At 43.6% G+C, this 72,089-nt stretch overlaps 1 protein-coding gene across 1 annotated transcript; it reads left to right on the top strand.

Moving 5' to 3' along the window:
* Positions 1–50,829: 50,829 nt before the first annotated feature.
* LOC127027975 (amyloid-beta A4 precursor protein-binding family A member 1-like) lies at positions 50,830–70,925 on the top strand (the record flags this gene model as incomplete). The annotated part of the gene is made up of 3 exons (XM_050913808.1): positions 50,830–51,975; positions 67,194–67,292; positions 70,886–70,925. Coding segments are annotated over exons 1-3 (1,285 nt in total), but the record flags the coding sequence as incomplete, so codon positions are not given.
* Between the last annotated feature and the right edge of the window lie 1,164 nt (positions 70,926–72,089).

Genomic DNA, 72,089 nt, shown 5'->3' with positions numbered 1-72,089 from the left:
TTGAAAAGTCATGGCAGTCAGGAGAAGACCCCAGTGTCTGGAAAAAGGGAAGCATCACACCCATTTTTAAAAAGGGGAGAAAGGAGGACCCTGGGAACTACCGACCTGTCAGCCTCACCTCTGTGCCTGGTAACATCATGGAACAGATCATCCTGGAAGACATGTCAAGGCATATGGATGACAGGAAGGTGATTAGAGACAGCCAACATGGCTTCACCAAGGGCAGATTGTGCCTGACTAATCTGGTGGCCTTCTACAATGGAGTGACTGCATTGGTGGATAAGAGAAGAGCAAGTGATGTCATCTATCTTGACTTCTGCAAGGCCTTTGATACAGTCCCCCACAACATCCTTGTCTCTAAAGTGGAGAGATATGGATTTGATGGATGGATTGTTAGATGGATAAGGAATTGGCTGGATGGCCACATCCAAAGAGTTGCAGTAAATGGCTCTATGTCCAAATGGAGATCAGTAACAAGTGGTGTCCCTCAGGGGTCCGTACTGGGACCAATACTGTTCAATATCTTCATTAATGACATAGATAGTGGGATTGAGTGCACTCTCAGAAAGTTTGTGGATGACACCAAGCTGAGTGGTGCAGTTGATGCCCTAGAGGGAAGGGATGCCATCCAGAGGGACCTTGACAGGCTTGAGGAGTGGACCCATGTGAACCTCATGAAGTTCAACAAGGCCAAGTGCAAGGTCCTGCACCTGGGTCGGGGCAATCCCCAGTATCAGTACAGACTGGCTGCTGAATTGATTGAGAGCAGCCCTGCAGAGAAGGACTTGGGGATATACTGGTGGATGAAAAATTGGACATGAGCTGGCAATGTACGCTCGCAGCCCAGAAAGCCAACCGTATCCTGGGCTGCATCAAGAGAACCATGGCCAGCAGGTCAAGGGAAGCAATTCTGCCCCTCTACTCTGCTCTGGTGAGATCCCACCTGGAGTACTGCATCCAGCTCTGGAGTCCTCAGCACAGGAAAGACATGGACCTGTTGGAGCGGGTCCAGAGGAGGGCCACAAAAGTGATCAGAGGGCTGGACCACCTTTCCTATGAGGAAAGGCTGAGAGAGTTGGGGTTGTTCCAGCCTGGAGAAGAGAAGGCTCCGGGGAGACCTTATTGCGGCCTTTCAATACTTAAAGGGGGCTTATAAGAAAGATGGAGAGAGACTTTTTACAAGGGCATGTAGTGATAGGACAAGGGGTAATGGCTTTAAACTGAAAGAGGGTAGATTTAGATTAGATATAAGGAAGAAATTCTTTACTGTGAGGGTAGTGAGGCACTGGAAGAGGTTGCCCAGAGAGGTTGTGGATGCCCCCTCCCTGGAAGTGTTCATGGCCAGGTTGGATGGGGCTTTGAGCAACCTGGTCTAGTGGAAGGTGTCCCTGCCCATGGCAGGAGGGTTGGAACTAGATGATCTTTAAGGTCCCTTCCAACCCAAACCATTCTATGATTCTATGATAAATTAAGGATTCTGGTTGTATCTGTGAAATAGGGCACTACCATGTAGAGCGGTAGCTTGAAAGAGTACCTACAAGATATAGTAAGTAATAGCTGTCACAGAAATAACCAGAATACAATTTAGATTAGGTCAGAACAGAAACAGTTTATTACTATAGCTATAGGAGAGAACACAGAGCAGCCAAGTGACAGCCTCCGCTGATATGAATGCTATCCAAATGAGGTAGTTACAGTGTTTATATATCTTTAGGTTATACAACCCGTTCTTGACCAAAACTGTGTCAGATAAGCAGGATATGATAAATAACAGCAACTGAAATCCTTCAGATAAAAGGATGCACTGACTAGAGGCTCCTTACAACAACTACTTTGTTGATTAAATCATGCTGACTGGCAAGACCATTAGCTGCAAATGTTTCTTAACTAGTGAGGCCTGTAAATGCAATGTAAGGACTAATGTTATCTTTATACACATAAAAAAGAAGTAAACAGATATGCCCTCACCCAGGAAGGCAGTGTTGGTAAAACTGTTACTGCAGGGAAGCTAAAGGAGTTATCATCCTCCACTTCCCATTGTTCTGTTACATCGTTGGCTATTAGGGTATTCCTATTGGTTCTACAGCACCATTGTTTTCCTTGGCTCCTCCAAGGCAGGAAAGAAAGCACAATGTTGGCTAGCAACAACCAAGAACATGCCTGTGCTTTGTATATCTGTCCTTCCATCATACAGCTTCATGCTGAGAGGCTGCTCCTCTTCTGTGAGGCATGCCCCTCCCCACCTGACCAGTTGAGAGCTGTAGGCCCTAATGTAAAGAAGGAGAGAAGGAAGAGTCTCAGTCCCATTGAGGATTGCTCTTGTACTAGTCAGCTGCATAGCTCTTATGACCACATTTCAAGAGATGTGGGAATGTTGGAAAAAGGACCACAAAAGCAATCTGGGGCTGAAAATTAATCCTGAAAAATTACTGTTTTAGGGGTTCCATCTATTCAGCTTGTAGAAGAGCAGATTGAGTTGTGATTCCTTGCATAGGGGCACTGGCATGTGGAGAGGATGATGTGAGGCTGTTTGACCTTGCTGACAAAGGCATAAGGAAGAGGATGGTCATTTAAAACCTTCAAGTAATACATTGCTTCCAGTGAATTAGGGCCATTAAATACTATTTTATCAAGGGCTGTGATGATTGATGCACCCAACCCCCCCTTAACCAAACCAGCAGCGGTTTGGTACAGGCTCCAAAGGAGGTAAAGGCCTGAGCTGTAGCCAGGCCAAGAACTCCTCTAGGAAACCCACAAAGGAGCAGAGCGACGCAGTGAAAGTTGTGGGTACAAGTTGTCTCGTGCATACCTCTCCCATTGTATGCAATTTGACTACGAGCCAACCACTTTATCCCATAAATATGACAGCCTAAGTGAGCCGCCTTTGAGCTCTCCCTGCTAGGCAGCGTGGCTGCATGGCGGTGATCTCCAGCAATGAGATCTTTTACCAACGACAGATCGCTGGATGAGCCCAATTTGAGTTCTCCCTGGGCGGCAACTGGACTGCACGCCAGGCAACTCTCCCCTTGAGCAGGGGCGCCTCTCAATGTTAAGAGATATTAGTCGTTTAGCTTAAATAATAAGTAAGTTTTAAATAGAATGAATCACTTACTTAGAGTTATAATGTTGTGTGATTTAGTATGCTGTTTGCTTAGCTTTACTTACTTAGCATGAGTAGCTAGATTTGCTGAAGCCTTAGGCCGCAAGCTGTAAACTTTCACTTAGATTTACTGAACATGTACCTCCTTAGTCAAAACAGGGGCCTCCAGAGCCAGCATAAATCAGAAGATAAGGAGGCTTCAAGGCTACAACCGTCAACAGCACCTGCAACTCGACAAGATAACAAATGGCCTGTCTGGAGACAGTGAAGGAATCCAATAAGGAGTCAGAAGGTGTCAGGCCAGAATCACTATTGGACCAAAGGGCGCGTGGAAGACACGTGAAGAGAGTGTGAGGAGTGCATGAGGGGTGGGTGAATAGTCTATAAGGGTATAATTGCCCAGGGATTTCTTTGTTCGGGTCCTTCCTCTCTTCTCCCCCCCACCCTCCCCTTCGAGGGCACCCAGCTCGAGCTGACCCTGCTGCTGTACCACTCTATTAAATTATTTATTTTTATAAGACTCGATGCCTGAGAGTCTGTTTCAGGAAACTGAGGGCTCAAACTTTTGAGCGAACTAACACCGGACGCCTGGACGGATCGGTAAGTGATTAATAGCATGCTAAACTTTGAAATCCTAAGTGATATAAAGGATTGATTGTGCACATATAATACCCTTAGCCATAAACCATTGACCAAGTCTGGGACTAAGATTGGATCCAGCTGCACCTAGACTCCCCTCTGAGAAGGAGTTTAGAAAGCAAGGGGGTCCATTCTGAACCTCGTGACTCAACGGGAGGTTTTTCTTACCCTTTGAATCTCTTAGATATAAACCGTTGACCAGGTCTGAGACTAAGTTTGGATCTAGCCGCACCTAAGCTCCATTAGGAGTTTAGAAAGCAATGGGGTCCATTCTGAACCTCATGACACAACAGGAGCGTCTCCCTTACTTTTTTGCATCTCCGATCTCTGTGCAAATCATTCTAAATCGATTCTAACTCAATTTTCCTTTGTATGTTTCTCCCATGTAGTAAGTAATAGAGTGAACTTTGCCATCTGTTAAGTCACACTTTTACAGATTCTTTAAGGATCCTAAATCACTCATCCATGACAAGGGAATTGCTTGTGCATGACAACCTTAATGTGAGGTTCACTCTTTAGTATACTTTGTAAGAAGTTTCTGAGCCTTTAGGGGTATGTTTGGGGCATGGAAAAGGGATCTAGGTGCTGGTCACTTCTAGCCTTCCAACTCCATTGAAGGAGAGATTTGCCTGCATTGTTTACAGTCACTTCTGCACTAAAGCAATTGAAACAGCAATAAAACTTCCTACTTTAAATGCTTCTCCAGGTGAGAGGGGATATTTTTTCCTCCATGGTATGCAGCTTGGTATCTGGTGTGGGTTCCTCCCTGCTTTCTCTGTGGCTTTAGGTGAGCTAGAAATGGGCTAGTTAATGAGTTGAGCTGAGGTGCTGCAGACCTTCTCAGCAGCTGTAAGGGCTTAAGGCAGCCCTGCTGAGCTGTACATGCAAATCAGGTTAATGTGCATATAACTATATAGTTAACCTCCTTACAATTCATTGCAAGATGCATTTACTTGTGTGGTGGGTTGACCCTGGCTGGATGCCAGGTGCCCACCAAAGCTGCTCTATCACTCCCCTCCTCAACTGGACAGGGGGGAGAAAATATAATGGGTCGAGATAAGGACAGGGAGACATCACTCACCAATTATCATCACGGGCAAAACAGACTCGACTTGGGGAAAAAAAATAATTATTTAATTTAATTACCAGTCAAATCAGAATAGGATAATGAGAAATAAAACCAAATCTTAAAAACACCTTCCCCCCACCCCTCCCTTCTTCCTGGGCTTAACTTCATTCCCAAATCTCTCTACCTCCTCCCCCCGAGTGGCACAGGGGGACGGGGAATGGGGGTTGCGGTCAGTTCATCACATGTTGGCTCTGCTGCTCCTTCCTCCTCACGCTCTTCCCCTGCTCCAGCGTGGGGTCCCTCCCACGGGAGACAGTCCTCCATGAACTTCTCCAACGTGAGTCCTTCCCACAGGCTACAGTTCTTCATGAACTGCTCCAGCGTGGGTCTCTTCCATGGGGTGCAGTCCTTCAGGAACAGACTGCTCCAGCATGGGTCCCCCATGGGGTCACAAGTCCTGCCAGCAAACCTGCTCCAGCGTGGGCTCCTCTCTCCATGGGTCCACAGGTCCTGCTAGGAGCCTGCTCCAGCACGGGCTTCCCACAGGGTCACAGCCCCCTTTGGGTGCATCCACCTGCTCCGGCATGGGGTCCTCCATGGGCTGCAGGTGGATATCTGCTCCACTGTGGACCTCCATGGGCTGCAGGGGGACAGCCTGCCTCACCATGGTCTTCACCACGGGCTGCAGGGGAATCTCTGCTCTGGTGCCTGGAGCACCTCCTCCCCCTCCTTCTTCACTGACCTTGGTGTCTGCAGAGTTGTTTCTCTCACATATTCTCACTCCTCTCTCTGGCTGCAATTGCTGCTGCACAGTAACTTTTTTTCCCCCTTCTTAAATATGTTATCACAGAGGTGCTACCACCATCGCTGATTGGCTTGGCCTTAGCCAGCGGTGGGTCCATCTTGGAGCCGACTGGCATTGGCTCTATTGAACATAGGGGAAGCTTCTAGCAGCTTCTCACAGAAGCCACCCCTGTAGCCTCCCCACTACCAAAACCTTGCCACGCAAACCCAATACACAATTTGCACAGACATCTGTAGCTAATAGACTGGTGCAATTACATGGTTATGCAGTTTTGTGCATTTGCTGTATTTTTTAGTTCAAACATGTTAACGTGTACTCTGTGATGTGATTTGGGTTAGTTTGTTAGGGGAGAGAAATAAAACAAACTTGTCAAAGTGCACGTAGGAAGCTTTCTACTGTAGCATGTTTTCCTTCATGGGCTGATAGTGACTAAAGCAAGCTGCATACACACCCTTTCCTGAGCAACAGGATCCGATTTGATGCATTTGTTGCTCTTGCTGTTGGAGAGTGGCTAGGATCCTGCACCATCCTCTTCTATTGGGGGAAGGAATAGCTAGTTTCCTGCCTGCATCAGCTGCGCCTACCTGAAAAAAACAGCTCATCCCGCACCCCTTTTCTCGGTGTGTTAGAGGCTGGAGAGAGAAAGCTGGTCACGTGGAGGGAGGCGGGGTAAGAGAGGAGTAGGCAGGAGCAGGCTCTGCTAGTGATTGCCAGAGTAGGAGGAGAAAGAAGATGGTGGAGTTGGAGATAGCAGCAGTTGAAGGAAAGGCTTGTTTCCTAGGCTTCCTGTTGTTATTTGTGCTGTCAATTTCACTGGTGTCATAATTGCTGTCCTGCGTGCTGAGGTAGTCCGCACGGAATCAAGTCAAGGTATAAGGCGGCTGCTCTCTTTAGGGCTGAACTAGATAGGGGGAGGATTGGACTAGGAATAAAATGTACGGGGGGGGGGGAGGGGAAATCCCTGTCGGTTACAAATGTATTTGCATGTTGTACTGATGATAGTTGCTAAGCTTTCCTGAGGAAGGATAGGGCTCATTTGGAGTAACAGTAGGAGAATCTGGATGGCTGCATGCGGGATCATGTGTATTGTGGTGGGGGTATATTATAATCTGTGATGTGTATAAACTGTGTAACGTTGTAGGAGTATACACTTTGCTTCACAGGATTTCTTTTCAGCTAAGGATGCTGCAACTGACAAAATGAGGCAATGGCAGCCATTAGCATCAGGAGTGCAGTGCTGGGGCAGGTACTTGATGTGTGAATCATGCACCAATGAGAACATGGGAATGGATGACAGTAGGTTGTAAGACTCTGAGTGTGTATGAGAGAAATTTGCATCTGCTTTTTAAGCTGCAGTGAAAGATATAAAGATATATTAATGCCCTGGGTCCAGCTGCAAATAGTGACTTCAACAAATAACTATGTGCACTGGGTTATTTTAATAATAGAGAGATGCATGGAATATTACTGTACAGAACTATTTATACTCTACCATAATTTTTTTTATTCCTCCTCTGATTAAAAGGAGAAATGGAGGTCAAGAGGAAACTAATTGCTGAGCAAGCAGAACATGGTTGCAACAGGATAGGGAGTGAAGACGTGTCCTGACAGGGTCCTACTAGACTGCTGGCTTGTTGGGAGGGGCTCAAGGGAGAGGAGACCTTCCCACCCTTATTTGTAAGCTTCCCTTCATCTTTGAGCTGGGAGAGGGAGCTAATCAGCTGTTAGTATCAAATACTAATTTTAGGAAAGGCAGACCTCTTGATTCTTCCTGGAGGAGCATCTGTATAGCTTCTGGTGCAATTAGGGTGTGGATTGCTTAAGTTATCTTCCTGGTTGATGCAGCCATAAATATTTTACCTTTTTTTCTGGGAAGTTTAGTCTTAACAGAAGCCATTTACTGCAGCTTGTTTCACTATCATCGCATGTAGAGCTGCATTTGGAAAGAGAGTGAGGACTTGAGCCTGGGATGAAAGAAATTTCTTTTTTTCTTTCCCTTTTTGTGGCCTTATTGGGCTGTAGAATTATAGTTTATTTTAGCATGCCCTATGGATCTGTCATAGCCACTAAGAAACTAAAGTAGAAAGGCTGGAAGGCATAGATTTTTCCCAAACTCTGCATATTACTAAGGGTGAGCTAATGTGGGTGTGGGGCAGATCAGACATGTAGCATTAATTCTTATCTTTACTATGCATTACCTTATGTCAGGTGATAAGAATACATCTATATGGTAAGGATTTTGATTGTTCTTTTTAAACATGGCTCACAGGCTCCCAACCAACTTGCTCCCTAAAATATTCTAGTCACAATGGTTTAAATTCTACTGCATTGCATTCAAAATCTGAACTGACTGTCCTTATCTTTGCAGCCTGTACCTGTCATGCTTCCGGAAATGGATGTGTAATATATTTTTTTACAAATACTGAAAATAGCAAAGAATGTTTATTTTCTAGGTATTACAATTGTGATATGCAACTAATAAAAAGTGAGGTGCATGTTTACCTTTTGAGTCAAAAAAGGCCCCCAAAAAAGCCCGCCACTGTGAGTGCCCAGAAGTCTGCTTACCTATCATTTTTAATTGCAGTAATTTCTAATGGTGCATGTAGCTCTTCTGTCCAGCTAGTTCAAAACAGATTTTATATTTTCCGTTTGTTTCAGCTTTTTCTCTAATTCTTAATTTAAGATAGGATATTATAAGATTTTCAATAATTAACTATGTAAGAATTCAAGATTGTATGCCTGTGTAGTTGTTCAAATCTTGTTCTTGTTAGTTCTATGGAACCACAGTCTAAATAGAAGAAGAAACAGTTGTTTCTTTTAAAAACTATCCCTTACTACTTGTGAGTGACTGCCACCACTTCTAAGGACAGTTACTGAGTGATTCTGTTCTGTCAGTGTATTTGTGTATATTTACACTGAAAAGTCTCCAGTAAGTATTAATGCAAGACTGTGGAGAAAACTGTACAAAAGCGGTAAATCCAGCATTCTAATACACTTTGAGAAGGATTTTATGTATGTCTAATGGGTGAAATGCAAAACAGTTTGGAAGAAGAAAAGCAGCCTATGTTCATTGGGGGGGCGGAGGATGTAATTTGGTTGTGGTGGGGTTGGGGGAGGTTTGTGGTGGTTTGTTTTGGGTTTTGATTTTCTGTTTTTTGGGGGTTTTGTGTTTTGTTTTGGTTTTGTTTTTTTTTTTTTAAGAGGTTTATGAGCTTCAAGGCCAAACCGTTTTACCAAGTAATGGCTGACTGAGGCTAGTTGTATAATATGAATCCTATAATTCATGGTCTAGGTTTATTGGACCTTTTTAGATGTAGTTCAGTGATATGCTTATCTTATATTCATTGTCCTCACTTAAAATACCAGTATTGTTTTTCTGACTATTCTGTCTTCTAACAGATACGAGGCTAGCCTTTTATAAGGCTATTATACATGGTGTTCATAGATTGGTCTTTTGGTTAAAAAAAAAAAAAAAAAAGAAAGAATGCAAGGGAAAGTAGATTTAGTACAGCTAGTTATCAAGAAAAGATAGCTGTGGTATACTGGAGGGGAGAGATGTCCTGTTTAGAATTACTCTTTCAGTTTTATATTTACTTTAATACAGTATCCATAGGTCCTTTTGTTATAGAATAGAATATTTCAGTTGGAAGGGACCTACAACGATCATCTAGTCCAACTGCCTGACCACTTCAGGGCTGACCAAAAGTTAAAGCATGTTATTAAGGGCATTGTCCAAATGCCTCTTAAACACTGACAAGCACGGGGCATCGACCACCTCTCTAGGAAGCCTGTTCCAGTGTTTGACCACCCTCTTGGTAAAGAAACGCTTCCTAATGTCAAGTCTGAACCTCTCCTGAAGCAGCTTTGAGCCATTCCCATGTGTCCTGTCACTGGATACCAGGGAGAAGAGATCAGCACCTCCCTCTCCACTTCCCCTCCTCAGGAAGCTGTGGAGAGCAATGAGGTCGCCCCTCAGCCTCCTTTTCTCCAAACTAGACAAGCTCAGTGTTCTTAGCCGCTCCTCATAGGACATGCCTTCCAGCCCTTTCACCAGCTTTGTTGCCCTCCTCTGGACGCATTCAAGGACCTTAACATCCTTCTTAAATTGTGGGGCCCAGAACTGCACACAGCACTCAAGGTGAGGCCGCACCAATGCTGAATACAGAGGGATAATCACCTCTCTTGACCAGCTGGTTATACTGTGTTTGATGCACCCCAGGATGTGGTTTTCCCTCTTGGCTGCCAGGGCACACTGCTGACTCATATTGAGCCTGCTGTCAACCAGCACCCCCAGATCCCTTTCTGCGGGGCTGCTCTCCAGCCACTCCTCTCCCAATCTATACTTGTGTCCAACGTTACTGCGTCCCAGGTGCAGAATCCGGCATTTGTTCTTGTTAAATTTCATGCCACTGATGATCGCCCAATGCTCCAATCTATCCAGATCCCTCTGCAAGGCCTCTTGTCCCTCAAGAGAGTCAACAGCACCTCCCAGTTTGGTATCATCAGCAAACTTGATGTTATTTCCAAATGTGTAGTTAGAAGTCTGTAATTCCTTATATCTTTGGCAAGAATGGGAGCACTCTTCACATTTTCTTGTTTTGTAGCTGTCCCAATGTATATTTAGATAATAGGAAGTAATGCTTTGGAGGAGATTCTGTGACGCTGAATGTGATGGAGTAGTGATGCCAGAGGTGAAAATTCTGGTGTAGTCAGTTGTGCCCTTCCTCACTCTTCCAGGATGGATAAAGTGCATATGGATTTTCTGAGGTATATATGAAAGTCGTTTGCTGTGTGTGGATATTAAAAATCCATAATGCTTTTAATTAAGAGAAATCTTGCTGCTAATTTCTAGGCTAAGCTTTGTGAGAATCTAACCAAGGAACAGCTATTAAAAGCATGATTTATCTGAATGGATTTTAATGGAACATGGGGTTGACTTTTTCTTTGTTAGTTTAAGCCATAGACATACAATGTTTATTATTCTTAAGTTAAGAAAAATCAAGGTATAAAAGCCTGCAACATGAGAATTATGTTTGCCTATGAAATGTTCTTAACCTTCTGTTATTACAAGTAGCACTTATTAGTACTAGAGCAGAGATGAAAGGCATGAGTGCGGGGGGGAATAGAATCTCTTATTCTGTTTTCTTTTCTTTTTTCTTTTTTTATTTCCTGTGCTTAACATATAGCCATTTGTAGTGCTTTAGTTGGTTTTAGGTTGTGGGGTGGGGTTTTTTTGGTTTGTTTTTTTTTTTAATGGGAAATACTTTGACATATTTGCTGATGGCAAAATAAGGGCAATAGATAGTAAAACCAAAAATATCAGATAGCAGAAGTAATATGTATTCATTGCCATGTTGCTGTATAAATGTGAGGGCAGGATTAGAATCTAAAACAAATTCCCACCTTTTAAAAAAAAATGTTTCTAGATTAAGTTTTTGGTGTCCTTCAGGCTGACAAAATCAAAACAGATGCTAAAACTTGAGATCGTCTTTGTGCCTAGGTATTGCAGGCCATTTTTTCCTCTGTACATGAATAGCTCTATTGACTGTAATTATTTTTGATTCTCACTAGACTGTGCATGAGAATTGCAAACCCCCCCAAGTGTCCCTGATAGTTTAATGTATGTTGCCAGTAGGCAGTGCAGCATAATTGAGGCATAACTTCCTACAAGATTATATCAGCGTAGATATGTCAAACTCATGATGTTGTAGTACCACGCTTTAAATGTGGTTTTCTTATTGCAGAAGCTGAAAATTTCTACTTGATATGAGATCTAGCAAGTTATTCTCTGATCATTTATCTCTAATGTAGGGGGGCTGCTACTACTACCACCATTAATAAAGTAGAATTTTCCATGGTCTAAGTCTGTATAAGCAAGCACTGCTGATAGTCAGTGGGGTTACTAGCTTCCTTTCTGAAGTATACAAAAGCAATGCGATAGAAGTATTTAAAACAATGAATAGTCTAGATGAGATAGACCAGGAACTTCCCTTTCTGCTATCTTGTAGTGAAAGGAGATGACATTCTGTGAAATTAAAAAAGCAAATATTTTAGACCTGTGACTTCTATGGCTCTGGCTGTTCTCTCCCCATGCTGTCATTTGTTCTTGAATCATCTGTCTATTCTTCAAAAGCTTGCTCATAAGTCAGTGATTAAGTAACACTTGGATTCAGCTTTGCTTTTTCTTTTTTTTTTTTTTTTTTTTAATGAGCACTTACATAAAACCTATTCTCTGTAAGTAGAAAACCATCTTATCCCACAGAGTAGAGAGAGAGTGTTAGAGTGGGAGACTTCCAAACAAAAACTGTGGGGAAAGGTCATGGCAGATGAGTAGTGTACCCCCGAGGTTTTGGGTGAATCCTTTTAAGTGATAATTTGTCTTCTCAACTAGTTATACTATTATAAACCTCTGTGACACCCTCTTTGAGCACTGAGAGTATCCCTTCTGAATTTGATATTCAAACTTTCAGCTGTAAAACATGAGTGCAGATGAGAGAAATATCAGGATAGAGGAGCTGTGGAGTCTATTAAAAACCTAGTCATCTTCTATCAAGATCATTTGAGCAGGTTTCTGAAATTAACTTATTTTTACTGTATTTTTCTTGTAGTGCTTGAGATGTATGCCTTGGGAGGAACTGCTTTTCTGTGTGTGTGGTTGAGGTAACAGATTGATATACGGGAGATCTAGATTTGATTCCCTGCATTGATCTGGCTAAGTCATTGAATTTTTCTAATTATTTTATCTTTTGCAGGTACCAAAATAAGGTGGTTTCTATTCTTTCCACTTTTGCTTTTCTAGAATCAATAAGTGCTTCATCAAAATCTTACTTGAGAAGAAATGCCTTTTGCTCAAAACTTATTTTACTTGTGGGGATTGAGGAGGGATAGGGTAAAAGAAAGTAATACCGAAGGGGAGAGAAGAAACCCGAATGTAATGGACAGTTCTTAATATATAATTGTCGTGGTTTAACCCCAGTCAGAAGCCAAGCACCATGCAGCCGCTCCCTCATTCCCCCCGCCCCGCTCCCAGTGGGATGGGGAGGAGAATCGGGAAAGAAGGCAGAACTCGTGGGTTGAGATAAGAACAGTTTAATAACTAAAGTAAAATATAATACTAACAATAATAATAATGAAATATAATAATAATAGTAATGAAAAGGAATATAACAAAAAAAGAAGAGGGGAAAAAAAGGAGGGGGGAAAAAAAACCCCAGTGATGCACAATGCAATTGCTCACCACCCGCTGACCAATGCCAGAGCCACGATCTGCCCCTCCCAGCCAACTCCCCCTGTTAATATACTGGGCATGACATTCCATGGTATGGAATACCCCTTTGGCTAGTTCAGGTCAGCTGCCCCGGCTATGCTCCCTCCCAGCTTCTTGCACACCTGCTTGCTGGCAGAGCATGGGAAACTGAAAAGTCCTTGTCTTAAGATAAGCGCTACTTAGCAACAACTAAAACATCAGGGTGTTATCAACATCATTCTCACACTAAATCCAAAACACAGCACTGTACCAGCTACTAAGAAGAGAATTAACTCTGTCCCAGCTGAAACCAGGACAACAATACATGAAAACAATTCTGGAAGCAAATCTAACTGCTTTATTAATGAAGAGCTAGTATTTGTAATTAGCTGTTGAACTGATTTCTGGTTGTGGTTTCTGGAGATTTTTTTGGTTTTGTTTTTTACCAATGTATCTCAGCCTCTTGATCTTCCTCTTGCTTATAGACTGGAAAAAGAAAATACACAGTTTGGAAGGCGATAAAAAGTTTACAAAACAGTACTGAATTTACCTGAACTGAAATGAAGAATACATCCTTTGTGAACCTGCAGAAGACCACTGTCAGAAGTGGTTTAATATTTCTGCAAAATTTAGTTCATGGAAAAGTAAGTAAAATTGACTGAAATGAGCTGTAGAAGAGGCTTTTAAAAAACAACCAACCCTCCTCCCCCACTTCTTGCAAGAGAATTTTTAAAAGATTGTGTTGGCTGCTCCTATCACTGTTTTCTGTACCTTTGTCGTGGTTTAACCCCAGCCGGCAGCTAAGCACCACGCAGCCGCTCGCTCACTGCCCCCCACCCCTGGGATGGGGGAGAGAATCAGGAAAAAAAACCTCATGAGTTGAGATAAAGACAGTTTAATAGGACAGAAAGGAATGAAAAACAATGATAATGATAATAATAATAATAATATGACAATAGTAATACTAAAAGAATTAGACTATACAAAGCAAGTGGTGCACAATGCAATTGCTCACCACTCGCTGACCGATGCCCAGTTAGTTCCCGAGCCGCGATCCCCCCTCCCAGCCAGCTCCCCCAGTTTATATACTGGGCATGACATCATATGGTATGGAATAGCTCTTTGGCCAGTTTGGGTCAGCTGTCCTGGCTGTGTCCCCTCCCAGCTTCTTGTGCCCCTCCAGCCTTCTTGCTGGCTGGCCATGAGAAGCTGAAAAAATCCTTGACTTAGTATAAACACTACTTAGCAACAACTGAAAACATCAGTGTGTTATCAACATTATTTTCCTACTAAATCCAAAACACAGCACTATACCAGCTACTAGGAAGAAAATTAACTCTATCCTAGCCGAAACCAGGACAACCTTTTTTCACCTATGTAATACATCAGGTACATCTTTGGGATTACTTTAGTTGTTGCAGATGACAGAGAATGTTGTTATCTCATTTTCTGTTTGTACTAGTTATGAGGATAACTGACTAATGCTGGCATAGTTGCATTGTTTGCTCATCAGACATTTCAAAGAGGAGATTGTCCTGTGTCAAAATTGTCATTGGATAAATTGCCCACCTGATTATTTTGCTCAACAGTTGTTGATGATTTGAATCAAGTAGTAACAGGGAAATGACTTTCTGAAAAGTATATATTAAAGTTGCAACTATAACCTCTGTTCTGTTAATTAAAATAAGGCTCATACAGTCAACTTTGGAAAAAATAATTGGTTCCCTATACCAAGAAGTTGCTACTAATTTTTATACATGGTAACTAGTTTCTTATTTAAGGAGAAAGAATTATAAAATGTCAGAATCACTGTTCAATTTCAAGAATTTCTTCATATACTTCCCCCCCCCCCCAACCTAAAAACCTTGTAGAGTGCTGGGGGGGGAAGGAGGAGGTACAGTTTGCAGCAGTTATGCCAAGGAGAAAAAAAAATTAAAAATTATATTGCCAAGAAACCTTCCAGATACTAAATCTCCAAGAAACAAAAAGGATTTACTAACAAGTTCTATGGTCTATCTATTTATTTATTTATTTTTGTGCACTAGTTACTAGTTCATGTAGCAAATTCTTTGAAAGTTTCATTGCTCCTTGGAACAGAAAAATTAGCCAGGTTTTTTGTTTGTTTGTTTTGGGTTGTTTGGTTTTTTTTTTTTTTTTAGAAGCTATTATGGAAAAATCCCAAACACTTAAATATTGAGGAGATTGTAGATGTAAATAAGTCAGAGGTGATTTCTATAGTCATTTATCAGACAGGGATCTTTCTATATAATTTTTCTGCTAGTTTTTCCCTGCAGCATTTGCATATGCAAGTAAAAATGTTGTCTAGGTTATTTGAATTCTTATTCGTAGAGGGCTTGATATAAGGTATATAGAGGAGTGTCAAATTTAATGCTTGAACTGGTTAACCTGCTAATCCATTAATTTTTTCTTGTCTGAATTCTCTAGCAATCCCTTCTGAGCCTTTTTAAACTCCTAAAAAGGAGCAATTAGTATGAAAGGAAATTTATATGTTATAGAAAGAAAAATAGAATAGAAAATAAAATGAATTACTAACAATTGGTAATGCTATACTTTGTCAGCTATAACTCAAAATGCTTGAACTGTATAGTGCCTTGAACATTGTATAACAAGTCCATGTAGCAGCCTCACAGTTGAGCATAGAAGCATTGGATTGTTCTAGTATTCTTTCTAGTTTGATATGTGGTATGTCGTAGGAATTTAGAGGCGAGGTAGTCGCAGAAGCACAGCACTCACTAAATAAGTTTTATGTCACTGAGTGGGATGGGTATGGTACATGAGTTACTATCACCTTTTAGTCTCCTGCTCCAAACGTTCTAAGTATGTGAAGTTATTAGGAGTTTATCTGTGCTTCTTTGTTTCTTTCCTGCACATACCGCAACCATTAGAGCAGGGCAGGTGTAATCCAGAGCTTCTGGATAAGCCTCCTTATGGTGGGTTGACATTGGCTGGCTACCAGATGCCCACCCAGCTGCTCTCTCACTCCCTCTTCTCAACAGGACAGGGGGAGAAAATACAATGGAAAAGCTCATGGGTCAAGATAAAGACAGAGAGATCACTTAACAATTACTGTCGGGAGCAAAACAGACTAGACCTGGGGGAAATTAATTTAATTTATTACCAGTTAAAAATAGAGTAGCATGGTGAGAAACAAAGACAAACACCCCTCCACCCCCAGCAGCACAGGGGGAATGGGGGTTGTGGTCTGTTCATAACACTTTGTCTCTGCAGCTCCTTCCTCCTCACTCTTTTTCCCCTGCTCCAGTGTGGGCACTCTCCATGGGCTACGGTACTTCAGGAACTGCTCTAGCATGGGTCCTTCTTGTGGACTGCAGTTCCTGCCAGAAAACCTGCTCCTGCATGGGCTCTCCACAGGCTGCAGCTTCCTTCAGGGCACATCTACCTGCTGCAGTGTGGGGGTCCTCCATGGGCTGGAGGGGAATCTCTGCTCTAGTACCTGGAGCATCTCCTTCCCCTCCTTCTTCACTGACCTTGCCTTGGTGTCTGGAGGACTGTTTCTCTTTTTTTTTTTTTTTTTCTTCTTTCTTTTTTTCTCCCTGTGGTGGGTTGATCCTGGCTGGATGCCAGGTGCCCACCAAGCCGCTCTATCACTCTCCCTCCTCAACTGGACAGGGGAGAGAAAATATAACAAAAAGCTCATGGGTCGAGATAAGGACAGGGAGATCACTCACCAATTACCACCATGGGCAAAACAGACTCGACTCAGGGAAATTAGTTTAATTTGTTACCAGTCAAATCAGAGTAGGGTAATGAGAAATAAAACCAAATCTTAAAACACCTTCCCCCCACCCCTCCCTTCTTCCCGGGCTTAACTTCACTCCCAGTTTTCTCTACCTCCTCCCCCCTCAAGTGGCACAGAGGGACAGGGAATGGGGGTTGTGGTCAGTTCATCACACATTGTTTCTGCTGCTCCTTCCTCCTCCTCAGGGGGAGGACTCCTCACACTCTTCCCCTGCTCCAGCGTGGGGTCCCTCCCACAGGCTACAGTCCTCCATGAACTTCTCCAACGTGAGTCCTTCCCATGGGCTACAGTTCTTCACAAACTGCTCCAGCGTGGGTCCCATCCAGGGGGTACAGTCCTTCAGGAACAGACTGCTCCAGCATGGGTCCCCCACAGGGCCACAGGTCCTGCCAGGAGCCTGCTCCAGCATGGGCTTCCCACAGGGTCACAGCCTCCCTCGGGCATCCACCTGCTCTGGTGTGGGGTCCTCCACGGGCTGCAGGTGGATATCTGCTCCACCATTAACCTCCATGGGCTGCAGGGGGACAGCCTGCCTCACCATGGTCTTCACCACGGGCTGCAGGGGAATCTCTGCTCCAGTGCCTGGAGCACCTCCTCCCCCTCCTTCTTCACTGACCTTGGTGTCTGCAGAGTTGTTCCTCTCACATATTCTCACTCCTCTCTCTGGCTGTAGTTGCTGTTGCACAGTAACTTCTTTTCCCTTTCTTAAATATGTTATCACAGAGGTGCTACCACCATCGCTGATGGGCTCGGCCTTGGCCAGCAGCGGGGTCCATCTTGGAGCTGACTGGTATTGGCTCTATTGGACATAGGGGAAGCTTCTGGCATCTTCTCACAGAAGCCACCCCTGTAGCCTCCCCACTACCAAAACCTTGCCACAGAAACCCAATACACTCCCTCCTCTCTCAAAACTGCTCTGTAGTGTTGGGTTTTTTTTACCCTTTCTTAAATATGTTATCACAGAGGTGCCACCAGCTTTGCTGATTGGCTCAGCTTTGGCTAATGGTGAGTCCATTACAGAGCCAGCTTGAACCACCTCTGTCTAGTACAGGGGCAGCCCTGGTCTCATCCCACAGAGGCCACCCCTGCGGCCCTCGCTACCAAAATCTTGCAGTGTAAATCCAATATGCTCCTCCATAACAATTGTCTGTGCTTGTGTGTTTTTGTTTAGTTTTTTTGTTAGGTTTTTTTTTCTCCCTCCCAGCACATACCAGAATTGTCTAATGACTTAGAGCTGGGCTGATATAGTCAAGGTGTCACTTTAACTAGGTAATACTTCTGGGCAGGCTTCACTCTGATTCCATCCCTCAGCTTATGCTGACTATCAATATTTATATTAATATCTTTAAGTGTTTAGTAGCAAACAATGACTAGACAATACATAATTCAATTAGTATGAACAACACTACAACTGAGTGTAACATTAGGTGTAGTACTCCTGTGGTTGTGGGGGAACATTCAAAGAAAGCATCTCTCGGTAAACTAAGGTACTTGGCAGTTGTAACCTTAAACAAATCTTCTGTTCTTCATTATGTTGAATGGCAAGGTTAATTGAGCCTTGATGGTTCAGCCCCTGTTTCAGTTGGTGGGTTATTTCCCATGCAATCTGCTGCTCATGTTCTAGGTCGTCCTGTCCTGAAGCTGTAATACGGACTTTGTCCTATATAATGGGGTCTCAATTGATAAGTTTGCTGCAATTCTTGCCTTTCTGTTCCATGCACAGTCTTATTACAAAAGTTCTGCCCATTCTTGCAGTTTGGTTAAGGAACATATGTAGGATTTGTTCCTGTAACACAGTAGTTTTTATAGGTGTTGTCATGGTTTAACCCCGGTAGGCAGCTAAGTAAGCCCCACACAGCTACTCACTCACTCCCCCACCCAGTGGGATGGGGGAGAGAATCGGAAGGGTAAAAGTGAGAAAACTCAAGGGTTGAGATAAAGACAGTTTAATAATTAAAAAAAGAGAAAAATAGAAAACAAAAAATAGGAAAAAAAAATCTAACACCAAGAAACACAACTGATGCAAAAAAACCCAAAAATTGCTCACCACCAACTGACCAATGCCCAGCCAGTCCCCAATCAATGGCAGCCCTGGCCAAACTCCATTCCCCCAGCTTTATATGCTGAGCACAATGTCATATGGTCTGGAATATCCCTTTGGTCAGTTGGGGTCAGCTGTCCCAGCTGTGTCCCCTCCCAACTTCTCGTGCACCCCCAGCCTACTTGCTGGCAGGGCAGTCTGAGAAGCAGAAAAAGCCTTGATTCTGTGTAAGCACTGCTCAGCAATAACTAAAACATCCCTGTGTTATCAACACTGTTTCCAGCACAAATCCAAAACATAGCTCCATACTAGTTGCTATGAAGAAAATTAACTCTATCCTGGCCAAAACCAGTACATTCTCCACCCCTTATTCCATACCATTTATGTCATGCTCAGGTCCCACACTATCCAATACATCCTCATTAACCACCACCCCCTTCCCGACCTTTGATATATATACACAGATATCATTCCCTTAGTCTATGGACCACCCCTGTGAAATGCCTGTAAAATGTCCATTGAGTTCATTTAGTCCATGACTTTGGGCTCCATCTGTTATGGTGGTCACTCAGGACAGGAGAGGTGTGTTGCATGGAGTTATTGGGCACCAAAGCCAGCTCAGGTCGGGTCACTGCTGCGCTTGCACTGCTTCTTGTGAGGCTCATCCTTCATTGGTTCAGGTGGTTCCTGCTATAGTACTTCCTATAACATGCAATTCAAATCCTGGGTTACAACAATTTAAAGGTAGATCCATTACAATCTCTGCCCCTGGTCCCTTTGGACTAGGCCATAGGGTTTAACATTGCAATGAACTCCTCCCCTTGCTCCTAGCCTGGCTAGCAGCAAGGGGTTCCTCCTATAATACCTTTGACATATGGCAGCCACAGCAGCGGTGACATACAGCATCATGTAACGCTGGCATCATACAACTTAAAACATGGGTTATTTTCACACAGGATTAAATCTCCTTGAGGTACACATTGGACTTCCGCATTACCCACCAAGTGCACCCAGGTCCTTGAGCAAAAGCAATCCCACAAATGCATTTGCCCTTTCCCGAGGAAGAAATAACCCAGATTGTTTTTCCCAGCCAGTTCCTTGTATGTACTACAGGGACCTTATCTCCTTCCACAGTGCGCAGGGGTTTCAATTGGGCAGGGCCAGCTCGGTTGGCAGATCCTCTAGTGTTAACTAGCCAAGTGGCTTCTGCTAAATTTGTATCCCAATGTTTGAATGTCCCAGCACCCATTGTTCTCAGTGTAGTCTTTAACAGTCCATTGTATCGGTCAATTTTCCCGGACGCTGGTACATGATAGGGGATGTGATACACCCAGTCAGTGCCATGCTCCTTGGCCCAGGTGTCTCTGAGGTTGTTTCGGAAATGAGTCCCGTTGTCTGACTCAATTCTTTCTGGGGTGCCGTGTTGCCATAAAACTTGCTTTTCAAGGCCCAAGACGGTATTCTGGGCTTTGGCATGGGTCACAGGGTATGTTTCCAATCATCCAGTAGTCGCCTCCACCATTGTAAGCACATGGTGCTTGCATTGGCAGGTTTGTGGGAGTGTGATATAGTCAATCTGCCAGGCCTCTCCATATTTATATTTCAGCCATCGTCCTCTATACCAAAAAGGCTTTAGCTGCTTGGCTTGCTTGATTATGGTACGTTTCGCATTCATGGGTGACCTGTGCAATGGTGTCCATGGTCAGGTCCATCCCTCAATCACGAGCCCATTTGTATGTTGCATCTCTTCCTAGATGTCCTGATGTGTCATGGGCCCATCGAGCTATAAATAGCTCACCCTTATGTTCCCAGTCCAGATCCACCTGAGCCACTTCAATCCTAGCAGCCTTGTCTACCTGTTGGTTGTTTTGATGTTCTTCAGTGGCCCGGCTCTTGGGTACGTGGGCATCTACATGACGTACTTTCACAACCAGGTTCTCTAGCCGGGCAGCAATATCTTGCCACAATGGGGCAGCCCATATGGGTTTACCTCTGCGTTGCCAGTTACTCCGCTTCCATTGCTGCAACCACCCCCACAGAGCATTTGCCACCATCCATGAGTCAGTATAGAGATAAAGTATTGGCCATTTTTCTCATTCAGCAATGTCTAAAGCCAGCTGGATGGCTTTCACCTCTGCAAACTGACTCGATTCACCTTTTCCTTCAGTAGTTTCTGCGACTTGTCATGTGGGACTCCATACAGCAGCTTTTCACCTCTGATGTTTTCCCACAATATGACAGGATCCATCAGTGAACAGGGCATATTGCTTTTCATTTTCTGGCAGTTTATTATACAATGGTGCCTCTTCAGCACGAGTTACCTCCTCTGGTGACACTCCGAAGTTTTGGCCTTCTGGCCAGTCCATGATCACTTGCAAGATTCCTGGGCGGTTGGGGTTTCCCATTCAAGGCCATTGCGTTATCAGTGCAACCCACTTTCTCTATATAGCATCAGTTGCATGATGCATAGAGGGGACTCTGTCACGGTCCGTTTTGATCTCTCAAATTTACAGGACAACGTACTCTGTAAATTAAACTTTATTTTATGAGCTCATCAGGAAAGAAAACAAAGAAACATGACAAACAAGGGCTCAATCCCCTTTGCACAGACTAGTCCATCACGTGAATTCACTAATTCACCACTTAAGTCATTGTCCTGGTTTCAGCTGGGATAGAGTTAATTTTCTTCCTAGTAGCTGGTACAGTGCTGTGTTTTGGATTTAGTATGAGAATGATGTTGATAACACTCTGATGTTTTAGTTGTTGCTAAGTAGCGCTTATCCTAAGTCAAGGAATTTTCTGTTTCCCATGCTCTGCCAGCGAGGAGGTGCACAAGAAGCTGGGAGGGAGCATAGCCGGGACAGCTGACCCGAACTAGCCAAAGGGATATTCCATACCATGGAACGTCATGCCCAGTATATAAACTGGGGGGAGTTGGCCGGGAGGGGCCAATCGCTGCTCTGGCATCGGTCAGCAGGTGGTGAGCAATTGCATTGTGCATCACTTGTCTTTTCTTGGGTTTTATTTCTCTCTCTTTTTGTTATCTTCCTTTTCATTACAATTATTATTATTATCGTTATTGTTATTATTATATTTTATTTTACTTTAGTTATTAAACTATTCTTATCTCAACCCATGAGTTTTACTTTTTTTTCCGATTCTGCTCCCCATCCCACCAGGGGTGAGGGGGAGGAGTAAGCGAGCGGCTGCGTGGTGTTTAGTTGCCTGCTGGGGTTAAACCACGACAGTCATGAGGTTTCTCACTTGCAAGTTCTCTAATTCATAACTTGCAACTCACAGCTTATAACTTGTAACTTGTGCACCTATGAGCAAATAGTTACCTAGCCGATGGTGAGAGTGCTCATCCTTCGTCCTCGGTCACGGTGCGGGCATCCCCTGTCACACTGGGAAGCACGAAACCCTCAACAATCCAGCTGCTGTGATCCGCTTCAAAACTTTTTGGGTAAGCTGACATTTTTATACCTTCCAGCTTGGAAGTTTGGTCTACACCATTTCCATGAGTTAGCAGATTCTGAGGAAACTGCCAGACAATCAATATGCAAAGATGATGGCTGCAGGAGACAGCAAACTGCAGGTCATAATGGCTGCATAATGGCCTTTTAGCTCTTTCTGGCCACCTGTCCTGCCTATGTGTTGCCCTTGCTTTTACCTAATGGCACTGCTCCCAGAATACATCAGGCCTTAGCATGAGCTGTGTTAGCCAAAAATCTGAGCAAGAGTTGATTGAACAGTCACACCCTCCCTTTGAACATCCAGCCCAGCACAGGCAATTGAGGTGCCAAGAGGAGCTGTGCTTCAGTACCAACTACTTCTGAAGTGGCTTGAACCCCTTCATATGCTGCTAATATTTCTTTTTCAGTTGCAGTGTAATGGGCCTCGGATCCTTAATATCTCTGGCTCCAAAACCCTAGAGGTTAACCTCGAGTCTCTCCAGGTGCTTTCTGCCAGAGGCTCCAGGTGAAACCATGGTCCCCAGCTGCAGTGTAAAGCATGTTTCTCACATCTTGTCCTGTCCAGACTGGCCCAAGGGCTACTACAAAAACTATCTCCCGTTTAATCTGTTCAAAGGCTTGTTGTTGCTCAGGGCCCCATTTAAAATCGTTCTTCTTCCGGGTCACTTGATAGAGAGGGTTTACAATCAGACTATAATCTGGAATATGCATTCTCCAAAAAACCCACAATGCCTAAGAAAGCTTGTGTTTCTTTTTTGCTAGTTGGTGGAGACATAGCTGTTATATTATTGATCACATCTATTGGGATATGACAATACCCATCTTGCCATTTTATTCCTAAAAAATGGATCTCCTGTGCAGGTCCTTTGACCTTGCTTTATTTTATGGCAAAACTAGGGAAAAGAATAATCCAGATTCTTCTGAAAGCTTTCTCAAACACTTCCTCTGCTGTGTTGCCCCGCATGATGATGTCATCAATATATTGCAGGTGTAATCATAGAATCATAGAATATCTCAAGTTGGAAGGGACCCATAAGGATCATCAAGTCCAACTCCTTGCTCCTCGCAGGACTACCTAAAACTAAACCATATGACTAAGAGCGTCGTCCAGATGCTCCTTGAACTCTGACAGGCTTGGTGCCATGACCACTTCCCTGGGGAGCCTGTTCTAGTGACCGACCACCCTCTCAGTGAAGAACCTTTTCCTAATGTCCAATCTGAACTTCCCCTGATGCAGCTTCATTCCATTTCCTCGTGTCCTATCACTGGTCACCAGAGGGAGGAGATCAGCACCTCCCCCTCCGCTGCCCCCCTTGAGGAAGTTGTAGACTGCGATGAGGTCACCTCTCAGCCTTCTCTTCTCCAAGCTGAACAAACCAAGTGACCTCAGCCGCTCCTCATAAGTCTTGCCCTCGAGACCTTTCACCATCTTGGTCGCCCTCCTCTGGACACACTCTAATAGTTTGATGTCCTTCTTATATTGAGGCGCCCAGAACTGCACACAGTACTCGAGGTGGGGCCGCACCAGTGCAGTGTAGAGTGGGACAGTCACCTCCCTCGACCGGCTAGCTATGCTGTGCTTGATGCACCCCAGGACACGGTTGGCCCTTTTGGCTGCCAGGGCACACTGTTGACTCATATTCAGCTTGCCATCAACCCAAACCCCCAGATCTCTTTCCGTGGGGCTGCTCTCCAGCCTCTCGTCCCCCAATTTGTATGTATAACCAGGATTACCCCATCCCAGGTGGAGAATCTTGCACTTGCTCTTGTTAAATTTCATACAGGTGGTGACTGCCCAGCTCTCTAGTCTATCCAGATCTCTCTGTAAGGCCTCTCTACCCTCGAGGGAGTCCACAGCTCCTCCTAGTTTAGTATCATTGGCAAACTTACTTAATGTACATTTGACTCCTGCACCCAGATCATTTATAAAAACATTAAAGAGCACTGGCCCTAAAATTGAGCCCTGGGGCACTCCACTGGTGACTGGCCACCAGCCTGATGTAACCCCATTTACTATAACTCTTTGAGCCTGACCCATCAGCCAATTGTTCACCCAATGTATTATGGACTTGTCTAGCTGTGTGCTGGACATTTTGTCCAGAAGGATACTGTGAGAGACAGTATCAAAAGCTTTGCTAAAATCCAAAAAACCCACATCTACTGGCTTCCCTTGGTCAACTAGATGGGTGACCTTGTCATAAAAGGAAATTAAGTTACTTAAACAGGACTTTCCCCTCGTGAACCCGTGCTGGCTATGACCAATGCCTGCATTGTCTCTCAAGTGTTTTTCAATAACTCCCAGAATAACCTTCTCCATAATTTTACCAGGCATTGAAGTGAGACTGACAGGCCTGTAATTACCAGGGTCTTCCTTCTTACCCTTCTTGAAAATTGGGACAACATTTGCCAGCTTCCAGTCGACTGGGACCTCTCCAGACTCCCAAGACCATTTAAAAATGATGGAGAGAGGTCCCACGATGACATCGGCCAGCTCTTTCAGTACCCTGGGATGAATCCCATGGGGCCCCATAGATTTCTGCGCATCCAGCTGGAGCAGCAAGTCTCAAACAAGTTCAGGGTCAGCTGGGAGTTTATCATCCCCCCAGTCATGGTCTTCCAACACAGGAGCTTCACCCTGTTCCAGTGCAGTCTGGATCAGTCCATGGCAAATGGTGGGGCTGTGTTTCCACCCCTGGGGCAGTCGATTCCAGGTGTACTGGATGCCCCTCCAAGTGAAAGCAAACTGTGGCCAGCACTCTGCTGCCAAAGGGACTGAGAAAAATGCATTAGCGAAATCAGTTGTGGCATACCACTTGGCTGCCTTTGACTCCAGTTTGTATTGGAGATCTAGCATGTCCGGTACGACAGCACTCAGTGGCTGTGTGACTTCATTCAGGCCACGATAGTCCACTGTTAGTCTCCATTCTCCATTAGACTTTCACACTGGCCGTATGGGGCTGTTAAAGGGTGAGCGAGTCCTGCTGATCACTCCTTGGCTCGCCAGTCGACAAATCAGCATATGGATGGGAATCGGGGAGTCTCGGTTGATGTGATATTGTTGCCGGTGCGCTGTCATGGTAGCAACTGGCACCTGTTGTTCTTCGACCCTCAGCAACCCCACAACCGAAGGGTCCTCAGAGAGACCAGGCAAGGTGGACAACTGTTCAATTCCCTCTGTCTCCAAGGCAGCTATACCAAAAGCCCACCAATACCCCTTTGGGTCTTTAAAATACCCTCTCCTGAGATAGTCTATGCCAAGGATGCATGGGGCCTCTGGGCCAGTCACAATGGGGTGTTTCTGCCACTCATTCCCAGTTAGGCTTATTTCAGCCTCCAATACAGTTAGCTGTTGGGATCCCCCTGTCACCCCAGAAATACAAATGGGTTCTGCCCCTTTATAACTTGATGGCATTAGAGTACACTGTGCACCGGTGTCCACTAGAGCCTTATACTGCTGTGGGTGTGATGTGTCAGGCCATTGAATCCACACAGTCCAATAAACCCGGTTGTCCCTTTCCTCCACCTGACTGAAGGCAGGGCCCCTCTATTCCTGGTCGGAGTCTTCAGTACTTGATTTTTGTAACTGCAAACCAGAAGTCCCTTCATCAGGGTCAAAAGTATGATTAGCCCTTCTACTCTGCCCAACAGACACCGGAGCAGTAATATTCCTGGATGGCTGCCTTTTGGCTGTTGTTTTTTCTTGTAATTCCTGTACTCGAGCTTCTAGTATCCAGATAGATTCACCATCCCACTTCCTCGTGTCCTCCCCCTGGTCACGCACATAGAAGCACAGGGTGGCACGTGGTGTGTGCCACTGGTACCCTTTCCCTTGAGCAGAAAAAGGTTGGCTCTTAATAGCTGAGATATTGGCCGGTATGAGTGAGGAAGAAGACATATCCTTTTTGAATTGCTGGGGCAATTGTTGGGTCAGTTTCTCCACAGCTGAGACACAGGTCTGTAGGGAGGAAGCGAGATTCTCTTCGATTTCTCAGAGTTGACTGGCCAATCCATCCACAGTTGGTGCCTCTGTGTCTGTCCAGCTCATTGTCGCCAGGGTGTTGGCATATGACCTTGGTGCACTTTGTACAAACTTTTGCCACATGGACCACATGCACCAGATTTCATTTGGGTCTTTGGATGCCTGGTTGTTGTCCAGGTTGCTGTAGATCATCTCCACCACGGCTAATTCCCTCAGATACTGGATACCTCCCTCAATGGTGGTCCACTTGCTTCGGGAATTTGCAAGATCTTCCTTGAAGGGATACCTGTCCTTCACACTTGACAGGAGTCGCCTCCAGAGACTGAGGACTCCTGCCCCTTTTCCAATCCCTTTGTCAATGGCCTTATCCCTAGCAAGGGATCCTAGCTGCCGGGCTTCCTTACCCTCTAATTCCTGACTATTGGCCCCAATATCCCAGCATTGGAGCAACCAGCTGATAATGTGCTTGCCTGGTTGACGGCTGAAATCTTTTCACATATCTCGCAGCTCACTTAGGGATAGGGATCGGGTGGTTTCTGTCTCATTTATGATTTCAGTCTCTTCCTCCTCCTGTTCTTGTGACTGCTCTGCTGCAGAACAGGCTGCCTCTTCTGATTCTCCCTCCTGCTCCCTCTTAGGAGAAGCTTCTTCCTCCCTTACTAAACAAGTTGACTTCCACTTCCATTGTTTCTTCTTGACTATGACTATAGGGGCGACTGATATAGTTGAGGGTTGGGTCTCCGGTTTAGCCACGGTGTCTGTTTGTATGTCTTTGGATCCAGAGACCCTCTCTTCTCCTTGAGGGTGCTGAATAGTGCTCGGTAGGCATAGGCCAGGCCCCAGCACAGTGCAATAAGTTGTTCTCTTTGGAATATCCAGGGCATCCTTTTTTCAAACATTCTATCACTTCATCAGGATCCCGCACTTGTTTGGGGGTGAAGTTCCAAACCATTGGAGGTGAGAAGTTCTCTAGGTACCTGCCCATATTCTCCCACATGCCTTGCCACCCATAACCACACTGCCTCAGGGCATATCCCTGGGTGATATTCCTAAATAGTTGGTTAACGTTAGAAAAAAATGAAAAAATATTCTTGAGAAGTACCAATAGGAGTATTTTGGTTACCCAAGGATGTTCAAGATACTGAAGAGTTATTATAACGAGGGAGAAAAACATCCTCCATATGGGAGAAGGTGGTGAAGGTGCCATTCTGTGTTTCCTCCACCGAATGCCTCTTGGAGGAAAAAATGGAAAAAATTTAATTTTTAATTGTCTCCATGAGATGGTTCCCGATGCCAGGGACGGCATCAATGCAGAGCCCAAATACCAGATTAAGCTCAAGGCCAGTGCTTTTATAATTCTCTCAGGCAAAACACCACCAAGTGCTACACAGCACAGCAAATTGCAAAAGCTGTCTTTATCATGTACAGCAAAAAAGGGAGTGCGGCACAGATCAGATAAACCAGTGTCAAGAACAGGTAAGTCAATATCGTGACCAGAAACAGTTAAACAGATATAATTATAAGTTCCCTCTAATATGATCTGGTCAAATCTGTTGTTGTCTCAAACCTTTCAAGCTACACGTTTGGCACCAAAAAGGACTGCCGTGGTTTAACCCCGATAGGGAGCTAAGCCCCACACAGCCGCTCGCTCACTCCCTCACCCAGTAGGATGGAGGAGAGAATCAGAAGGGTAAAAGTGAGAAAACTCATAGGTTGAGATAAAGACAGATTAATAATTAAAAAAAAAAAGATAAAAAGAAAACAACGAAGACAAACAAAAAATCCCAAGAAAAAACAAACAAAACCAAGAAAAACAAGTGATGCAAAAAAACCCCCAAAAATTGCTCACCACCAACCAACTGATGCCCAGCCAGTCCCTGAGCAATGGCAGACCTGGCCAACCTCCCTCCCCCCCCAGTTTTTATTGCTGAGCATGACATCATATGGTATGGAATATCCCTTTGGTCAGTTGGGGTCAGCTGTCCCAGCTGTGTCCCCTCCCAACTTCTTGTGCACCCCCAGCCTACTTGCTGGTGGGGCAGTATGAGAAGGAGAAAATTCCCCTTGTTGGGGAATTTTTATGGTACCCCTTGAGGCAAATTGAACACATGTTTGTGCTTAAATATAAAAAAAAATAATTAATGAACAATGCGTTGGACAGAGTCCTACCACCATAAGCAGTTCTACAAGGAGTCTGCAAAGATGCCTCATGAGCTGATTCCTTATATACACTTGCACCAACACCAATCCCTTGAGCGGGTTGCATGGGGCACCTCAGCCTGGCCTTGGGTCCGTCCCCCAGCCCAGCTCTGCTGCCCAAAGATGGCCCCTGAGTGATCCCTCCCATTCCAGGAGGGCTACAAGACAATGCTGCACCTGTTTCTTATCTCATTCTTCTGTCTCTGGCATTCCTGCTTCCAGCCAGTTTAACCCCTTCTTGCAGTTGGGCCTTCTTGCCCTCCATGCCAGATCATTCCTTGGTCACAAATTACCACTGCTGAGCAGTTACAATTTGAATTTCCCCTTCATTCCCCCTTTTGTGAGTAGTTATTACTCACACACATTCATCATTACAAGTCTTTCAAATTCCTCCTTATGCTTCTTTCTATAGATTTCCATTTCCAAAAACATTTGCTTTGCCTCACCTAGGTGTATTCCCTTTGCTCCCTTCTTCATTTGTTTACAGCTTAATTTCAGGCACCTTCAGATAAGGAGTCTCTTTCTCTTAAAGATCTGCTCATGACTCCTGGGAGCCCAGGATCGATCACCACGTGGGCCGTGCTGTCCCATCATCCGTTCTTGCCTCTAGATTTTATAATCTTTTATAGTCATTAGTCCTAGCACTTCTTCCTTTTCTTCTTCCTTATCCTCTAACATATTCAGCATCATTGTTCTGGCCTCTACTTGCGTTATGCCTTGTTCTATCCTTTTACATACCAATTAGCTACAACATAAGATCAACTGAACTAATGCATACCTAACCACTAAAGTTGTTAATCCCAACAAATTGTACTTCAGTGCTGTCTTAAGCAGCTTCCTAACCATCCTTCCATGTCTGGGAGTCATCCCCACCAGTCAAAAAGTTTTTTCTCCAGGTATTTCATGCAGTATCTGAAGTTTACCTCAAATTTTATGTACGTTCATTTCTATTCTCTGATCTTGGTCTGCATATGTACAAGAAGTGGTGTTAACCAGTATACATGTAACTTTCTTGAGCAATGAGCACATAATTTAATGCCATTCTGTTTTGCAGGGCTACCTGAGATGCTTGTTTTACCTCTAACTGTAAGGCTGAAACAGCAATACCTATCTCTTCCATTACAGTAGATATATTTATGACAGCCCTTTAGAATTCTGATACTCCTAGCCAGGGGAGGAATGCTCATGCAAACTGGTGGAAGCCAGTTTGTCAAATAACAAGTGGATTTTGCACAGAGTGTTTTGTACTTCATTTGGTATGCTGGGGTAAGTTGTGCCTGTCATTCCAGAAGAAGTCTGGATGTATTGAAATGCCAAGAAAAACAACCAACCCATCCTAATCTACAGGTGTTAGTCCAATTAACAGGCAGTATCTTATAGGCCTTAGAGCCACATACCCCTCGTAATCCTTCATTCCTTAAGGTCTTATCATATAACAATTCTTATGAGTTAGTATATGACCAGTAATAATATAAACCCAAATGCAAAACCCCAGAGCAAACAAAGCTACAATTTCTAAAAACAATTGACAGGTTCAGATGATAATAATAGGGTCATCAAAGTCTATTTGCAGGGTTGTAGATTGTACTTCTGTTAACATTTGATCAAAGGAAGTTCATCCAGATCATCCAGCTCTGCTGTGACAGGTGATACGCTCTGCGTTGTGTCTGGAGATGGTGTGACCCTTTTACACTGGGAAGCACGGATCCAGTTGAGCAGCCCTTAATATAGACCCGGTCTCCTGGTTTCAAGGAGTGCCAGACTTCAGTGGTGGGTTCTGGTAAAACTTTCAGCTGTGTGTGGAAAGTCCTTAAACATTTCATCAATACCTGACAATATTTTAGAAGAGCATTATCTGTTAGTTTTAAGTTTGACTGCATGGGAGTTAAGGGTACTGTGTAAGGCAGTCACATGGGTCTGCCCATTAAAATCTCGTGAGGTGACAGCCCCTATTTTCTATTCACAATGTTTCTCATAAATCAATGGGAGAGGTAACACATCCAGACATTTCAGGCTAGTTTCTGCACAAATTTTTGCCAATTTAGTTTTAAAATCAGGAGTTTTTCCTCTCTACAGCCCCACTGGATTGGGGGTGATGGGCAAAATGACTTTTTGGTTCTATTTGTAGGGCTGCACAAATTTTCTGCATTACTTGTCCAGTAAAATGGGTCCCCTTATTGCTATCTAGTATTAGGGGAATACTAAATCCAGGAATTAGTTATCTCAGCAATTTTTTTGCAACAGTTGTTTCATCTGCATGTTTACAAGGACAGGCCTTCATCCTGAGAACATATCTAAAATGACAAGGACATACTCAAAATTACAGCATTTAGGCATCTGAATAAAGTCAATTTGCAAATTTACATGTGGTCCCCACAGTTTAGGGTGTGCAGCTATATTTGTCTTCTCCTTCTGTCTTACATTATTTTGTTGAAAAGTTGTCCTAACAATATGAAGATTCAAGAATTTGAACAGTACTTTGTTAGCAAGCTTCAGTCATTTACACCTTAATTTCTGACAAAATTAAAGCCCCTTCCTGATTGTTCAAGCTATAGAACTATTTAATTAAATAAAAATGTGTATGAATTATACAAATCTTAAATTTATGTAGACTACTTAAAAGAAAATGAAATAATATTTAAAGTTCTTTAATATTCCTTTTTCAGTATTAACTGTATCTTCAGATATACCAACATTTTAATGATGTAGTCATTAGCTCAGTGACTTCACTAAAGCATTCTATTGCTCCCATCCCATTCCAAAATAATGTTGAGAATAGACAAATAACTGAAAAATATGTGCACAAGAAAAAATTGGGGCAAACCAATCAAAAATTTGGAGCAAACCAATCCTGTCATATAGCTGCAATCATCCCCTCTTTGCTGGTGTAGGCCACTGAATGGGTCACACGAGCAAAGGCAGGTATATCTCTTATTCTTCTTGCTGTACTCCCAAAGACATTTTGCCTGCAGCTTGCAGGGAACTGTAAATCACTCCAGCCAGACTCATGGCATGGTATTTCCTGCCTCCTTGGGTTGTTGTAGTACAATTAGTTTGAAGTGATCAAGTGAACTATAGCTTGAAACCAGGATGGGAGAGAAGAGGGGTTTTTTTAAGCAGTAGGAGAGTTTCCCTACCTCTCCTTTACTATCTTCTCAGGAATATCTCCTAGGGAGAAATCCCTGGGCACATCACAGGAGTTTGAGCAACCCCACCTTCTTCATCCTTAAAAACCTAATCTCAGTCAGTGGTGGTTGAGTAGTTAGTTTAGCTCGTATTCAGTATGAATTGAAACTTTTAAAGCAAAGTTCCTACTGCTTTGGTGAATGAGCCTGGTATCCCTGGCTCTCCGGCAGGAGGGTCTGAACATTACCTCAGCCCCTTACCCCGTGCTGACCCCCCTCGCTGCCGAGTGCTGCTGCCGCGGCCACCTTTAGCACTGACATTCAAGGGGGGTGGGGGGGTGGGGGTCGTGCAGGACTGCACCGAAACTGTCACCTGGCCTGTCCCTTTGCCGGATTGTTGTTGTTCTTAAGGGCAGAATCTTTTAAGGACCCCAGAAGGGTCCCAGCTCCTTAGAGGAGGAAAAGGTTAAAAAAGAACCACAAAATCAATCGTATATCTCCTTGGATCAGGGACTTATCTGAGCATCCTTGGAGACAAGGATCTCTTGTGCCACTGGCAATCGAACTGGCTGACTCTGGGTTGTCCTGTCCAGCCACCTCTTGTTTACAAACATGGTGGTATGTGTCTGTCTAAGGAGATTTACATTTCCACTAGGTACATTATTTGTAGAGCTAAGTGATGTTTGTTCCCCTATAATTCACTGATTTCCTCTGTAATACTCGGTTCTACTACTTGGTTCCATCAGGTTTAAATCTCTGTAAGATGAGGCTCTTCCTTTGCAACTGTGCATTTCCCTTTTCTACCCGATTCTTCACAAATTTGGACATTCCATTTGTAGAGAGCTCAGCCTTATCCTGATCCTCTCAGATTTCCTCTTGCTTTATAGCCAATATCATTCTCAATTTGATAGGTAGAAGTGATTTGTTACTTACAGGAGGTCTTGTACATATTCTGAGTAAGCCTCTCCTCATCTCCCAAACTACAAATCCCAGTCACTAGGTCTGCAGTTTGAGCCATTTGCACCTCCTGTTGTCCTTCTAATGTTCTGTAAACATCTTTTCAATCCAATTGTTCCAATTAACCCAAGGATTTACTAGAACAGGTCCAGTTTGGGTGCCCGCATAAAGTCCAAAAGGTCAGTTAGAAATTTAACACTGTAGGCACATTAGCAAAGGATCAGTCCCCTATCACATAAGAATTATATACATGTAATCTCAGGAGTACACACAATTTGACCAAATCCTGCTGGCTACAAAACTGTTAAGGGATGTTAGTAGCGTGACTGCCTCCTCCAGCAGCCTTGGCCAGGACCCTCCTGCCACTGGAGCCCAGCCCCGGGACCCAGGGTCTCTGCCCAGGCTGGGGGACGTGGCTGCTGCTTTCCCAGGTGCAGGCTCAACCAATAGCAAAGCTGAGCACATATCCCAGAGACACACACATGGGACATACACAGGACATTGACGTGGCTGGTCACACAGACTGCCACAGACAAGGCGTTGTCAACACCACCTGCATATAGGATTCATATAAAACATAAACACAGACAGCCAGGTCCCTTTCTTCCTCTTTGGCTGGTAGGGATACAAGTTCACTAGTGAAAGCGCGTGCACACACACACACACACACACAATTACTTTCTAGATTCACAAGCACATGCACATTCACAGATCCCTTGACTACCAGCATGGACCCTTCTGTCCTCTCATCCCTGCCTGGATCTTGGCTCTCTTTTAACCCTGCACCACCTGGTCTATAAGGTGGGGTGTCTGGCATCACCAGAGGATCATGATATGGGGGTAGGACTGGTTCAGTAGCACCAGGTTCTAAGCTTGGGTACAGAGATTTAGGTGCTGCAGCTGAAGCTTTAGAAGGATCCTTATTTTTATTTTCACCTAATTTAATCTTTTCAATTTGTTCTTTCATTTTTGCATTATTATCTTGTAAGGTAGCTATAATAGATTTCTGCTGGTGATTTTTCACCTCCTCACTCCACAAAAACCAAACATCTATTTCTCTCGATTTATTATCTTCGAGGTAATGGCGAAGAGAAGTTAATTTATCCAGGTTAAAGGTTCCCTCGTCTGGAAATTGCAGTTCTGGTTTGGCATAAGTATAGCCCTTCCACTGGTGGGCAAGCTGGACCAATCGCTTGCCCCCATTTTTTCCCAGTCGTGCGCTGTAATTGTGGCACATGGAGCCTAACAGGCTTTTAGGATCCGGACAGGAGGAACCTTGACCCATTTTCTCAATTAGTTTTCGACCTTTCTCAGTGAGGGAGTACAAAGCTAAGGCCTATGCATGGCAAAGGGATAGAAAGACAGGTTTGGGCATCCCCGAGAAAACAGAGCCTTGACTTGATTCCCTCAAAGCGAAAAGCTTTCAGAGCCTACTCTCATTTGGCTTCTGGGCCCTTATAAAACTGAGAGAGCATGAAGCTAAGGCCTATACACAGCAAAGGGATAGGAGAGGTTTGGCAAAGGGGTAGAAGGGGAGGTTTGGGTGTCCCCAAGAAGACAGAGCTTCGACTTTATCCCCTCAAATCCTGGGCCCAAACATGAGACAACTTGTCGTCACCCACGGAGATTACCCCGGAGCTCAATCCGAGCTTTCAGAAGTCTCAAACCTAGCCTACTCTCATTTGGCTAAACAAAGGCCTTTTAATTCTGTTTCCCCTTGATTTTCCCCCTTTCTTTATATTATAAGCACAAACTCAAATAACAGAGTTTGCTTACCGCTGATGTGACGGCCAGCCAGGAGACACGGTAGGGGAGAAGACCACACACAAGTGAGATTTTGAAATGAGGATCTCTTACCTCTTGTGGTGGCGCCACATTGGGTCTCCCCTCCAGTTCCAGTCTGATCGCTTCTGCCAGTGTGCAGCAATCCCACTTCTGACACCAAACTGTTGGGGAATTTTTATGGTACCCCTTGAGGCAAACTGAACACACGTTTGTGCTTAAATATAAAAAAAAAATAATTAATGAACAATGCGTTGGACAGAGTCTTACCACCATAAGCAGTTCTACAAGGAGTCTGCAAAGATGCCTCATGAGCTGATTCCTTATATACACTTGCACCAGCACCAATCCCTTGAGCTGGTTGCATGGGGCACCTCAGCCTGGCCTTGGGTTCATCCCCCAGCACCAGCTCTGCTGCCCAAAGGTGGCCCCTGAGTAAGCACATTCCAGGAGGGCTACAAGACAATGCTGTGGCTGTTTCTTATCTCATCACCAAGAGAAACTTCACTCCCTTACAGGGAATCCTTCTGTCTCTGGCATTCCTGCTTCCAGCCAGTTTAACCCCTTCTTGCAGTTGGGCCTTCTTGCCCTCCATGCCAGATCATTCCTTGGTCACAAATTACCACTGCTGAGCAGTTACAATTTGAATTTCCCCTTCAGCCTTGACGCTTTGTAAACACTGTTAAGCAATAACTGAAATATCCCTGTGTTATCAACACTGTTTTCATCACAAATTGAAAACAGCCCCATACAAGCTACTATGAAGAAATTTAACTCTATCCCAGCCAAAACCAGTACAGGTGTGTAAGAGATACACCTACTGAGTGGCATTTCACTGTTCACAAATTCAATGATCATTAGTCCTCTCATGATTGTTTACCTGTTTACTCATTTGTTGGTTAGTCAAAGGCCAACCATTGTGTTTTGGTTCTTAAGGTAACAATGTGCCACAACTGGTACCACTCTGTCAGAGCAGAGAGGTTTTTTATGGTTTAGCCCAGGTCTTGTAGGAGGGTTTGTATGAGTTCTCCTAGCCCCTCCAGTCCCTTCCAATATTGTGCAGAGTATGTTTTGTAAAAACATAAGGTGATATTTATACATACATGTGTGAGTACACACAGACCATGCATAGACATTACATTTGTATATCAGGGATTTGTTATTGATCACTATTTAAAAAATAGGAAATATGTCCATCCTCACTTTAGAGAAACAGAGTTTCTCTTTTTTGGAGATTAACACCTTTAAATTGGATCCATTTCAGTTTCTAATTTTTCCTCTTTTTTTTTTCTTTTCTCTTCATACTTTGGTGGATGTGTTAGTATCCAGCAGAATACAAGGACTCTTTATTTCCTAATCAACTCCCGAATTTACCAAACTTACAATTAGTTTAAATTTGAAATTTAATTTTTAATTAAATTTAAATTAAAATTTGGCAATAAATTTGTATTTCTAAGTTACTATTTCTTTTTGCTTTGCATCCCCCCTTTTGCTACCTTTAAGGGTATTGGGGAGTCACACTGGTAAAAGTAACAGTTTAAATGGTACCCAATGTACTGCACACACTCCTGAGCTCTTTAGGGGAGGGTTTTGGTGTTACTGTTCATTTAAATTTTGCAGATTGGTTAGATTTGGAGGTAGTTTTGCAAGGATTCAGATTTCAAGCGTTTGCTCTTCTGTTGAATAACCCAGTTCCCCAGCCTAGCATTTTATTCTAAAAAGGCAGGGAATAGATTATTCTTATTATTTGGTTCTTCTAAGGGCATAAGTTTTAAGGATTCCTGGCTTGGCGGGGAGAGGGAAGGGTGTCCCTAGCTGCTGCTGCTTTTTTCTTTTCCTTTTTTTTTTAAAGAAGCCTTTTCTTTTATCCCCTTGGCTCAAGGTCCTTCTCCAAGCATCCTTGCAACACAAACTTCCTATGCTGCTAGCAGAGTTATACCAGACTGTCAGGCCCTGGTGTGCTCTGTTCAACCACTTCTTGTTGACTAGCAGGGGTGGCAAGTATTTGTATAGTGACAGGAGCCATGGGATATTTGATATTTTTACTAGGTATATTATTTACAGGGTTTACAGGATTAAGTAGTGTTTTATAGCAAAATGAATCAAAAAAGGAGGGAGGGGATTATTGGAGAAAGGGAGATGAGAGACAGACAAAAGAATTAGGTGGTTCTTCATAGGAAAGTGGAGCTGATTGCTGTATGCTTTACCTTTTACAAAGGTTTATAGTTTGGTTTTTTTTCTGTATAACTCAGAGTCTGAATACTCGGTTCTGTATAAATTGAACTTCTCTTTAGGCTGAGGAGACATCCTTTTGCAATTGTTTATTTTCCTTGTGTAACAGATTTTCTCACATTCCAGGGACCAGTTTGCAGAGAGCTCAGCCTCTGGGTCTCTGCCTGCTTTACGGCCAATATAGCATGGCTCAATAATTGTGGTGTTCTTTTGCTTTCAATAGACCCTGAATATACTCCTTCAAGTGAACGTTACACATTTTGGTTGCAAACTCTAATGATTTGGGCACATTTGCAAAAGGAGCAGTCCCTTCCTCATATAGGGGTTCTGTACCTGCCATTTCCTCCTCACAACAACAGTTGTTAAGGAGCAGCCAAGTCCTGTGGACTTTGCTTTAGGGGCATCTCACTTCTTGCAGCTTGCTAGGGCTTCTGCTTTTCCCAGGTCTGAGCATAAATTCCCAATAGGCACAGGTATGGTCAACCATCAATAGATCAACAAAGATGGAAGAACAGTGCTTTTACAGCCACCACATACGCATATAAACATGGACAGGACAAATGTCCCGATCCTCCTCTTACTCTCTGGCGAATCAGACTCAGTGCTGGCCAGCAGATCTCATGCACTCATTTGCAAACATCTCAGATATAGCTTTTTGTACTCCTTGGCTTGTACTCACAAACAAGATGCCAGATACTGCAGTATATCTGCATACACCTGGCACCCTGAAACAAGCGTTAGTTTTAACCAACTGGATTGCAATCCCAGTTGCTTGGTTATGAATGCTACAGCACTCTGCATCTGACCATGCTATGAGGATATACTCTTCTTTTTGGGAAACGTTGATATCTCTCACATCACGCAGACCCCACATACATCTGACAAACAATCATACCTAATACAGGGTTCCATGCAAACACTTGTTCCTGATTATATGTCCTCACCACAAACAAAACAAAATTCTGTGCAAATACCTGTACTCCACCTATGAATAGACAGAGCCTCAAACAAGCATGCCAAGGGCTGGGGTCCTACTCAGATTGTCAAAACGCAGTATGTGAAAAGGCTTGGGTTGTATGTTCAATACACAACAGAAAAAAATCCCCACAAATGCATTCAGTGTGCAAAAGAATAGGATTCCCTGCAAACAAATGTGCCTAACATTAAAAAAGGAGAGTTCAATACCACTGATACTTAATATACGGAAGAACAGGATTGCTCAGCATCAGGAAGACACTCTTACCTTTGTGACCTTTGGTTAAGAATTCAGGCATTTAGGGGTAAGGTAGCAGCAAGAACAGAACCACACCGCTCAGTGACATGAAATTTATTGAGTGTGATGAGTATAGTGGGAGGATAGTGATTTCTGTCCTAAGATTTCTCTTCTATGATGTGCTTGTACTTCACACTTGCACCAGTCTAGGCCGCTCCCTCTCTGGTCCAGTTTAGATAGGCACCATGGACCCCGGGGGAACTAGACACCCATTCTGATTACTTGATGTGTCTGGATCCTTGTTGGTGGCCTGGCCATTATGTGTAACAGTTACACCGTGGGCTCAGACTTCTGTGTGATGTTGGACCTCTGTGTATTGATGTTCCCCATAAGGGCCTATAGTCTTCACTGTTTATTACTTTTGAACTTAGGTGGTTGGCCTAAGCTGCTGGTGGCCTCATTGGTTGCATCACCCCACACCAATATCTTTGACTTACTCCATATCTAAGGCCAATTAGCAGTTGTTTACCTGGGTTGCTGTCTGGTCTCCTGCCCTAAATGTGTTTTAAGGATGTAAAGTTATTAAGAGTTTATCTGTGCTGCTTTGTTTCTTTCCTGTGCATGCCTAAACTGTTAGAGCAGAGCAGATGTAGTCCAGAGATTTTGGGTAAGTCTTCTCCATAACAGTTACAGAATATTTGAGGTTGGAAGGCACCTCTGGAGTTCGTCTAGTCCAATCCTCCCTGCTCAAAGCAGGGCTAACTAGAGCAGGTTTTCCAGGACTGTGTCCAGTTTGGTTTTTAATATCTCCAAGGATGGAAACTCCACAACCTCTCCAGGCAACCTGTTCCAATGCTTGACAGTCCTCATGATGAAAAAGTTTTTCCTTGTATCCTTTCTTGTTTCAATGTATGCCCATTAGCTCTCATACTCCCACCATGCACCACTGTGAGGAGCCTGGCTCCATCTTCTTGATGATCTCCTCATGGATATTGGAAGGCTGCTGTTAGGGCCCCCTGAAGCCTTCTCTTCTCCAGGCTGAACAAGCCCTGTTCCCTCAGCCTCTCCTCATAAGGTAAGTGCTCCAGCCCCCTGACTATCTTGATGGCCTTCTGCTGAACTCACTCCAGCTTGTCAATGCCTTTCTTGTATTGGGGGGGCCCAAAACTGGACGTGGTATTCTAGAGGTGGTCTAATGAGTGTTGAGTAGAGAGGAAGAATCATTTCCTGCAATTTACTGCTTATGCTCCTCTTAATCCAACCCAGGATGCTGTTGGCCGCCTTTGCTGCCAGGGCATACTGCTGGCTCACGTTCAGCACTGCTGTGTGCCAAGACCCCCCAGGGTCTTTTCAGCAGAGCTGCTCTCCAGCTAGTCAGTCCCCAGCCTGTTTTGTTGCCAGGATTTCTTCCTTTGAAGAAGCATTGACACGAATGTAAACAACAGTGGAAGAAAACCTATTGCATGCCAAAACTTTATCCAGTTGGAGAAGCACATGGAGCCCCTGCTCAAACATATTTAAAAAAGAAATTGGCAGCTATGGATGGTTGGATACCCTCTTGGGGGAGGACTCTGTGCCAAAAGAGGAGGGGTACATACACCCCTGAAGGGATTATGACCTGTGGATGACCCACACCAAAGCAGGTATGCTAATAGAGTGGCAGGAAGTAACTCTTACGCATATGAACTCAACCTACTATGCTGCTTATTGACTCTCCCCTCCCTAGTGTCAACTTTCTGTATTTTTGCCATGGGTTACACCTGGACTGTCTCCAAGTGCGTTATTCAAGGAAATTAGCCAGAAGGGATAAGACACACAAAACAGTAGGAGAGAGATATGCTGATTTGCTGTGGAGTTGTGCCAGTACATATTATATGTTTCAAGTGTTGTCCCAAAAATCAGGATTCTTTCACCCGGTGTGCAAAAATGCCGATTAACACACAGAGTCGAGATATTTGTTTATTTCACGTCTGCACAGAGGTGGGTGCTAGGTGGTAACTCCACAAAGCTAGCACACCTGATTAACACACGGTAAAGCATTTTATACATTTCGGCAACAGTTATCAGTACTTTTACAGTTTCGCTGAGTTACCCTCCTTCCTATTGGTTCTTGCAAGTCTCATCTCCACTTAAAGTTGCAGCGTCCTCCTTTTTTACTGCGCATGTTCTGTGAGGAAGGGGCTTCTGTTGGTAGGGGCCTCTCCCTACCTAAGGGCGGGTTTTCTAGTATGTTAATTAGGATAGTTCACTCAAAGTTCAAGTAGCTCTTTGGTTGCCCTTGTGCTTATCTTGGTATTTCTTTACCAGACTGACTTATGGTGTCATCTTGTTTCTCTTCTCAAGGTCGCACCTCGTTAACTAAGTAGCATCCTTTGTTTTTGTTTCTCGCATATCTCCAACAAAAGTAGAGCTCCAAAAAGATTGGACTGCTTAACAAAGGTCACAAATGGAGGTGATGTTTTCTAACAGAGTAATGGTTTGCCAAAGGAAGCATTAACGAGTGCTCAGTGCAAAACAGAGGTGCTTGATCAGAAGTTACCAGCTAGTAGCACTGAACTGGCAAAATTAAAAGCTATGTGCCAAGCTGCCTGTGCTGCTAGGAGAACAGTCAGTGAGCTTAAAGGTGACTGCCGTGGACTGGGATCCCAAAACCTGGGATCCTGGGATGGTGAACTTAAGGACTCTGATGATGAATTAAAAGCAGAGTCCTATCAGGCAACCCCAGTTACAGCAATTAGGCAGACCTATGAGAATTGAAGTACCATTCCCCAGAATGTGACTACACAGAATGTGTCCTTTACTCAGGGCAAAATTAAGGATATATATAAAACTTACAGCCACCGCTATGAGGAAACACCCTTGCAGTGGCTATGGATGTGCTGGGAAACTGGAGCCAGCGGGATACAGCTGATGGCTCGAGAGCAGGCTTCTGGGGAGTTTGGTGGCTATGGATGTGCTGGGAAACTGGAGCCAGCGGGATACAGCTGATGGCTCGAGAGCAGGCTTCTGGGGAGTTTGGTGCCTATGCCACTTGTAAACGTTCCCCTGCGCAACAGAGGTGGGCTTTGGGCTTGGCCAATGGAGGGATATGTTGAGCAATAGCCCAATCCTGTTGATCCCATGAATGTGTTATCCTTGTGGAGGCACTAAGAAGAGGGTAATCAACTACAATTGCTTGGGCTGCTGGAGTGTGTTTACAGGCAAGAGGAGAGAGACCCCAAAAAGGTGGTGATCACTGATGCTATGACCTGAACACTCCAATGGGTAGGCAGAGTTAATAACACCCCTCTGTTATCACCTGTTAACTTGGTGGGATGCCTTATTGATCGAGGAGTGACCTATATGTATCATACGGGGGGGGAGGGGCAGACGGGACGGAACATGCCAGAAGATTAGTGTGAGATCAGCAGCAAAGCTAAGGATAATGCTTAGAGTCCAATAGTAGGCTGCATTCCTGATATTCCAGGTAAACTCATTGTGTTAGCAGATCTGAATCTCATTTTAGTTGGGACTTTAACAAAGAGATTTCATTTGCAAATATATTAGACTATAAATAGACTATGAAGCTTCAATTTTATATTTTCATCCTTTCTCTATGATTATTAAAAAATATGCAACTCTTGTATGCTCTTGCTTACCTATTTAATTTCTGTGCATGGAAGCATGTATGGGCCTTTGAGGTTCATTGGCTCTGAGAAAGGAGAGGCAAACTATCGAATATTTAAAACCTGCTTCTCAATAATGTAATCCAAGAATATTTCAGATCCTTGAGAAGGAACTTTAGGATATAGCAGCAATAAAGTTTTAATGTGAGCACTTCGCCAATAAGAGCTGTTGTGAAGAAAGCTAGAAGTGAAGGCCTTCCACTACTTTCCCCTGGGAGCTGCTTTTAAGCTGAGGCATTACCAGTGGCCCCTGCCTGTGCTACATCACAGCTGTGTAGCAGCTATGTCTGTGCCTGGTCTTGGATCTCTGTGATTCTGACCGTGACCTGGACCCACCGGCTTGGCTTCCTGGCTTGGTCTTGGACCTGCCTCATCACTACGGACTTGCTGGGTGAACACTGGACTGTGTCTGACCCTGACCACTGTCTCTGATCCTGACCCAGACTTGCTGCTCTGCATCCTGGCTCCTTGTTGGTGAGGTCACTGCTCCTGCTTGCCTTATTCTTGTGATCCATTCCTGGCTCACTTTTGATAGCAGAGCAGCCAGCCCTTGCTGCTCCCTGACAAAAATGAGTCAAAGGAGAATCAGGTCCCTCTTCCTTTTATATTGTCTGAATCCTGATGGCTTCCCATGAGGGAATATCCTCTTAGCTTGAAGTTTTCAAGTATAACCAATTCCTCAAAAGGAATTTATTTACTGAATGTGTGACAGAAGCTAACTGGAAATTTACTGGAGTTTCAACACTTTTTCCTCTATTTTTTCATTGGATTGATTTTGTGCTCTTGACTTTAGGTTTGGTCAGGGTAAGAAGCAGTAGGTCTTTAGATCAAGAGCTACTGCTTACTTGTCTTGGTAACTGCTAAAATTATTTCTTTGTCACAAATGCCTTTAAGAAGTAAAAAAATTATTGCTTAACTGTTCTAGAGGCACTTCAAATCTTGCATATGCTCTGTATTCTACTACTTTAGCCTTTTAATGCCTTTTTCTGCTTTGAAAAAATCTGGAACAGCATTCTATAACTTGCTGCACTCAGTCCAAGGAGCCTAATTGAGGATGATCTCTCTAATAAAGATTAAAGCTAGCCTCGCATTATAATATTGATATTCACTTAAATGCTATTCTAATTTATCTTTTTTCTTTGGAAACTGACTTCTTAATAATCATGATTTAAACGCCAGTGCAGCAATTCCAGTGGTCAAAATTGTAGGTTATCTTGGCAGCTAATTTAAGATACAATCTATAATAAACCCAGAAAAAAAAAAGCTATCAGTGAATAATTGTGTGGTAAAAACCGAACAAGAAAATCAAATTTCCTTAGCTTAGGCTTTTATACTAGTAATTTTATTTACGATGCTTAATCTGTAACTTCAGTTGGCAAGAACAAACACATTTATTCTCTGTACCACTTGCTATTTAAGATTTGTTCATGTCTTTTTTATCATTTTTGATCCAGTCTGTGTGTGAAATCCGTTGTTACAGAGATGGTCATCTGTGGAGGCTTGCAAAGATTTTTGTCTTCACTACTTTTGGTTTGCTACTACTTTGTGTTATAACATTGGGCAACCTTTCTATGGTTGTAGATAGATGGTATCAAATCCCTCTTGAGTCCATTGGCTCTGTTTCTTCTGTTGGCAAGACTTTATTGCTAAGAAAGGCCTATTCCTTTCCTGAGCAGAGATTGCTCATACATGTTCTTTCTTTTCTCTCTGTCTCTCTCTCTCTCGTGTCCCAGAGATCACTGTCACTTTGTTCTCATTCACTTGTACACATTTATGAGGTCTGGTGTGTCTGAATTGAAGATTTGCACCTGAATCGTGTTTTTTAAAACTTAAAGCTAGAGCAAAACAGAATAGAAATTGGAAATTGGGACTTCCAATTGGAAGAAAAGGTGAACATTAATGGGGGGTGACTTAATTCTAGGTCTGTTTCTTTTTTTAATAATAAAGGAACTTGTGGAGATTGGCTGTTTCAGATGCAGGATCCTTTCAGTTCCTTTTTCCTCAGATAGAGGGGGAGATGTGGGCAGACAATGAAGGGACTTTTTTATCCTGCATCTGTTAGATTGGCTTAATTGTTGACTGCATACTAGCTGTATATCAAGTAGTCAATAAGTATAGGTTTAATGTATTAAGGGATGTTAAGACAGGCACCGCCTCCAGCTGCTCTGGCTCAGGACTCCCTCCTGCCTGGCGGCTGGAGCCCAGCCCGGTGTGCCCGAGGACCGGGGGTATCTGCCCAGGCTGAGGGACGCAGCTGCCTCTTTCCTGTTTGCAGGTTCAACCAGTAGCAAAGCTGAACACATATCCCAGAAACACAGACACACACAGACACAGGACACATGCAGGACACTGACGCGGCCAGTTACATAGACTCCCACAGGCAAGGTGCTGCCTTCAAGAGCACCTACATATAGGACTTGCATAAAATGTAAGCACAGGCAGCCAAGTCCCTTTCCTCCTCTTTGGCTGTCAGCAATAGAAGTTCACTAGTGAAGGCACACACAACACTCCAGATTCACAAGTACATGCACGCTTGCAGATCCCCCAAGTACCAGCAGCCCCTCTGTCCATCCGGTACCCCTGCCCAGATACCAGGCCCTCTTACCTGCTTCATGAGTCCTCTACTCACTGGCTAGTCCAGCTTGATGCTTGCTAGAAAAAATGCATGCACTCACACACTCATTCCACATGCATTCCACACTCACAAGTCCCCCTGGGCATACCAGCATGGACCCTTGCCTACCTGATACCCCTGCCCAGACCCAGGGCTTCCTACTAGCCATCTAGTCCAGCTTGAAGTTTGCTAGCAAGTACGCATGCACACCCCACACACACCTGGTTTGGGGAAGATGATACAGACACTCTGCCTGCACCAGCAGCCAGTGGGCTGTGCCCAGCATTCCGGATCCAACTGCCAGTGCTGAGCTCCTCACTCGCCTCACTCACTCTGGTCCCTCCCAGTAGCTGGTTTTCAGGACACTGAAGGGGAAATTCTAATTGTAACTGCTCAGCAGTGGTAATTTGTGACTGAGGAATGATCTCAGTCCTTTTCTGTCCTTTTTGTGAAAGCCTGGAAAGAATGATCAGAAAGACCTTGTATCAGCTTGATGGCTTGATCTTCTCTCCCATTTATGGCATCTTATGTAAGTGGTGTGTGGTTTTTTTATTTTTGAGATGAAGCTTTTTTCTGTCCTTTTTGTGAAAGCCTGGAAAGAATAATCAGAAAGACCTTGTATCAGCTTGATGGCAATGTTACTGAGAGAAGAAAATTTCATTTTTCACTTGACTTCCAGCTATAAAGGCAGTGGTCTTATTAAAGACCAAATGTTTGTTAAGTAGTTAAATGAATGTATGTGATTTAAAAGCTTATTTTCCACTGAAGGTCACTTAAACCCCAGTAACTTAAGTGTTACTCAGTTCCACAGTTTCATAAGTAAACCTCCATACACCCTTAGGAATGAATATTTTAAATAAATGGGAAACATTTTTTTCTTTGCAAAATTAAAAAGTGAAATTAAATTGGAATGATTAGAGAAGAGACAACCAGAAACAGACGTTTTTTGAAAAATGTAACTTTTCTGAGTGTAGAATGTGTGGGGTTTTGGGGTTTTTTTTGTTTTGTTTTTTTTGTGTGGGGTTTTTTTTAACATGTTTAGGATTTAACAACTGAAACTGTTTTACTTTGGAAACTTCCATTTTGGAAAAGGAAAATGTTGAGGCCTTCAAATGGTCTATAACAATATTTTAAATAGTTTGTATCTTTTAAATTTTTCAGAGCTGTACTGGTCAGTAATGGTGTCCGTCTCATGTCTGCTAGTATTTTGAAATTGATCTTGTGTTATATGACTTCAAAATTTGGTCATGTGTTTTTTGGATGTTGTCTTAGCTTTGACTGTAGTAAATATTGTGGCATTTGATAGTTTATTTGAGTTGAGGTATAGTCTTCATACAGTTGAATTTTTACTTCTTCCCTGTATTGGGTTTACATGGCAAGGTTGGGGGGGGGGGCTCTGAAGGGGAAATTCAAATTGTAACTGCTCAGCAGTGGTAATTTGTGACTGAGGAATGATCTGACATGGAGGGCAAGAAGGCCCAACTGCAAGAAGGGGATAAACTGGCTGGAAGCAGGAATGCTAGAGACAGAAGGATTCCCTGTAAGGGAGTGAATTTTCCCTTGGTGATGAGATAAGAAACAGCCACAGCATTGTCTTGTAGCCATCCTGGAATGCAGGGATCACTCAGGGGCCACCTTTGGGCAGCAGAGCTGGTGCTGGGGGATGGACCCAGGGCCAGGCTGAGGTGCCCCATGCAACCACTCATGGGATTGGTGCTGGTGCAAGTGTATATAAGGAATCAGCTCATGACACATCTTTGCAGACTCCTTGTAGATCTGCTTATGGTGGTAGGAATCTGTCCAGTGCATTGTTCATTAATATTTTTTTAATATATATTTAAGCACAAACGTGTTTAATTCGCTTTAAGGGGTACAATAAAAATTCCCTAACACCTTTGTGAGAAGAGGCCAGAGGCTGCCCCGTGACGGTCACAGCCGGTTTCAGCCGGCTTGGCAATGATCCACTGTAGGCCAAAGCTGAGCCAATCAATGAAGCTTATGGTGCCTTTGTGAAAACATATTTAAGAAAGGGCAAAACGCTGCACAGCAGTGAGGAAAAAAGTGTGAGAAACACCAAGGTCAGAGAAGAAGGAGGGGGAGGAGGTGCTCCAGGCGCTGATTCCCCTGAATCCTGTGGAAGTTTTAGAAGAGATCACGGTGAAGCAGATATTTCCCTGCAGCCTGTCAAGGTGTCACCGAAATTCGGGAATCAAACTCTTTAACACAGACTGTCTTAAAGAGTAGGCATTACTTTATTCGGCGCCGGGTGCATGGGGGATCACTCCACCTAACATGCACACCGCATATTGTATCAGCCACCCCTTATATGATTCTTCAATATACATATGTATTATATTTCCCAGAATGATCGTACATATTCACTACATTTCCCAGAACTAATTATAATATCTGCATAGTCTTTACGCATGGGTCCTGGGTCTCTTAGGGGCGTCCACAGAGGTCTTGGGGGGGTCTCTAGTGGTCCCTGGAGGTTTCTCTAGTGGTCCCTGGAGGTTTCTCAAGTGATGAACTCTCGAGTTTTTCTCCTTATATGGCTATGAGTTGGCTCATCCTGCAGTTTGTTTTGTAATTCAGTCAGCAGAGCCAGGGGGTACAATACTGATATTGAGGAACATCTTGCCCTTTTAGCACGTATTGTTTCGGTATGCAGACTTGCTAATCTTTGGTATGTAGGCCTGCTTGTCCTTGGTACGCAGTTTGTCACAGCTTCTGCCTTTCTTTGTCTGTTCTCACCAGTTTCTGATATTCTTCAAGGATGCAGGTGTAGAAATGGTGTAACTTCTGCATACTTGGTTAATCTATATCTAAATTCTTTTGCAACTATTTACAACCTATTTACAACAAGGAGACCACTCCAGAGCAGATATCCACACTGCAGCCCATGGAAGACCCCATGCTGGAGCAGGTGGATATTTCCTGAAGGAACTGCAGCCCATGGAGAGCCCATGCTGGAGCAGGGGAAAAGTGTGAGGAGGAAGGAGCAGTGGAGAGGAACTGTTATGGACTGACCTAAATCCCCTGTTCCCCATCCCCCCTGCGTTGCTCAGGGTGTGTGGAAATAGAGGAGTCAGGAATGAAGGAGTGAAGTTGAGCCTGGGAAAAAGGGGTGGGGAGAAGGTGTTGTTTTAATTTGTCGTTGTTTCTCACTATCCAAATCTATTTTAATTGGCAATAAATTAAATGAATTTTCCTCAAGTCTGTTTTGCCTGTGACAGTAATTGGTAAGTGATCTTCCTGTCTTTATCTCGACCCATGAGCTTTTCCATCTTATTTTGTCCCTCTGTCCTGTTGAGGAAGGGGAGTGAGAGAGTGGCTGGATGGGGGTCTGGCAGCCAGCCAAGGTAAACCCACCGCAGTCCGTAACTTGATGTTGTTCAGTTAAAGATATGTGGCAGGATATAAATGATAAAGATTTCAGAAAATTTGTCATTCTGTGTGGCTATGTGTAACTTCATTTCTCTCTACTACTACCCTTTCTCTGTGAGTGAGCCACTGGCTCTTACCTAGATGTCATTGGTGCTTTGAATGCAACTGACTGAAGGCAGGATTTTTAAATAACATTCTGTTTGGGCCTAATTCTTTGTCTCTGTAAATCAATGGGAATTTTACCACAAACTTCAATGCAAACAATGAATTCTTCTTGGAATGGATTTTTCTAAACCCTAATATGCGTTATCATCTTCACTTTTCTTTTTGTTTAATCCATGCTTAAGATTTAAAATTCTTCAATGCTGTTGTTCTTTATAGTATAGTTTCCTTAAATAATATAGCTCTAGTCATCTATTTTGTGGGGATTTCTCATTATTTATAATGCATGTTGTAAGAAATCTTCAATTTCTCCTCAGTTCTTAGAAATCTTGGATGAAAAAGACATTACCCTGTCACTGGAGGGTTCTTATTCACATACTTTCACTTTTTCAGTTAAAAGAAAACACCTCCCTCCCAATTTTCTAATACTTCTTTTGATGCAAGTCTAAATCCATGAGCTACTTTTGTTTGCTTTTTGTTTATATGAAGTCCTAGAAAGCTCAGTCAGTTTTGTGTATGGTATCTTTAGCTGTTCAATAATGTTTTTATGTGATTTCTTAATTAGTATTTTGTATCTATGTATTATGACTTAAGTCCTAGGTTTGTTTTGGTTTTGTTTGTTTGTTTTTGAGGAAGGTGGGAAAGGCATGTATTAGAGGCTAAGCATAGCATGTTAGATTTATGCAAGTATGTTGGGTTTGTGTAGCGGGGGAGGGGCTACAGGGGTGGCTCCTGTGAGAAGCTGCTGGAAGCTTCCCTGGCTCCAAGTCGGACCCGCCTCTGGCCAAGGCCGAGCCAATCAGCAACGGTGGTAGCGCCTCTGTGATAGCATATTTAAGAAGGGGAAAAGACTGTTGAGAAAAGAGAGAGAGGAGGAGGAAGAAGAGCAAGAGCAGTAGCGGCTGCTATCGCTATCAATCATCACCACAGTGAAGAGAGGAGTGGGATGTGCCGGAGCAGAAATTCCCCTGCAGCCAGTGGTTAGATGGCAGGCTGTCCCCCTGCAGCCCGTGAAGGGTTAACGGCAGAGCAGAGATTCCCCTGCAGCCCATGGAGGACCCCAGGCTGGAGCAGGTGGCTGGGCCCGAAGAAGGCCGTGACTCCGTGGGAAAGCCCACACTGGAGCAGTTTGTGGGGGACTGCAGCCTGTGGATAGGACTCACGTTGGAGAAGCTTGTGGAGGGCTGACCCCCATGAGAGGGACCCCACGCTGGAGCAGGGGGAGAGTGTGAGGAGTCCTCCCCCTGAGGAGGAAGGAGGGGCAGAGACAATGTGGGATGAACTGACTGCAACCCCCATTCCTGTCCCCCTGTGCCGCTGGTGGGGGAGGAGGTAGAGGAATCAAGAGCAAAGCTGAGCCTGGGAAGAAAGGAGGGGTGGGGGGAAGGTATGTTTTTAAGATATGGTTCTATTTCTCATGATTCCTACTCTGATTTGATTGGTAACAAATTAAATTGATTTCTTTTTTTCCCCAAGTCGAGTCTGTTTTGCCTGTGACCATAAGTGGTGAGTGATCCCTCCCTGTCCTTATCTCGACCCATGAGCCTTTTGTTAAATTTTTCTCCTCCCCATCCCACCGAGGGAGGAGGAGTGAGCGAGTGGCTGTGTGGTGCTTTGTTGCCGGTTGGGCTTAAACCACGACAGCAAGTTATGTATGCGTAGTTTCTGGAAGAGAAAAAAGTCTGTCTGGAGCCTGGGCTAAGATTTCCTTTTCCTCTCTTTTAAGGACTTAGTTTTAAAGACTAAAACAATGGGTATGGCACAGACAAGGTGAAACATTTGCTGAAATGGAAGCTACACCCACTGGGGGTTCCTATAGAGCTGTAGCACAAGTAACTCCTAGCTGCCCTCCCTTGCCTGTCAGGAACTCTGATGGACAGCAGCTGAAATCACTATTGCTTTTTCTCTGCAGGAGTAAAAAAACACCACCAAAAAAAATCAAATTTAAAACCCAACAGCTGTTTCTGTGGCTTTGCACAGAGCTTGTTTAGTGCAGCAGTGTAATTTAAGACTCTCTGTCTGAGTTAACTAAATTTGGTTCAAGTTCTATTTTATGTGTTGAATTATTTTTTAATTATTATTGGTGTCTGACATAATTTATAGCATAATTTTATATATCAAAATATAAGTCTTCTGACATTTTCACCCCATTATATTTGGTAGTAAGCCACAGGCTAAAATTATATTTTTCTAATGGTTATGCGATTAGACTTGAAATACATGAGATGGTCTTATGACACTACATTTTAAAACATTGCAGCTATTCTGAACCTTGTCCAATTGGCAGGTAAAAACTATATCCTCTGAGCTAGGTAAACTTGGTTGCTCTGAGAAACGTCTAGAGGATAAGCTGTATTCTTATAGGTTTTTCTTATTTCCCTGCTGTGTATAATTATCATTGTTGACAGACCTCTGTTGTAATTATTGCATCATTTGAGATTTTTTTCTTACTCTGAGCAGAATGCATTTGGTAAAACTAAAATGTCTTGCTAGTCTGGCAAAATGTCTCGTTAATGTGGCAAGGGTCACAGTTATGAATATTTGTAATGTTTATTTCTTCTTTTTCCTAAAAGGAAAAAATGTCTTAGGAAAAGACATTTGGGGCAGAAGTAATTTTGTATAATTTTAGATGTATTTCATGAAGATGTCTATACTGGAGCTAGCGATCTTATGCTTCTCTAGGGAAGGGAAACGGGCACTTCGCATTGCACCCTAAAAGTGTCTTTTTCTCTCCATTGACTAAAAGGTGCCCTAGGATGAGGATCTCAGTTGAAGATAACATGTTGGAAATGTCTAGTCTGCAAAGGTATCATATCTGACCAATTGCAGACTACTGCAATGGGATAAAATCTTTGTCATTTTACACTGTCACATCCTACCACAGTATCTCTACCACAATTGAGCCCCTGGTGAAAGTCAGTTGCTTTGATGTGCATCTTGTCTGCATTGTCTAGATGTCTGGCCAGCCCATAGAAGCACATCTTGGACTGGTCTGAGATAGTGAATTCTTTCCCAGAGAATTTGTCCATAAAACTGTAAACTGCAATTCTCAAAGGAATTGTGGTCCCATCTCTGAATGAATGGTGCTGGTAGAAATCAATTTGCATTGGAAGGTCATGCTGTTGTGCTGGTTGTCTTCTGGCTTCAGAGCTGATGAAGCCAAAACTTTGTCTGTTGGAGAAGCAGGGGTGCCTTTTGCTACTCTGGGGTTGTTTGTTTAACTCCACATTGCGGGCCTCTTTTGTTTGACTGTTTTGTTTGTGGCTGTATTTTTTTTAATAACATCACTCTCTTAATTTCTTTCCAGTCCTGGTAGACAAAATGTCTATAGAATAAGTGGCCTACACACCAGAACTTTCCATGAACTATTTGGTCATACCATCTGAGGTGAATGAAGAGCCAGCAAATGAAGATATGAATGAATCAGTGGAAGCTGACTTGGAGCACTCACAGGTAGAAGAGGAACGACAGTCTGTGATCTGCTATTCAAGGCACAGAAACAGCAACCAAGGGGTACTGTCTGGGCAGGAAGAGGAAGGGATGCTAGCTCGATCAGCCAGCACTGAGAGTGATTTCCACAATCACATGGACATGGTGGAAGGGGATGTTATAGCCACAGCAGAGGATGGCTATGATGTAGATATAGTACAGGAGAATGAGGATGAGAGTACATATGCAGTGCAGTACAGGCCTGAGTCTGAGGAGTACACAGAAAATGCTGAAGCAGAGCACACTGAGGCTGTTCATAATCGAACACTGCCTGATCATGTACGTTTCCGCTCCATTGAACATGAGGAAGCCATGAATGCAGCATACTCAGGTTATGTCTATGCTCACCAGCCCCTCCACCAAGGAGAGGATGAGCGGTATGCTGAGCCCTATGCTGACTATAGGCAGCAGGAGCATGTGTATGAGGAGATAGGGGATGTGCTGGACCTTGATGTTAGGGAGGGACTTCGGCTCTATGAGTGGGAAAGGGAGGAAGCTGACAACTATCGCAAGGAAGCTCTTGGTGCCCGCCTTCACCATTATGATGAACGATCTGATGGAGAGTCGGACAGCCCTGAGAAAGAGGCAGAGTTTGCTCCATGTCCAAGAATGGACAGCTATGAACAAGAGGAAGATATTGATCAAATTGTGGCAGAGGTGAAAAAGAGTATGAGCTCTCAGAGCTTGGGCAAGGCTGCTGAAGACATGCTAAAGGCAGAGCAGAGCTTGGAGCATGCTCATGCTCTCCCTGGCAGGGGGCACAAAAGCAATGGTCAACTGTCAGCTGGCTCTAGGGCCACAGCCAACTCAGGAGAGTCGGTACAGAGGTGCAGAAAGGAAAAAAGGGATGCAATATCACTGGCTATCAAAGATATTAAAGAAGCTATTGAGGAAGTGAAGACAAGGACTGTTCGTTCTCCTTATACCCCTGATGAACCAAAAGAACCTATTTGGGTGATGAGGCAGGACATTAGCCCAACCAGGGACTGTGATGATCAGAGGCCACTAGATGGAGATGTAAGTATACAGAGCTATAGGCTCACATTTTACAATTAAAGGAACAGGGACCATGTAATACATATTACAGTAAAACTGAGAGGGTTATACTCTTCTGTGACTAATTTTATTCCTCAGTAAAGTATGTAATGCTGTATCTATTTTAAATTTTTACTCAAAAGTATGTGTAAGGAGTATACATATATGTTGTCAGTGCACCAAATTTTCCTTTATGAAACACTGCTGACTTGATTAGAGTTGTACTACAGATGAATTTGATATAGAAAGCTCTATTGACTTTTTTCTGAAACAACTGCTACTACAATTTTTTCCTAACATCCACTGGATAATTAGAATAACTACCAAATAATTTACCTTATGGTATAGAACCTTGTGTGTTCCTGTTAATTCTGGACTTGTCAGTTTTGTTTTCTGTCAGAAAACAATGCTAACAGTCTGTATGAAAATCTTGTTAATACTATTTACTATTGCTATAAAGGTAATATCACAGATGCAGATCTGAAAAGATTCAGGCTCCTTAACTGCTTGCAGTCTCTAGATATTTGCTATGAATCCTCATGCATTATATTATAGAATAGTTCAGTTGGAAGGGACCTACAACGATCATCTAGTCCAACTGCCTGACCACTTCAGGGCTGACCAAAAGTTAAAGCATGTTATTAAGGGCAATGTCCAAATGCCTCTTAAACACTGACAGGCATGGGGCATCGACCACCTCTCTAGGAAGCCTGTTCCAGTGTTTGACCACCCTCTTGGTAAAGAAACGCTTCCTAATGTCAAGTCTGAACCTCTCCTGAAGCAGCTTTGAGCCATTCCCATGTGTCCTGTCACTGGATACCAGGGAGAAGAGATCAGCACCTCCCTCTCCACTTCCCCTCCTCAGGAAGCTGTGGAGAGCAATGAGGTCGCCCCTCAGCCTCCTTTTCTCCAAACTAGACAAGCTCAGTGTTCTTAGCCGCTCCTCATAGGACATGCCTTCCAGCCCTTTCACCAGCTTTGTTGCCCTCCTCTGGACGCATTCAAGGACCTTAACATCCTTCTTAAATTGTGGGGCCCAGAACTGCACACAGCACTCAAGGTGAGGCCGCACCAATGCTGAATACAGAGGGATAATCACCTCTCTTGACCAGCTGGTTATACTGTGTTTAATGCACCCCAGGATGTGGTTTTCCCTCTTGGCTGCCAGGGCACACTGCTGACTCATATTGAGCCTGCTGTCAACCAGCACCCCCCAGATCCCTTTCTGCGGGGCTGCTCTCCAACCACTTCTCTCCCAATCTATACTTGTGTCCAACGTTACTGCGTCCCAGGTGCAGAATCCGGCATTTGCTCTTGTTAAATTTCATGCCACTGATGATCGCCCAATGCTCTAATCTATCCAGATCCCTCTGCAAGGCCTCTTGTCCCTCGAGAGAGTCAACAGCACCTCCCAGTTTGGTATCATCAGCAAACTTACTAAGGGTGCATTCAACTCCTGCATCCAGATCATTGATAAAAATATTGAACAGAACTGGTCCTAGAATTGAGCCCTGAGGAACACTGCTGGTGACTAGTCGCCAGCCAGATGTAGCCCCATTCACTACAACCCTTTGAGCTCTGTCATTCAGCCAGTTCTTCACTCAGTGCACCATGTACCTGTTCATCCCACAGTTGGACAACTTGTCCAGAAGGATGCTGTGAGGGACAATATCAGAGGCTGGAAGGGACCACTGGAGGTTGTCTCATTCAGCCCCCCTGCTCAAAGCAGGGGCAGCTAGAGTGGGTTGCCCAGGATATTGTCCAGTCGGGTTTTGAATATCTCGAAGGATGCAGACTCCACCATCTGTTCCAGTGTTCAATGACCCTCATGGTGTATTTAAAAAAAAAAAAAGGTGTGGAATTTTCTGTGTTTCAGTTTGTGCCTATTGCCTCTTGTCCTGTCACTGAGCACCACTGAGAAGAGTCTGACTCTGTTGTCTTTACACCCTCCCATCAGCTATTTATATAGATTGATAAGATCCCCCCTGATCCTTCTCTTCTCCAGGATGAACAGTCCCAGCTCTCGTCCCCTCCTTGCATGAGAGATTCTCCAATCCCTTAATCGACTTCATGGCCCTTTGCTTGACTGGCTCCAGTATGTCCATGTCTTTCTTGTACTGGGGAGCCCAGAACTGGACACAGGACTCCAGGTGTGGCCTCACCAGTGCTGAGTAGAGGGGAAGGATCACCTCCCTCAACCTGCTGGTGACACTCTTCCTAATGCATCCCAGGATGCTGTTGGCTGCCTTTGCTGTGCGGGCACATTGCTGGCTCATGTTCAGCTTGGTGTCCATCAGGACCCCCAGGTCTTTTTCTGCCAAGCTGCTTTCCAGCTGGGTGGCCCCCAGCATGTATTGGTGTCTGGGGTTGTTCCTCCCCAGGTGCAGGACTTGGCATTTCCCTTTGCTGAACTTCACGAGGTTCCTGTCGGCCCATTTCTCAATTTGTCAAGGTCCCTCTGGATGGCAGCACAACCCTCTGGAGTATCAGCCACTTCTCCCAGTTTTGTATCATCTGTTTTTAAATATAATATCAGTTCATTTTGCACAGTGGCAAGAGTAATGACATCGAGAAACTGACACTGTATGGAGAAGGCTATGCAGCTGCAGTTAGATTAGATATTCTGTGCATAGAACTGGAGAAGTGCAGTTCATGCCCTCCTGAATAATGCATGATGGACCAGCATGGATTTTTTTGGCACATACACATCAGAGAGAACGGCATACAGGGATTCCCTTTAGAAAAGGCCATGGTTCTCCTAGGTATATACTCTCATCCCTCTGGAAGGGTAGGGCCCTGTATCTTCAAAGTAGTCTCCTAGGGAAGAATGATGGGCAAGAGCTATCTCCACCCTGAAATTGTATGTTGTGAATGCTCTTAGCTGAGTATGGGAAGGAGGCATTTAAAGGTACAAATAGAAGATGTATGCAGCATGCAAATCATGGGTCTTGAGATATACTGCTGCAAAAAATTGGTAAACAGCATCACTCTTCTAAAATGAGCAGATTTTAGTATTAGAAGACATTCTAACCAACTGGGTTGAGCAGGATAGGTTTGATGCAACACAGTGCTATTGTCTTTCCTATTATGAGTTTTGTTATTAAATCCCATTGTAAAGGGCAGTGAAGGGCTCTCAGGTGAAGTGGATCACATTGTTAGACTGAAGCAATGCAATTAAGATGGAGAATTTTTGGATGTACTGGGCTAAAAGTGAAATGTAGGTAGGTCTTCAAGGAGGAGAAAAAAAGCTTGCAGGTGCTTATTATTATTAAGACTCCTGGAAAAAAGCACTTAACAAGTCAGTAGCAAAGTTTTCTATGGTAATAATAGAAAGACTGACATTCATTTATTGTTTGTATCTTGACAAAGTTTTAGTTAGGCTTCTAAAGCAGTTCTGTTAACTCTTAAAGAAGCAGTATTGGACATTTGCTTTAGACATTAGTTTATAGTGTTTTCAAGTAGCTGCATAAATTGTCTGTCCTCCATGATTTATCAGATATTTCTTGCTGTTGGTATAAAAGCTACTTGCGGGCTGTAGTGTATGTTGTATATTGTACCTCTGTGCTTTCATTTTGCTGAGGAAGACAAACAGGCAATTATTCTTCAAAGACAAAACTTGGACATACAAGCATTTTTGGGAATAACTAATTGCATGTCTTGTAGTACACTGTAGATTGTATGATGCTTGGATTTGGGGGGGGGGGATGGTCAGGCTGCAGTAGTTCTTTCAGAAACTTTTGTAGCAAACATGGAAAGACAGTTCCTAGAAGGCAGCTGTATGATCTTTGTGATAGGTTGTCGTGGTTTAACCCCAGCCGGCAGCTAAGCACCACGCAGCCGCTCGCTCACTCCCCCCCCACCCCTGGGATGGGGGAGAGAATCAGGAAAAAAAAACCTCGTGAGTTGAGATAAAGACAGTTTAATAGGACAGAAAGGAAGGAAAAACAATGATAATGATAATAATAATAATATGACAATAGCAATACTAAAAGAATTAAACTATACAAAGCAAGTGGTGCACAATGCAATTGCTCACCACTCGTTGACCGATGCCCAGTTAGTTCCCGAGCCGCGATCCCCCCTCCCAGTTAACTCCCCCCAGTTTATATACTGGGCATGATGTCATATGGTATGGAATAGCTCTTTGGCCAGTTTGGGTCAGCTGTCCTGATGGTGTCCCCTCCCAGCTTCTTGTGCCCCTCCAGCCTTCTTGCTGGCTGGGCACGAGAAGCTGAAAAATCCTTGATTTAGTATAAACACTACTTAGCAACAACTAAAAACATCAGTGTGTATCAACATTCTTTTCCTACTAAATCCAAAACACAGCACTATACCAGCTACTAGGAAGAAAATTAACTCTGTCCTAGCCGAAACCAGGACATAGGTCAATAAGAATAATATTCTGTAGACAAGACTAGCTTAGGATTTTTGTGATGCTACCGGAACAACATTTAACACATTTTAAGCAGTGCTGAATTTCTATATGTCAGCAATTAGATTAGTTTATGTAAAAGCTTTTTTTATTATTATTTTGGCATATGAATATGAGAGCTTTCAGGCTTTTCAGAGAATTCTTTGTGGATACATTTGGTGTTGAAGGATCGTATGCTTTATTTTTTTTGTCTTTGCTTACTGCTTGAAGCTCAGTCTTCCAATATCTACATATGATGTCATTGTTAGGTTGACAGTATTTCATACCTTTTATGTTTAACCGTAATATAAACAGTATTATGTATCTAATGGAACAGGAATGCGATGGGTATGCTTTCCCAAGGGAATAGGTGTATTGGGTTTCCGTGGCAAGGTTTTGGTAGTGGGGGGCTACAGGGGTGGCTTCTGTGAGAAGCTGCTAGAAGCTTCCCCTATGTCTGATAGAGCCAATGCCAGCCGGCTCCAAGATGGACCCACCGCTGGCCAAGGCCAAGCCAATCAGTGATGGTGGTAGCACCTCTGTGATAACATATTTAAGAAAGGGAAAAAACTGCTGTGCAACAGCAGCTGGGAGAGAGGAGTGAGAATATGTGAGAGAAACAACTCTGCAGACACCAAGGTCAGTGAAGAAGGAGGGGAGGAGGTGCTCCAGGCACCGGAGCGGAGATTCCCCTGCAGCCCCTGGTGAAGACCGTGGTGAGGCAGGCTGTCCCCCTGCAGCCCATGAAGGTGAATGGTGGAGCAGATATATCCACCTGCAGCCTGTGGAGGACCCCATGCCGGAGCAGGTGGATGCACCCGAAGGAGGCTGTGACCCTGTGGGAAGCCCATGCTGGAGCAGGCTCCTGGCAGGACCTATGGCCCCGTGGAGAGAGAGGTGCCCACGCTGGAGCGGGTTTGCTGGTAGGACTTGTGACCCCATGGGGGACCCATGCTGGAGCAGTGTGTTCCTGAAGGACTGCACCCCGGGAAGGGACCCACGCTGGAGCAGTTTGTGAAGAACTGTAGCCCGTGGGAAGGACTCACATTGGAGAAGTTTGTGGAGAACTGTCTCCCGTGGGAGGGACCCCACGCTGGATCAGGGGAAGAGTGTGAGTCCTCCTCCCCCTGAGGAGGAAGGAGTGGCAGAAAGAATGTGTGATGAACTGACCCAAACCCCCATTCCCCATCCCCCTGCGCCGCTGAGGGGAGGAGGTAGAGAAAATCAGGAGTGAAGTTGAGCCTGGGAAGAAGGGAGGGGTAGGGGGAAGGTGTTTTTAAGATTTGGTTTTATTTCTCATTATCCTACTCTGATTTGATTGTGTCGTGGTTTAACCCCAGTCAGCAACTAAGCACCACGCAGCCGTTTCCCCCTTCCCCCTCCCAGTGGGGTGAGGAGGAGGAAAGGAAAAAAAAAGTAAAACTCGTGGGCTGAGATAAGAACAGTTTAATAACTAAAGTAAAATATAATACTAACAATAGTAATAATGAAATATAATAATAATAGTAATGAAAAGGAATATAACAAAAAAAGGAAGGGGGGGGGGAAAGGAAAAAACCAGTGATGCACAATGCAAATGCTCACCACCCGCTGACCAATGCCCAGTTAGTTCCCGAGCCGCGATCCGTGCCTCCCAGCCAACTCCCCCCTGTTTATATACTGGGCATGACGTTCCATGGTATGGAACATCCCTTTGGCTAGTTCAGGTCAGCTGCCCCGGCTATGCTCCCTCCCAGCTTCTTGCACACCTGCTTGCTGGCAGAGCATGGGAAACTGAAAAGTCCTTGTCTTAAGATAAGCACTACTTAGCAACAACTAAAACATCAGAGTGTTATCAACATCATTCTCACACTAAATCCAAAACACAGCACTGTACCAGCTACTAAGAAGAAAATTAACTCTATCCTAGCCAAAACCAGGACAATATCCACCCCTTATTCTATACCATTTACATTATGCCCAGATCCACACTTTCCGATACATTTCCAATTAATCACCATCACTTTTCCTGTCTTTTAATATATATATACAGATATCATTCCCGCAGTCTATGGGTCATCTCTATCAAATGTCTGTTGAGTTCATTCAGTCCATGACTTTGGGCTCCATCTCTTGTAACAGTCTGTCTGGGCAGGAGGGATGATGCAAAGTCCGCTCAGTCGGCAGAACAGGATTGGGCTTCGGTGTGATGTGGCAGGCAGGTGACATTGGGCGCAGCAGGAGGATGGTGTGTAATATTGGATTGTTGCATGCTGAAGTCAGTCCTGGTTCCATCACTACTGCACTTCACTCAGTTTTGTCAAAGTTCATTCTTCATTAATCTAAGTAATTCTTACTGTAATACCATTAATATAGCACATAACAATTATAATAATGATGACATACAGTGGCAAGATTATAGAGCAATTAATAGCATACAATTTAATCTATTGGCTGTTCTCACCTAAAATCAAATCCCCTTGAGGCACACATCGGACTTCCCCATCCTTCCGCATCACCCACCAAGTGCACCCAGGTCCTTGAGCAAAAGCAATCCCACGAATGGGTTTGCCTTTGCCTGAAGCAGGAGTAACCCAAACTGTTTTTCCTAGCATATTTTTTATGTGCACTACAGGGACTTTATCCCCTTCTACAGTACGTAAAAGTTCTGATTGGGCAGGGCCAGCTCGGTTGGCAGATCCTGGTTAGTGTTGACTAACCAGGTGGCCTTTGCTAGATGTGTATCCCAATGTTTGAAGGTCCCACCACCCATTGCTCTCAATGTAGTCTTTAACAATCCATTGTATCGCTCGATTTTCCCAGAGGCTGGTGCATGATAGGGGATGTGATATACCCACTCAATGCCATGCTCTTTGGCCCAGGTGTCTATAAGATTGTTCCGGAAATGAGTCCCATTGTCTGACTCGATCCTTTCTGGGGTTCCATGTCGCCATAAGACTTGCTTCTCAAGGCCCAGGAGAGTGTTCCAGGCGGTGGCATGGGGCATGGGATATGTTTCCAGCCAGCCGGTGGTTGCTTCCACCATTGTAAGCACATGACGCTTGCCTTGGCGGGTTTGTGGGAGTGTGATATAGTCAATCTGCCAGGCCTCCCCATATTTATATTTCAGCCATCGTCCTCCATACCAAAGAGGCTTTAACTGCTTGGCTTGCTTAACTGCAGTGCATGTTTCACATTCATGGATAACCTGTGTGATAGTGTCCATGGTCAGGTCCACCCCTCGATCACGAGCCCATCTATATGTTGCATCTCTTCCCTGATGGCCTGAGGTGTCATGGGCCCACCGAGCCAGAAATAATTCACCTTTATGCTGCCAGTCCAGATCGACCTGAGCTACTTCAATCCTAGCAGCCTTGTCTACCTGTTGATTGTTTTGATGTTCTTCAGTGGCCTGACTCTTAGGTACGTGGGCATCTACATGACATACTTTCACAACCAGGTTCTCTAGCCGGGCACAATGCAGCAGCCCAGATGGGTTTACCTCTGCGTTGCCAATTACTCTGCTTCCATTGCTGCAACCACCCCCACAGAGCATTTGCCACCATCCATGAGTCAGTATAGAGATAAAGTATTGGCCATTTTCCTCGTTCAGCAATGTCTACAGCCAGCTGGATGGCTTTCACCTCTGCAAACTGACTCGATTCACCTTCTCCTTCTGCAGTTTCTGCAACTTGTCACATAGGACTCCACACAGCTGCCTTCCACCTCCGATGCTTTCCTACAATGCGACAGGACCCATCAGTAAACAGGGCATATTGCCTCTCATTTTCTGGCAGTTTATTATACAGTGGGGCCTCTTCAGCATGCGTTACCTCCTCCTCTGGCGATATTCCAACATCTTTGCCTCCTGGCCAGTCCGTGATCACCTCCAGAATTCCTGGGCGACTGGGGTTTCTTATTCGACTTCATTGTGTGATCAGTGCAATCCACTTACTCCACGTAGCATCAGTTGCGTGATGTGTAGAAGGGACCTTCCCTTTGAACATCCAGCCCAGCACTGGCAGTCGGGGTGCTAATAGGAGCTGTGTTTCAGTACCAACCACTTCTGAAGCAGCTCGAATTCCTTCATATGCTGCTAATATCTCCCTTTCAGGTGGAGTATAGTGGGCCTCAGATCCTCGATATCCCTGACTCCAAAACCCTAGAGGTCGACCTCGGGTCTCCCCTGGTGCTTTCTGCCAGAGACTCCAGGTAGGGCCATTCTCCCCGGCTGCAGTGTAGAGCACATTTTTAACATCTGGTCCTGCCTGGACTGGCCCAAGGGCTACTGCATGAACTATCTCCCGTTTAATCTGTTCAAAGGCTTGTTGTTGCTCAGGGCCCCATTTAAAATCATTCTTCTTCCGGGTCACTTGATAGAGAGGGCTTACAATCAGACTATAATTTGGAATATGTATTCTCCAAAAGACGTCCATCTTGCCATTTTATTCCTAAAAACTGAATCTCCTGAATCACCTTACTCTGTTTTATGGCAAAACCGGCCTTCAAAAGGATTTGGATTATTTTCTCCCCTTTCTCAAAAACTTCTTCTGCTGTGTTGCCCCATACGATGATGTCATCAATGTACTGCAGGTGTTCTGGAGCTTCAGCTTTTTCCAGTGCATTTTGGATTAATCCATGACAAATGGTGGGGCTGTGTTTCCACCCCTGGGGCAGTCGATTCCAGGTGTACTGGACGCCCCTCCAAGTGAAAGCAAACTGTGGCCAGCACTCTGCTGCCAAAGGGATTGAGAAAAATGCATTAGCGATATCACTTGTGGCATACCACTTGGCTGCTTTTGACTCCAGTTCATATTGAAGTTCTAGCATGTCTGGCACAGCAGCACTCAGCGGTGGTGTGACTTGATTCAGGCCACAATAGTCTACTGTTAGTCTCCATTCTCCATTAGACTTTCACACTGGCCATATGGGGCTGTTAAAGGGTGAGCGAGTCCTGCTGATCACTCCTTGGCTCTCCAGTTGACGAATCAGCATATGGATGGGAATCAGGGAGCCTTGGTTGGTGCAATATTGCCACTGGTGCACCCTTGTGGTAGCGATTGGCACCTGTTGTTCTTCAACCCTCAGCAACCCCACAACAGAAGGGTCCTCAGAGAGACCAGGCAAGGTGGACAACTGTTCAATTTCCTCCATCTCCAAGGCAGCTATACCAAAGGCCCACCGGTACCCCTTTGGGTCCTCGAAATACCCTCTCCTGAGATAATCTATGCCAAGGATGCATGGGGCCTCTGGGCCAGTCACAATGGGGTGTTTCTGCCACTCATTCCCAGTTAGGCTTATTTCAGCCTCCAATACAGTTAGCTGTTGGGATCCCCCTGTCACCCCAGAAATACAAATAGCTTCTACCCCTTTATAGCTTGATGGCATTAGAGTACACTGTGCACCGGTGTCCACTAGAGCCTTATACTCCTGTGGATCTGATGTGCCAGGCCATCGAATCCACACAGTCCAGTAAACCCGGTTGTCCCTCTCCTCCACCTGGCTGGAGGCAGGGCCCCTCTAGTCCTGGTCATAGGATTCTCCACTCACTTGTTGTAAAAACGGATTAGAATTCCTTCTCATAGGATCAGGAGTAAGATCAGCCCTTCCACTTTGTCGGCCACACCGCTCACAGTGCTCACTGGAGGCTGAAGCAACCATTTTCCTGGAAGAACCCTCATTTGTGGTTGTTTTTCCTCGCAATTCACGTACCCGTGCATCTAGGACCGAGGTAGGTTTTCCATCCCACTTCCTCATATCATCTCCGTGGTCAGGCAGGTAAAACCACAGGGTACCCCGTGGTATATACCTTCTCTCTCCTCTCTCTTGCCCAGAAGAATACCTTCTCCTAATAGCTGAGGTATTGGTCCGTACAGGTGGGCGGCCAAACTTATCCTCAAATCGCTGGAACTCTTGGGACCATTTCTCGGCTATTATGTCTGGCAGTTTCTCCACAGCTGTGACGAGGGAGGAAGTGAGACTTTCTTCGTATTGCTGAAGTCGGCGAGCCAATTCATCTACTGTTGGTCCCTCCTTGTCTTTCCAGTCCATTACTGCCAATGCATTGGCATACGATGATGGTGCACTTCGTACAAACTTCCGCCACATGGGTCGTGCGCATTGGACTTCGTATGGATCTGTGGGTAACTGCCCATCGTCTGGGTCATAATAAACCATGTCCCGCACGGCTAATTCCCTCAGGTACTGGATACCTCTCTCCACGGTGGTCCACTTGCCTGGGTGACATACAACATCTTCCTTGAAGGGTACCTTTCCCTCACGCCCGATAGAAGTCGCCTCCAGAGGCTGAGGGCTTGTGTCTTTTTTCCAATTGCCTTGTCAATGCCCCCTTCCCTAGAAAGGGATCCCAACTGCTTGGCTTCCTTACCCTCTAATTCCAAGCTACCAGCCCCATTATCCCAGCATCGAAGCAGCCAGGTGATAATGTGCTCGCCTGGATGACGGCTGAAGTCTTTTCGCATATCTCGCAGCTCACTCGGGGATAGGGATCGGGTGTTTATCTCCGGTTCTGCCTCTTCCTCCTGTTCTCGTGATGACCCTGGTTCACCTTCATCCTTCGCTAAGCGAACTGATTTTTTTGTATATTTCTTCTTCTGTATAGGGGCAATTGATATTGGCATCGGTTGATTCTCTAGTTCAGCAGCATCACCCATCGCCAAGGTTTGAGTAGCCACAGTGCCTGTTGCTGGGGTTTGAGTAGCCACAGCGCTTGTTATAGGGATTAGAGTAGCTGCAGTAGCTGTCGCCAGAGTTTGAGTAGCCACAGTGCCTGTTGCTGGGGTTTGAGTAGCCACAGTGCTTGTTGTAGGGGTTAGAGTAGCTGCAGTAGCTGTCGCCAGAGTTTGAGTAGCCGCAGTGCCTGTCACCAGAGTTTGAGTAGCTGCAGTGCCTGTCACCAGGGTTGGAGTAGCTGCAGTCGTGGGAGCTGATCTCTGGGTGGTATTTTTAAATAGTTGTTTAACCCTAGACAAGATCTGAATCACATTCAGGAACAGGCTGATTCCTAGCAATAGGACCATGCTGAGTTCAACATCCCAAGGATATTCAAAATTTACAAACTCCTCCAATGCTATTGTAATTAACCTGGCAGAGAAAGGGAAGATGTGGAAGATGTCTCCTCCATAGGTTGGCTCCCCGAGGAGAAAAGGTAGAAAGTGCAATTGTTAATATTCTCTAGGAGATAGCACCTGAAGTACGGAGATGTCTCCTCCATAGATTGGCTCCCAGAGGAGAAAAGGTAAAAGGTACAATTATTAATAGTCTCCCATAGGCAGCTCCCGAAGTACAGAGGTGACAACAATGCCGAGTACAAACACCCGATTAGTTTCACGGCCTGCACTTCTATCATATCATAAGCCAGTGTTACAAACAACAACGTGATAACTCTAGCCCGGTTCCCACAGATGATAAACAGCACAACAGGGAGCATATACTGCAAGTAGGGCATTACATAACGCAATTTCAAGAACCACAACACCAACTTTGAGAGCAAAAGAACCCACATTGTAACCAGTGGCTATCAAATCAATACAATGAATACTTATAACAAGTTTGTTTTAACACACTCTGATCAGATCTGTCGTTATCTCAACCCTTCGAGCCCCACGTTGGGTGCCAAAAGGGCTGTCGTGGTTTAACCCCAGTCAGCAACTAAGCACCACGCAGCCGCTTCCCCCTCCCAGTGGGGTGGGGAGGAGGAAAGGAAAAAAAAAGTAAAACTCGTGGTTGAGATAAGAACAGTTTAATAACTAAAGTAAAATATAATACTAACAATAGTAATAATGAAATATGATAATAATAGTAATGAAAAGGAATATAACAAAAAAGGAAGGGGGGGAAAGAAAAAAAACAGTGATGCACAATGCAATTGCTCACCACCCGCTGACCAATGCCCAGTTAGTTCCCGAGCCGCGATCCGTGCCTCCCGGCCAACTCCCCCCCTGTTTATATACTGGGCATGACGTTCCATGGTATGGAATACCCCTTTGGCTAGTTCAGGTCAGCTGTCCTGGCTATGCCCCCTCCCAGCTTCTTGCACACCTGCTTGCTGGCAGAGCATGGGAGACTGAAAAGTCCTTGGCTTAAGAGAAGCGCTACTTAGCAACAACTAAACCATCAGAGTGTTATCAACATCATTCTCACACTAAATCCAAAACACAGCACTGTACCAGCTACTAAAAAGAGAGTTAACTCTGTCCCAGCTGAAACCAGGACAGATTGGTAATAAATTAAATAATTATTTTTTTTCCCCAAGTCGAGTCTGTTTTGCCCGTGACGGTAATTGGTGAGTGATCTCTCCCTGTCCTTATCTCGACCCATGAGCCTTTCATTATATTTTCTCTCCCCTGTCCAGCTGAGGAGGGGGAGTGATAGAGTGGCTTTGGTGGGCACCTGGCGTCCAGCCAGGGTCAACCCACCACAATAGGAAATATTACTTGTGCAGTTGAGTCAGCACAGAACTGTAACATTTTATGTCACATGGTAAGTTAGGAAGTATATAACTCTCAAAGTACTTGTGAGAGTGCCAGGGATCTTATGGGTGATAGATGATTCATCATTTTCATAGTGCAAGTATATTCCATATTCTAGGTGCCATTTCACAAAATCACCTTTTCTGTATGTCTTTTTTTGCTCCACAGTTGTGAATAAAAAAAAAAAAAATAGAAGCAAGGGCTACTGTTTACCTAGGATGCATCTGTATAAAGAATTGCTTTCTAACTCTTTGGTAGCCTCTATTAGTTGAATGTGATTCTGGAATTTCTTTTTAGTAAACATACAAGATAGACCTTTTCAAGAAATGAGGAAAAGGAGGAGGGGGGTGGATTTTTTTGTTGTGTGTTTGTGAAGAAAAAGCAGCCGAAATTAGATTTCATAGCATAATATTTGATATAGTTCAAGATTTAAGCTGGGGTGGGAATGCAGCCAAGAATTTACTTCTGGGTTATTGCTGCTGCCATCTCAAAGCAGAAATATAGTCATATTACAGTGTTATAACACTAGCTGTCTTAGAGAAGGGATGTAATAATTGCTTATGAAGCTAGAAGGATAGTATTGAACTGTTTTACTATTAGTGACAAACTGTACTGATCTGGCAAAGCAAGGATCAAGATTCCTATGTTGAAGGAGACTTTGTAGAATTGCAGGGCTGCTGGGCTAAAAAAAAACCCGGTGTGCATAACTGAATACTAAAGCTTCCTGTGAGGGTTCACCTTGTGACATCTGTGCTGCCACATCTCCTAAAGATCTGGTTTTGAAATACTTGCTGGGTCAAAGCTTTACACTCTTTTACATGCTGTATTTTTGTATCATATTTGCACTAAAGTACTTACTACTCTTGACTTTGGATACCTAGCTATAGCTCTTTAATATTAACAGCATTCCATAGGAGTCTCCTATTAGTATGATAGCATTTCTCATAGCAGCTTACCAAGGTATTTGCTGGTGGATCACATAGAGATAGAAAATTCATAATACTGGTTTTCTGTGCTGTTCGCTTTATTTTTCTAATATGACTTTCCCAAGTATATGATATCTGATGGAGGTTTTATAGTTAGAACACAGAAGAACATTCTTTATGATAGTGAATGAGTGGGGGAAATAGTCTGAAAGATGGTTTCTCCATTAAGATTTAGTTAAGGTTTTGGTAGCGGGGGGGGCTGCAGGGGTGGTCTCTGTGGGAAGAGGTATGGGGCTGCCCTGTGCCGGACACAGCTGGTTCCAGCCAGCTTGTTGATGAACCCACAGCAGGCTGAAGCTGAGCCAGTCAGCGAAGTTCATGGTGCCTCTGTGAAAACATTTAAGAAAGGACAAAAATGCCAGATGATGAGCAGAGGAGTGAGGGGAAAAAAAAAAGTGAGAAACAGTAGTATGAACACCAAGGTCAGAGAAGAAGGAGCAGGAGGAGGTTCTCCAGGCACCAGAGCAGATATTCCCCTGCAGCCTGTGGAAGAGACCACGCCGGAGCAGATATCCACACTGGGGCCTGTGGAGGACCCCACGCCAGAGCAGGTGGTTATTTCCTGAAGGAACTGAGGCCTGTGGAAAACCCACACTAGAGCAGATTTTTCCTGACAGGAACTGCAGCCCGTGGAGAGGACCTACGCTGGAGCAGGGGAAAAGCGTGAGGAGGAAGGAGCGGTGGAGAGGAACTGTTATGGACTGACCTAAATCCCCGTTTCCCATCCCTCCTGCGTTGCTCGGGGTGTGGAGAAATAGAGGAGTCAGGAATGAAGGAGTGAAGTTGAGCCTGGGAAAAAGGGGTGGGGAGAAGGTGTTGTTTTAATTTGTCGTTGTTTCTCACTATCCAAATCTATTTTAATTGGCAAAAATTAAAGGAATTTTCCTCAAGTCAAGTCTGTTTTGCCCGTGACAGTAATTGGTAAGTGATCTTCCTGTCTTTATCTCGACCCATGAGCTTTTCCATCTTCTCCCCCTGTCCTGTTGAGGAGGGGGAATGAGAGAGCGGCTGGGTGGGTGTGTGGCAGCTGGCCGAGGTCAACCCACTACAGTTGTCTACCACTGAGGGCAGCTATTAATTTTTCAACGTGCTTAATTTAATAGATTATTGACAAAGAAAAAAGTTTTCTGTGACAATTTAGCTGTTTAGATAAGTCTCAACATCCCAATAGACTGTGTGTGATCATTGCAATGAAAAGGAAGGGCTATAACACTTCAGAAAGTGTTTGTCATGTTTTGGTGTTTTCCTCATTTCTTATTCCCACTGCCAAACCAGAGATATTTCTACATCGGTCACTCAAATTATGTAATTTTATTTTCTTACCATGTCTAGTCTCTGTCTCCTGATTCCTCTTCACCCTGGGGTGCTGAACCAAGTAGGCAACATCATCAGGATGTCTGCAGTACAGCAGAGACCTCCACTAATAAAGAGGTAGGGCAATCTTTTTAAAAGCCACTGTCTTGTCTGTATTGCTTATGCCTTTCTATTTTCTTTACCTCTTTGTACATGTGTAATCTCCTCTCTTGTACCAAACAGCAACAAAAAGAAAAAACTGGTTTGACATTTTCCTTTGTGCTTGCCTCCCTGTCTGACTGAATGCATAACATACTGTATCTAAGACCATTTGCGATGGCATTCCTTACTCTGTGTTTGGCCGCAACAACGCTTGTTTAACAGGCTAGAGGGTATTGATTTATTGAGGAACAGCTGCCAACGTCACCTCTGTATTCAGGGCAAGAGGAGCTAGCCCTCTTCCTTATCTCTGCAGAATATCTTGCCATAAAGAAAATAACATTTCTCAGCCAGATGAATAGGCCCTTCCAATGTAGTAATTTAATGCTGCCTACTATCTTATTGATGGGCAAACTGACCCATAGGAACAAGTGATTTCTCAATAGCCTGCCAATGATTCACAGGCAGAACTGGAACTAGAATCTAGGAGTCCTGACTCTGGGCTCCTTGAAAGCAAGCTATACACTTCATTTTTTTTTGTCAAGGCCTGTACCTGGCAGGTTTCCACACTGCAGTATTTCCACTGAGATGAGATGAGATGAGAAATGCTTCTCATCTCACTGATATGAGATGAGAATTTTTTTTTTTCAAACTTCAATGTTAGATTTGTTAACAGAGATCTGTAAGCAAGTAGACACAGTTGCTGATAGATAACTTGTGCTTAGCTATCAGCTAACAGCATGATATCTCCTACAAATGAATAAACCAATCTACTGTAACCAGAAACATTGGTTGAAATTTAAACAAGACTTAGTCCATTCTTTTTTTTTTTCTTCTTTATCATCTAGGGGGAAAAAAAGCTTGTAGCCTGTTGTATATATATTAATTTAAATCTATGCTTGCATTTAGAAGGGGATGGAAGCTTTCAGAAGACTTAGGAATTTTGTCCTTAATTTATCCTGCACCAAAGCCTTCAACAGTATTGGATTGTGTCATTATGATTTCATCTACAATATTCTTTAGCTTGCTAAAGCCTCTGGCTTTATTCAGTTTACAGATGTAGTTGCTTTGTGTGACAACTCTAAAGGCTGACAGTTGTTAGATATCATTAATCTTACTCAAAGGAAAAAACGAACAAGATGCTACCCATTTTAGTTTTCAATATGTGATCACATACAGTGTTAAAAGTAATAAATTTTCAGAGTAATTTCAGTCAGATGTGTTATGGGGGTGCTGGGCTTTTTTCCACGCAAATAAGCAACACTGCATGGTTTAGTACCTCCCTTACAAAAAATAATAATGACAAATCCTCATCATTTTGGGAAACACTTTTAGGTCTTAACAAAACCTTTATTTAAAATGTAAATTTTACAGTGTTCAGTTGACGGACAAAAACAGTAATTCAACATTAATGACCTATTTTTTTATTACTCATGGATATATAATTAAAAATTGATTCCCCTTTTTCAATAACGTTATCTGATACCTTGTTATTACTTTAGTTTTATCAGTGTTTCTTGACATGGATAATGAATGAAAAAAAACTGTCTGTGTGGAGCCTTTGTAATAAAAACATTAATTTGATGTTAGTTTACACAGCTTTATCCCGAAATGAAGTTCTATTGGCTAGTCAGATTACTGAATATCTGTCAAACCTGTAATTATATACATAAAATTTGGTTAGGCCTTGAGTCTTTAAAAAAAAAATTATATGTATGCTTTGAAAGGATACTTATGTGGATAAGCCGCCTCTGATTTTTTGGAAGTGTACAGTTGTTTTGTTCTCTAGGCCTGTCAGGATCCAGCTAATTGAATCTCTGCTAGCATCACAGTAGCAACAATTGCATGCAATTATTGAAGTGAGTATGGGTGCGCGCAGTAAAAATAAAGTCATCACAACAGATTGAATAGCCAAAGAACAGCCAATCCCGATTTGAAATAAATGCTTGTGTCCTCTCAGCACTTGATTTCCCTAAAGCATTTTGACAGCAGGCAGTCATTACTTAGTCACAAATTTCTCTCTGCTGATATTGTCTCTGAGAAGAATCACAGAATCATTTAGGTTGGAAAAGACCTTTAAGATCATCGAGTCCAACCATAAACCTAACTGCCAAATCCACCACAAGAGCTTTCGTGGTTTTGCTGGACAACTCAGCAACTCTCTTTCATGAGGAAAGGCCAAGTATTTTAAGGTTCTCTAGGCTCTGTTTTCTGTTTTCACACGCCTTTTGTTTTTCTGCCACCAATTATTTTACAGTGAGGACAGTGTAGTTAGGATGAAAAATATTACTTATTCCTCGCGTCCTTGTAACAAAAATTGGAAAAAGACTCACTGGATTAGTCATTTACCTGTCACATAAGTGTGCACTTCCCAGGTGATTGATTTGTCACAAGCGTACAGAACCTGTTAAACTGCCTATCATAAAGGAAAACAACTTGGTATATATGTGAATATGTAAATGCAACCGAACCTCTTCTGAGACACCAGACTTTATCTTGATCATACATGGATTCTTGTTTTGATATAGATAGAGAGAGAGAGAGAGAGAGAGATAGGAGTTGCTCCAAATTCAATGCATTGTAGAATGAGGTTCAGGTTTGTCAACATCTTGTAATGCTTGACTTATCCAAAACTTTTATTTCAAAAAGGTTTAATAGCAGCATATGCTTTAGTATACCTATTTACCGTGGTTTTTTATACAAAGTTGTCTTTAGTAAATTCTCCCATTTCTAATATATTGTTGAATATAACAAAATGGTGAGTCTCCCTGAAGTTATCATTTCTAGATGTTTATATTGTTACCACAGAGTCTTTCATAGAAAATTACAATTGGAAATGAGGTATTATTTTAGTCTGTGTGTTTACAATGTAGGACAGACGTTTTGGGTTTTTTTCTATTAGTCCACCTTTTCATGAAAGTGAGACTTTACTTGATTCTTTACTTGATTAAACAAACAAGGAATAAATACCTTGCTTGCAGTTTTCATTGTCTAAATCATGCACGTTTATATGTGCTTTTGTGCTTGTTACAGCATAAACATAATCAGTGTAGGACTGTTATTAAATGCATTTACTCCAGCGGGTATAGGTGGCTACATAGCCTGTCAGAACAATCCTAATAAGTAATTAAATTTTGGTTCATAATTAACAGAGCAGGTCAATGCTTTTTGTCATGACTAATAATAGTATTGGTCCATTTTAAATATCTCCATATGTATTTATTTGGAAAATGTCGTTGAGAGATTATGTATTTTCCTATATTTCTGTTTGTTAAAGAGAGCACAGCACTAATTAGTAGTCAGGAAGCATGTTGCCAAACGCCAAGAGCTAATTCAAAAATAATGTAGTGTGTTGCCTGCTTGATGAACATGTTAATAGAATATACTATATTTAGGGATAATAACCCTCTAATAATTGGTCAGACTTTTAATTAAAAGTAAATATTTTCCTAATAAACTCTCACCATCTTTTGCTAATAACTATTACTGTTATTTCATTTTTATGGAGGAATTTTTAATGTGTATTTAAGCATACTTTGTTCTGTTTGAAATCCTATTTGTCTTGATTACAGTCCAGAAAAAGCTTGGCTTCATTCCCAACATATGTTGAAGGTAAGATATATTTCATAACTTAATTTTTTTTTTTCATTACATGAAGAACCTCCAATGTTTTTAATGTATAGAACTTTATTTTTTATGTGCAGAACATAAAACTTGCTAAGGTTGGATGAAACCGATTTAGATTAAACTGTGTCCAGCCTGGAACTTGAATTAAACCCTAGTAGGCTTTTTTGGAAGTTGAGTAAAATCTCTCTCTTATTTTGTAACATTTTATTGATGGCTCCTGCCACCTTATCTACTGGGTTGTTATCGATATCATTTAAATCACTGATTTAAAAAAAAACCCACTGTGGAATTCATAATGTATGTGAATGTGTGTGTTAGAGAGTAATTTGTTGTTCTGATAAGGAATAGAGGTTAGACAAAACAGTCAAAATCTCCACAAAACTGAGATTTAATTGGCAGGCAAGTTAGGAGGAACTTGCACTGATTTTCAGGTACTTATCCTCTGATTAAATAACCCTTATGCTTTACAGAATGGAAAAAAAAAAAAGCTGATGTCATATTTAATTTGGAATGTCTTCGAATTCCTTGATTGCTTTACAGTGTACTGTCTTTAGATTGTAAATTTTAGCATTGGTTTAGTCTTTAAAGTATAATGATGTTGTATATTTTAGAACCTGTGACCAGATGAACTGGTGTAAATTACATAGATTGCTTTGAAACTAGCTGAGGTTTGGAAATTCAAACCAATGAAGGATCTGTCTCTGGTAGACAGCCCTCTCCCTGTCATGGACCATCTTAAAGTGTGTCCCTGTCCCCCAACAAATAAAAAAATCTCTTAGCATTCTCTGAGATATTGGTCCAGTGAGCAGTTGCTTAAAACATTGAACACACTATTTTTATGCAGTAATTGATAGTCTGAGAAAAACTTTCACCTGCACTACAATTTTATTCAACAGATAATTTCATACTCTAACATAATGTACAGAGGGGGACTTGTGAAGAACGATACTGTTGTTCTGCAAGTGTGTTCACATCTCATAAAAATAAAACATGTTCCTCTTTCCTTTTGAATATGCTTCCTGTCTTATCTGAACCTCTTTCATCCTATGTTTAAGATTTTGTGTTTTGATCAAGAACTATGCTATAAAGGTTTGGTAATGGAAGTGGTGATAAGGCCTTTATGCATAGCAGTAACAAATATCGGCAATT

This window comes from Gymnogyps californianus, unplaced genomic scaffold (assembly GCF_018139145.2).
Source record: "Gymnogyps californianus isolate 813 unplaced genomic scaffold, ASM1813914v2 HiC_scaffold_115, whole genome shotgun sequence".
In the NCBI taxonomy this organism is placed as follows: Eukaryota; Metazoa; Chordata; class Aves; order Accipitriformes; family Cathartidae; genus Gymnogyps; species Gymnogyps californianus.
The sequence above is the reverse complement of the archived record's forward strand: the minus strand, read 5'-3'. Positions and strand labels throughout refer to the sequence as shown.